This window comes from Bombina bombina, chromosome 10 (assembly GCF_027579735.1).
Source record: "Bombina bombina isolate aBomBom1 chromosome 10, aBomBom1.pri, whole genome shotgun sequence".
NCBI classification, from domain to species: domain Eukaryota; kingdom Metazoa; phylum Chordata; class Amphibia; order Anura; family Bombinatoridae; genus Bombina; species Bombina bombina.
The window spans coordinates 38,577,731-38,649,819 of NC_069508.1; the positions used below are offsets into that span (position 1 = coordinate 38,577,731).

Genomic DNA, 72,089 nt, shown 5'->3' on the forward strand with positions numbered 1-72,089 from the left:
CATCCCCCTGGACAGGTGTGGCCGATGAAGCCACCATAGAAGAGAATTTCTGGTCTCTTGATTCAGATTCAGAGTAGGGGACAAATCTGAGTAATCCCCATTCCACTGACTTAGCATGCATAATTGCAGCGGTCTGAGGTGTAGGCGTGCAAAAGGTACTATGTCCATTGCCGCTACCATTAAGCCGATCACCTCCATGCATTGCGCTACTGACGGGTGTTGAATGGAATGAAGGACACGGCATGCATCTTGAAGTTTTGTTAACCTGTCCTCTGTCAGGTAAATCTTCATTTCTACAGAATCTATAAGAGTCCCCAAGAATGGAACTCTTGTGAGAGGAAAAAGAGAACTCTTCTTTTCGTTCACTTTCCATCCATGCGACCTTAGAAATGCCAGAACTAACTCTGTATGAGACTTGGCAGTTTGAAAGCTTGAAGCCTGTATTAGAATGTCGTCTAGATACGGAGCTACCGAAATCCCTCGCGGTCTTAGTACCGCCAGGAGGGCACCTAGAATCTTTGTGAAGATTCTTGGGGCCGTAGCCAATCCGAATGGAAGAGCTACAAACTGGTAGTGCCTGTCTAGGAAGGCAAACCGTAGATACCGATGATGATCTTTGTGGATCGGTATGTGAAGGTAAGCATCTTTTAAATCCACTGTGGTCATGTACTGACCCTTTTGGATCATGGGCAAGATTGTCCGAATAGTTTCCATTTTGAACGATGGAACTCTTAGGAATTTGTTTAGAATCTTTAAATCTAGGATTGGTCTGAAGGTTCCCTCTTTTTTGGGAACCACAAACAGGTTTGAGTAGAACCCTTGTCCTTGTTCCGACCGCGGAACCGGATGGATCACTCCCATTAATAACAGATCTTGTACACAGCGTAGAAACGCTTCTTTCTTTATCTGGTTTGTTGACAATCTTGACAGATGAAATCTCCCTCTTGGGGGAGATAATTTGAAGTCTAGAAGGTATCCCTGAGATATGATCTCTAGCGCCCAGGGATCTTGAACATCTCTTGCCCAGGCCTGGGCGAAGAGAGAAAGTCTGCCCCCCACTAGATCCGGTCCCGGATCGGGGGCTCTCGATTCATGCTGTCTTTGGGGCAGCAGCAGGTTTCCTGGCTTGTTTGCCCTTGTTCCAGGACTGGTTGGGCTTCCAGCCTTGCCTGTAACGAGCAACAGCTCCTTCCTGTTTTGGTGCAGTGGAGGTTGATGCTGCTCCTGTTTTGAAATTCCGAAAGGGACGAAAATTAGACTGTCTAGCCTTAGCTTTGGCTTTGTCTTGAGGTAGGGCGTGGCCCTTACCTCCTGTAATGTCAGCGATAATCTCTTTCAAACCGGGCCCAAATAAGGACTGCCCCTTGAAAGGAATATTAAGTAATTTGGACTTAGAAGTAACATCAGCTGACCAGGATTTTAGCCACAGCGCCCTACGTGCCTGTATGGCGAATCCTGAGTTCTTAGCCGTAAGTTTGGTTAAATGTACTACGGCCTCCGAAATGAATGAATTAGCTAGTTTCAGGACTCTAAGCCTGTCCATAATGTCGTCTAGCGTATATGAACTAAGGTTCTCTTCCAGAGACTCAATCCAAAATGCTGCCGCAGCCGTAATCGGCGCGATACATGCAAGGGGTTGCAAAATAAAACCTTGTTGAACAAACATTTTCTTAAGGTAACCCTCCAATTTTTTATCCATTGGATCTGAAAAGGCACAGCTATCCTCCACCGGGATAGTGGTACGCTTAGCTAGAGTAGAAACTGCTCCCTCCACCTTAGGGACCGTTTGCCATAAGTCCCGAGTGGTGGCGTCTATTGGAAACATCTTTCTAAATATTGGAGGGGGTGAGAACGGCACACCGGGTCTATCCCACTCCTTAGTAACAATTTCAGTTAATCTCTTAGGTATAGGAAAAACGTCAGTACTCGCCGGTACCGCAAAGTATTTATCCAACCTACATAGTTTCTCTGGTATTGCAACGGTGTTACAATCATTGAGAGCTGCTAAGACCTCCCCTAGTAATACACGGAGGTTCTCCAATTTAAATTTAAAATTTGAAATATCTGAATCCAATCTGTTTGGATCAGAACCGTCACCCACAGAATGAAGCTCTCCGTCCTCATGCTCTGCAAGCTGTGACGCAGTATCAGACATGGCCCTAGTATTGTCAGCGCACTCTGTTCTCACCCCAGAGTGATCACGCTTGCCTCTTAGCTCAGGTAATTTAGACAAAACTTCAGTCATAACAGTAGCCATATCTTGTAATGTTATCTGTAATGGCCGCCCAGATGTACTAGGCGCCATAATATCACGCACCTCCCGGGCGGGAGATGCAGGTACTGCCGCGTGAGGCGAGTTAGTCGGCATAACTCTCCCCTCGCAGATTGGTGAAATTTGTTCACATTGTACAGATTGACTTTTATTTAAAGTAGCATCAATACAGTTAGTACATAAATTTCTATTGGGCTCCACCTTGGCATTGGAACAAATGACACAGATATCCTCTGAGTCAGACATGTTTAACACACTAGCAATAACTTGCAACCTGGTTATAATCTTTTTTATCAAAAACGTACTGTGCCTCAAAGAGGTACTTAAACGATTAAATGATTAAATGACAGTTTGAGATAATACACTGAGAACAGTTATAGCATCAATTTTAAAACAACACAACTTTTAGCAAGGGTTTTGTTCCCATTAGTAAGATAACATAACTAAATTTGACACAAAAATTATTGAGTAACGTCCTTATCCACAGTCAATATAAAAAATTCTCACAGCTCTGCTGAGAGAATGTACCTCCCTTCAAGAAGTTTGAAGACCCCTGAGATCTGTCAGAGATGAACCGGATCATGCAGGAAAAATAATAGCTGACTGGAAATTGTTGATGCGTAGCAAAGAGCGCCAAAAACGGCCCCTCCCTCTCACACACAGCAGTGAAGAGAAATGAAACTGTCACAATTCAAAATAAACTACTGCCAAGTGGAAAATAAAGCCCAAACATTTATTTACTCAGTACCTCAACAGTGTAAACGATTCTACATTCCAGCAAAAACGTTTAACATGATATAAAACTTATTAAAAAGATTAGTGACCTTTAACAAGTAGTTCCGGTGAAGTACCATTCCCAGAATACTGAAGTGTATACATACATGTCATTTTAGCGGTATAGCAGGATTTTCTCATCAATTCCATTCAGAAAATAAAAAACTGCTACATACCTCAATGCAGATTCATCTGCCCCTGTCCCCTGATCTGAAGCTTTTACCTCCCTCAGATGGCCGAGAACAGCAATATGATCTTAACTACTCCGGTTAAAATCATAGTAGAAACTCTGGTAGATTCTTCCTCAAAGTCTGCCAGAGAAGTAATAACACGCTCCGGTGCTATTATAAAATAACAAACTTTTGATTGAAGTCATAAAAACTAAGTATAATCACCAAAGTCCTCTCACACATCCTATCTAGTCGTTGGGTGCAAGAGAATGACTGGGACTGACGTAGAGGGGAGGAGCTATATCAGCTCTGCTGGGTGAATCCTCTTGCATTTCCTGTTGGGGAGGAGTTATATCCCAGAAGTAATGATGACCCGTGGACTGATCACACATAACAGAAGAAAATGGGAGTTCTGGGAAACTCTGGATACAAAAATAGATACTCATTATCATTTAAAATTCCATCATGTTTACCCTCTTCCAATATATTTAGGAGATTTTTCTTGATCCTCTTTATGGGATTCAATTCTAATATTTTATAAGTCTTTTTATCACTGAGGATCCTATTTGCTTCTGTTACATAATTTTCTTTGTTCATAATAACGACCCCCCCCCCACCCTTATCCGCAGGTTTTATGATAACTTCTTTATCCCTTTGTAATCTATCAATAATATCTTTATCTTTTTTAGTCAAATTATAATTTGGCTTAGGTTTTTTGGGATTAAATTCTTTAAGATCTTTGAGAACCATTTTCTCAAAGGTTTCCAGATTTGAACCCTTGGCAAATAACGGATAAAATTTAGACTTAGGTTTCAATATTGTATGTGTGGTCGTAGTTTGTGTATTAGTGATAGTGCCTGGAAATCTTGAAGGAAGGGACTGTTTTTCAATTGGATTTTTCATAAAGTAACGTTTAAGAGTGAGTTTTCTCACAAATTGTTTCACATGGATGTGAGTGTTAAACTTATTCAGAGTGGTGGTTGGGGCAAATGACATCCCTAGGGCTAATATCCTTTTTTCATCCTTATCTAATTCTTTATCACTAAGATTAAAAATACCAGATTCATCAGTGGCTATTTCACTCTTTTTGCCTCTCCTTCTATTCTTTCCTCCTCTTTGTCCTCTAGTTGTCTTTTCTTTTGATTTGGTGGGGTGTAGAATTTCTCCCTTCTTTCTAATGCCATTAGGTTTTTTGAGGTGCCCTCTCTCAGAGGGCTGTTCTCTAAAAAATCCTTCTCTATATAATTTTGACCATTTGAATCATTGTCATTGAGTTCATTAAGAGGTAGAAATTTATTTTTTGTTTCTATCTGCCAACTGTCTAATCTGGGTCTGTATGATCTATCATCATCATAGTCACGTGAATTACGATATGTGAAAGAATTTGTGTAGTTGTGTTTAGCAGCTCTAGGATTTACATTATAATCTTGGTAACTAGTATGGTTTCTATCATTATTATGATAGAATCTTCTATCATATGGATATGTATTTTCATTAGGTTGATGCATTCTGTGATGTGTATTGCTCTCCGAATTATGAGTTCTATAGTTATAATAACTTTGTTGATGCATCCTTTGATTCTGAAAATTATCATAATTGCGTCTGTAATTTTGATAGTGGGGTTTATAATGTTGTTGTGCCATATATTCAGGGTTCTTCCTCCAATTTTGATAATTATAATTACCCCTATTATAACCTACATCATTAGTTTTCCTTCTGAATTGTCCATTCCTTTCAAAACCTTCTCTATAAGAATCCTGATTTCTATCTCCCAAGTTTTTATGAGATTGATATTCTCTAGTAGAATTTCCCCTATTCGAGATACATAGATCTCCTTCTTCTTGCTGTAATAAAATGGCTGTATCTTTGTTTTTTATTTTTTCGTTATATTCTGCCAAATCAATCCTATCTCTCTCAAGTTTTTTCCATTTTGTGTCCAGTAGTCCATGCTTTAGTTCAGTTAATTTATTCACTAAATTTGTTTGTCTCTCTTTAAAATTTGGATGTTCCCTTTTTATTTCTAACTTATTTTTGTATTCTATAATTTTAGTGTTAATTTCATTAAGTGTCTCTTTACGTGATTTTTTTATAATTTCTATTAAATTGCATGATGCATTTTTTAAAACTGTGTCCCATTCACCTTGATGTGTTTGATTTAAAGTAAAAGTGCATGTTTTTTTAAATTTGAGGCCCCTAGGAACGGCTAAACCCGAGTGGGAGTTCACCTGAAGCTGAGCGGCCTGTTTCTAAGTGACAGAAGAAAACGGTAAGACGCCCTGGAGCGCCCTTCCTAACATATACACAAGTATCTTTGATAATTGCTTGTAAAAGGTGGAACACTGTCTCTAAACTTCAGACACTTATTTATTTAACCCTTTCGTGACAGGGTTAAAGTGTCTACATCGGAACACCTGTTCCAATGTAGACAAATTGAAACTACGCGATCGTGCATACGATCGCGAGATTTCAATTATTGGATCGCATCTGGGGGGCGTCCCTACAACCCTAGGAACGCCCTCCAGACCGCGATCAAGTCCTTGAAGCGCAGAAGGCTTCAGGACAGCCGTTTGATATGACGTTCTATTCCGTCATAACGGCTTTAAAGCCCAGTGTAAATATGACGGAATAGAACGGCATAACGGCGTTAAAAGGTTAAGAATTGCTACAAAGTGACTGAAACTATTCTGCAACATTGTTAATCATCTTTTTTGGATCACTACCCACTGTTGGTCCCTGAACATTTGCGGATTATTTTATTACAATTACCAGTGGCCTACATCGATCTGACTATAATTTATGGTCTTTATACCATCGGATGACAAAGGCAATTTTAACAATTAATATTTTTGGAACATATTGGTGGTATTTTTACAATTAACTTTTTATAGGGAGACGTCCCTTTAATTTAATTTTGTTGTTAGTACTTTATCTGTTATATATATGCACATTACTTTTATTAAACTCCTATAATTTTTTTAGAGATTAAGTGTGGTATTTATTCTTGCTTTTAGCGCCCTCTCCTTTTATATTTTGATATCCTGTTTTTTATATAGCCATTTGGAGAGGTGGTTAGGGAGAGGCCTGGATAAGTTTTTAGACCTTAGCGCTTTATAACACTGTTTTTTCCACATAAAGCATTATTAACCAAAGTAGGAATAAATCATATGCACAAAGTGAGAGATACTCTATTTCCCAACCATACAAATCAAAGATATATAAAATAGCATAGACATGGCAGAAAAAGCCACGTTATTAATTAGCTGGAGAGAATCCCAAGTCAAAGTAATTAACAGTTACTATTTAACTCCTTATAGAATGAGTAAATGGGCGAAGAAAAGACAGACTGTGAACTGCTTTAAATGTAACACAGAGAGAGATCTACTACATTGTGTGTGGTCATGTCCCAAGATTCGTCAATATTAGTCCAAGATAAATTACTGGATAAATACCTACAAGAAAACCTCCAGTTGACATCTCAACATATATTTTTTCTGCTAAAAGACAGAACAAATATAGGAGAACAACGATTAATAAACTTTGCTATTTTAGAGGCTCAAGGCTTGATATTTAAGAAGTGGAAATCGCCCGACCCTCCTAAATTGACCGAATTCTCTAATGTAATGAAACAAATGGCTAGTGAACTTCAGGATATAAAACCAAACTCAGAAAAACAATTCATGTTGTATTTTTCTAAATGGAAAGCAATTATTTTGTCCTGGCCGCGATCAGCACAATTACTTTTTATTGCGCCTCTAAAAAAATACACTACCTTTTATTACTTTAATTGTAGAAGAGTCTTTACCCCTATACTGGCTTTAAAACAGAGATCGGAATCAGTAATTAACTATACTAACACTGGTTACCAAGATGGAAACATAACACAACTTTAAGTTTGATTAAAAAAAAATGGCATACAGGGGGAGAATGAAATCGAAACACTGGGGAGAGGACAGAGCACAAGACCTTGCAGGTCCTCTCAAAGCAGGTAGAATTCTAAGACTATCCCAAATATAGCAAGACCCGTTAAACTAGGATGAAAATTCGAATAGATTTGAATCCCGTTAGACAAGCAAGGAGTGGGTTTAGCTGGACAAGCTTTAAGGTCATTGAGCAAAGATTTTATGGGAACAGATTTAGACTGTTAGAGTGATGTGCTTATATATGCCAAACTTACATTAACCTTCAGAAGATAATACTGAACAATGATGGGGAAGGTGGAAATTTTTGTAAGATGTACGGTAATTTTCAAGGTAATACTGTATTATTTTTTGTTTAGTGTTTAATTGGTTGTTCCTGTTTTCTGTATGTATTGAATCTAACTCTTTGAAACTCAAATAAATAGAATGTTAAAAAAAAAAAGAATAGGCCCCTCCCACCTCACTCGAAGTTATGGGGCCTAAAAAACACCAGTGTGTTTCTTAAACTAGCCATGTGGGATAATAACCCTTAAACAAGCCACAAAGACCCCTTAAAGTCCCTCAAAAAACGTTTTATTTGTAACTAAACCAAAACGTTTTTTCCTATTAGTGTCACCAGTAACTATGAGCCCTTTATGCAAGCTTGGATTCCTCTTTTACTGAATACAGCTTACCTTTCCCTCATGGGGATATTGCCAGCCTTTTCTAGAAATAACAGTCTGTCTAGAAAAAAAAATAAATAGACTGAACATACCTCAATGCAGTTTAGCCTGCAAACTGTTCCCCAACTGAAGTTTTCCTGTACTCTTCAGCCCTTGTGAAAACAGCAGTGGATCTTAGTTAAAGTGCGAAGATCATAATCCTCCTTGCAGAAATCTTCATCTCTTTTCTGCCAGAGTGTGAATAGTACACACCAGTACCATTTAAAATAAACGTTTGCTTGAGAAAATAAAAACGAACATTTTTGTCACCAGTCACTTTGCCCTTGCTAGCAGTTGAGCAGGCAGAGAGAATGACTGGGGGGTGGAGCTAAGGGAGGAGCTATATAGACAGCTCTGCTGTAGGAGAATATCCCACAAGTATGGATGAATCCGTGGACTCTATACATCTTACAAGAGAAAATAAGGTAAGGGGGCCCACATTGTAAAGCTGAAAACTCAAGACACTCTGCGAGCAGAAGAAATCGCTACCAGAAATAAAACCTTCCAAGATAACAATTTGATATCTAAGAAACACATAAGTTCAAACGGAAGCCCTTGAAAACTAAATTAAGACTCCATGGAGGAGTAACTGGTCTAAACACGGGTCTGATTCTGGTTAAGGCCTGATAAGACTGAACATCAGCTAGACGCTTGTGTAACAGGATAGATTAATGCTGAAATTTGACCCTTTAAAGAACTTGTAGATAATCCTTTCTCCAATCCTTCCTGGAGAAACGACAAAATCCTAGGAATCCTAACTTCTCCAAAAGTAGCCCTTGGATTCACACCAATAAAGAGAGTCTATAATGGTCACTCTTGTATTAGGAACTAGAGAGCTCTTTTCTAGATTCACCTGTGTGACCTTAGGAAAGCCACTACCAGGTCCATGTGTGATTTTGCTAGTTGAAAGGACGGCACCTGACCCAGAATATTGTCCAGATACGGCGCCACCTCAGTGCCTCTTGCGGAGTACCGCAAGAAGAGACCCCAGAACCTTTGTTTAGATTCTGGGAGCCGTGGCAAAACCAAAAGGAAAGGCCACAACTAGAAGTGCTTCAAACTTAAAGAACTTGTGATGATCCCAGTGGATGGGAACCTGTAGATATGTCCTTTAAATCCACTGTGGTCATAAATTGACCCTCCTGGATCAATGAAAGGTGCAGTCTTGAAAGACAAAAGAAATTTGTTTAGACTCCTGAGGTCTAAAATTAGTCTGAAAGTTCCCACTTCTACGGGAACCACAAACCAAACTTGATAGAAGGAAAAACTGCCCCCTTACGGGTCGGGTACACGTCCCTCATGTAGTTTCAGCAACAGGATACCAAGAATTATTTCCGATAGGGTCTGCAAGCTAGTAGGAGAAATAAAAGAATTTCCCTTATCCTATACCTGCAAGAGCATTGTCTGTCCAAGAAACAGACAACGCAACAAGCCAATACTATGCTGCACTGGAAACAGTAGTCACTAACCACAGGTTGATAATGAAGACCCTCTAACTATTAATCCTCGAGTCCGTCCTCTGCAGAGTCCCAAAGTACCACTTTCCCTTGTGATAAAAAATTCTAGACCCACAAGGGAATTCTATCTTCCCCTGGATATCTTTCTTCTAAGTATAGGGAAAGAAAAATGGGGGACGAAACTTAAAACCCAATCTGGTACAGGAATACTTCCACCAAGACAAGTCCATCCTAATATTAGAAAAACCTACTGGTGTCGGGGCCACCCAGAGTAGCTAAAACTTCCGCAAGAAGCTCCTGATCAGATAAAGGCATTACCTCATCTGAGATTGAGAGTTCCCATTGCTTTAAAGCCACCAAAAGCTCTACTGTAGAGACGGATATTGAACAACCTAGTACAAAGTAGCACTCTCTGGGACTACTTTAAAAATAATAAACTCTTGATTGAAGAAATCTAACACCTCACTTTACCTCTTCCTATCATTAACGTAGGCAAAGAGAATGACTGGAGTGGGAGGGGAGAAGATATATATATATTATATACACAGCTCTGGTGCTCTTTGCCGCCTCCTGCTGACCAGGAGGTGAATATTCCCATAAGTAATAAAGATGATCCGTGGACTCATCGTGCCTAAGAAGAAAGTTGGCACTTACCTTTAAAATCTGCCCGACAGCAGGGCAGCTCTGCAGGTTTAAGAGGTCCTCTACCTCCCATAGCCCTGTGGAAAAAAGATAACGCCCGAGTAATCTTGCTAAGGCTATCAGGATAAGGGCAGCATCAATATATGGGGAGGCACAGTGAGAATTATGTCCCACCAGTTCCCATTGCTCTAAAGCCACCAAAGCTCTACTGTACTGATATGGACTACGGCTACACCCTAGAACAAAGCAGCACAATCTTGCACTACTTTAAAAATAATAAACTCTTGATTGAAGAATCTAATCCAACACCTCTTTACCTCTTCCTATCACTAACGTAGGCAAAGAGAATGACTGGGGTGTGAGGGAAGAGAGGAGCTATTTAACAGCTCTGCGGTGGTGCTCTTTGCCTCCTCCTGCTGACCAGAAGGTGAATATCCCATTAGTAGTTAAGATGATCCGTGGACTCATTGTGTCTTAAAATTTTAGCTTACCTGATAAATATATTTAATTTTTAGATGTATTTTACAGCAAAAAGCTACAAAATAAATAATGGTTTATTGAAATGTTTCACTTGCAATAATTAAACATTTTACGCGTTGTTTAAATGTCAAGTTTAATGGTCCTGTAAAATGTCATATTTCTATCTTCATAGTCATGTACTAGAAATTACACAAATTAGCTTAACTACTTTTGGCTCCATAAGCATGTGCTTCTTTGGCATACATAATTTGTTTTAGCTATCTCTTAAATGCAATTATAAACAAAATTCTCAGCTTATCGATATGCGCTTGTATAGGTTGCGGGCAGAGAACATACAAATCACATTTATTATTTCCTTGTCATTCTGCACTTGAGTGAGAGCTACTGAACGAGCATTTTTTTAGATCCAATTTAAATGTATTATGCGATTCACATTATCAATGACAAGTTAAAAACAAAAAAAATAACTTTATTAGGGACAGACCTACAGAGCCAAAAGCTCCATCACATATTTGAACAGTTCCATAATATTTGTACATTACTTTAACAATATTTGCTATAGCATTACCATGCAATGAACATTCCTGTATAAAAAAAAAATATGTGCACAGAAGTCCTCAGAATGATCCCCCAAAGCCACCTCTTCCTTGAGAGTTTCCCCCATAACCACCACCACCACCACCACCTCTTTGGTAGCCACCCCCCCTTTGGTATCCTCCTCCCTGACTGTTTCCCTGGTAACCGCCTCTTTGATTGCCGCTTTGGTAGCCACCTCTCTGGTATCCACCACCTCTCTGGTTGCCTCGGTATCCACCAACTCCTTGGTTGCCGCTCCAGTTTCCTCCACCACCACCACCACCTCTAAATCCTCTATATCCAGAGCCTGATCTATATCCAGAGCCTCCACCTCTGGAATTATAGCCACCTTGATAGCCACTGTCAAATCGAGCCATTTTAGGTGGACGTGGCCCATCTCCAAATCTGCAAAATGAAGATTTTAACAATCAATTTCATGACAGAAGGTACCAAATTACAATAAAATCAGGACTTGTCAAGTCCCACAAAGCCTTGATTCTTTTAAAAAAAAAAAAAATTTTTAAAAAGTAGCACAAAATTAAATTATCCTACAGGAGTCTAATATTCTGGACAGCTCATAAGTTTTTCAACTAAATTGGACAAACCGTACCATACACATCTATACCATATGATGCAGACAGGCAATTGCACTACTGAGACAAATAGATACAAAAACCTAGTCATTTGTGCCAAGGATACTTTAAGGACCATGGCCGAAACAATTTTTATGCACCACTTATGGTCTTTGTCCCTGCTAATGTGCATTAAAATGATAAAACATACGCTTTGCACAGACACACAAAAAAATGCAGTTTAGCATGCACCTTTTTAATCTCATCCTCCCAGAGTATGCCTCTAAAACATTCGGATTACTTCTTGACAAGGGGATCAACCCCTTTAAGATAGCCGTCCTAACAGCAATGGGCGTTCTATCGCCATTAAGACTACATGCCCTGTCCTACCATATAAGGAGTCCTGCAGATCACTCTTTGACAGAGACAAGGATTAGCCTGGGGGCATGCCTAGCAGATAAGGTAGTCCCCATGGTAAGTTCCAGGCCCTGAAATCATGCAATCGCATGGATTATTTAGTGATTTCATATTTACTAATAGTGTTTACATTGGAACATTCTTCCAATGTAAACACTATTATTCAGCCACAAAGGGGTTAATGAGGGGCCTCAAGGTCAATATTCGAAAACTTATGCTTACCTGGAATTTCCCATCATAAGATTAATTCCTGCAGTGGAAGGCTTTGATATCAGCCTAATCACATTTAACATCCTTTCATTTATTGGATCCAACTGAGATAAGATCTCTGGTTCCTTTGTCACTTCCACCACAAGGGCTTCCAACGCAGCTCTCAATCCGGTGATACACGCAGCATTATAATGGGGAATCACAAGTTTGATCCTATTGACAGGTTAAAAAGTTTAAAAACGACAAGTAGTTAAAAGGGGCATAAAAATAAATATCAGTAAACAGAGGATAGCAACAAAATGTGCATGCACAATTATGATAGTCATTGTACAGATTGCCTGAACTTGCCACATAAATGTGGACCAGCCATAATTTGTCAAACATACCAGTCATCTAGAAATACGCTCTCCCCTTCTGACATGATTTTTTTGGCACTAAAAAGAAGTAGCTGTAATGGCGTAACTAAGGTCATTCCCTTGGCAGAAATCGCTCTGGTACGGATCTTTAGGTAAAGGAGTAGAAAACAGCTAAAATTAAACTCATGATTCAGATACATGATACACAATTTAAAAAAAATAAACACAATTTACTTTGACCATCAAAATGTCCAAAATCTTTTTATATGCAGTATTAATCACCAGCTCCTACTGAGCATGTGCAAGACTGCATTGTCAGGCTGATGGCTGTTACATGATACAGGCGCAGGGAAAATTAAATTCACTTTGAAATTTGCCAAAAAATTAATTTACCACTCATTTGAAGTGGTATTGTATTTTTTGATTATACAATTCTTTTGTATTTAATGGCCGTTTATTTGAAGTGGTATTGTATTTTTTGATTATACAATTCTTTTGTATTTAATGGCCGTTTATTTGAAGTGGTATTGTATTTTTTGATTATACAATTCTTTTGTATTTAATGGCCGTTCATTTGAAGTGGTATTTTATTTTTTGATTATACAATTCTTTTGTATTTAATGGCCGTTTATTTGAAGTGGTATTGTATTTTTTGATTATACAATTCTTTTGTATTTAATGGCCGTTTATTTGAAGTGGTATTGTATTTTTTGATTATACAATTCTTTTGTATTTAATGGCCTTTTATTTGAAGTGGTATTTTATTTTTTGATTATACAATTCTTTTGTATTTAATGGCTGTTTATTTTTAAACACTACATTTATATGCACCAGCAATACACATACCATTTCAATGCTCTACAAATGTTATCACAAATGAAATAGTAAACATTTTAAATTCAGGTAATATATACATTTGCAAAAGCACTAGATGGCAGCACTATTTCCCGTCAGGTTTTGCTCCAGACATGGGCATTCTACCTATCTTCAACAAGGAATGCCATGAAACTAAGCAAATTTTATAATAGAAGTAAATTGGAAACCTATTAAAGGGACATTATACACTAGTTTTTTCTTTGCATAAATGTTTTGTAGATCTATTTATATAGCACATATATCCAATCACAGCATGGCATCAGGCCAAGATTCCGGGGGGACGGACTGTGATTGGAGGAAGCCCGATTCGTCATTTGACGTCTGCAGAGGCTACCGACAGCCGGGGGAGAGTGGCATACAGGATTAAAAGGTAGGTTTTTGAAGAAAACAGCGAAATGTCAATTTTGATGAATCAACGTGCCCTTGTTTTTAAATCGGTTTATTAAAATCCAGTGACTAATTTATCAAAATGGACCTTCACTTTAAATTAGGATATGTTCAAGACCTCCAGCATGCTCCATTTTGGGATAACATTACTTATATTTTTGATTTAAGCAGACTTGTGACTGAGAGGATTTGGTGGAATAGCTGTACTGAACTTTGTATTCATACCATACTCCATCCCCATTGTATGTGTGTATATTCTTGCAAAACTGCTTCCATACAGTGCTGCAGACATGTGCACACTCCCGAGCGTACTTACCTGAACTTTAAAGGGACACTGAACCTACATTTTTTATTTCATGATTCAGATAGAGCATGCAAATGTAGGCAATTTTTTTATTTAATCCGATTAATTTTTCGTCGTTCTCTTGCTTTATTTGAAAAAGAAGGCATCTAAGCTATTTTTGGTTCAGAACCATGGAAAGCACTTGTTTATTGGTGGGTGAATTTATCCACCAATCAGCAAGAACAGTGTGTTCACCAAAAATGGGCCGGCATCTAAACTTACATTCTTGCATTTCAAATAAAGATACCAAGAGAATGAAGAAAATTTGATAATAGGAGTAAATTAGGAAGTTGCATGCTCTAGCTGAATCACGAAAGTGTCCCTTTAAAAAGGGAAGTCAATTTAAAGTTTTTTGTTTTGTTTACAAAAAACTTGTATGCCCTATCTGAATCAGGAAAAAAATGCATTTTGCTACAAACATTTGAAGTGCATTTTTTACTTTAATGAAATAGAAAATTAGAACTTGTAACTTTAAATTATCCATATATGAAGCATATGAACGTGACAAGCAACATTTATTTTGGTTTGTTTAAATTTGGATTTCTTGTGCGAAGAGAACAAAAAATGCTGACAAATTACAGGAATATTCCTGGTTTTATTCCTACCTTCTCAGTGAAGATAAAAAATGGAGATGGATATTTCTGATCTTGGTTGCTGAAAGGGCAATTGACAGAAGACTTGTGTATAAGTGCATTACGACCCTCCGTAGTAAGAATCTTGCGCTTCTCCTTGTGGTAACAAACATTAGGGTAAAATCCAAATGCCAGCAGAGAGATAACTACATCCAGGTTGTTATCTGGTCCAGTGTTATTGAAAACCTGGTTCATCAAACATTCTAAAACAAGGAAGGAAAAAAACAAAAAACAAATATGAGGACAAAATCTGACAGTACAAGACCATTTTATTGCATATAACTTCAGCTCAAAATCTCAGAACTATAAATGGCTCCTAAAATTAGCCAAGATGCATGCAGACACACTTAAAGGGATATTAAACTGTGCTCCTTTGGCAAGAACAAATGTTAAATTAAAGTAAATATATAAACAAAGATTGTGGGAGGAAAAAAACACCAAACAAATCACTTGTTTTCTAATATAACTAGGAATTAGAATTTCTGTGATAAGGGAGCCAACATGTTTGAAACGTAGGTTACATTCTAAATGCTCTGGGCACAAGCAAATCTGACTCCCTGTCATCTTGTCTTTATAGTAAACAGCTCATGTCATTTCAGAAGTTTTATGACTTAAAGGGACACTGTACCCAAATTTTTTCTTTAGCGATTCAGATTGAGCATGAAATTTTAAGGAACTTTCCAATTTACTCCTATTATCAAATTTTCTTTATTCTCTTGGTATCTTTATTTGAAATGCACAAATGTAAGTTTAGATGCGGACCATTTTTGGTGAACAACCTGGGTTGTCCTTGCTGATTGGTGGATAAATTAATCCAGCAATAAAAAAAGTGCTGTCCAGAGTACTGAAACCAAAAAAAGCTTAGATGCCTTCTTTTTCAAATAAAAAGATAGCAAGAGAATGAAGAAAAATTAATATGAGCAAATTAGAAAGTTGCTTAAAATTGCATGCTCTATCTGAATTACAAAAGAAAAAAAATGGGTTCAGTGTCCCTTTAAGGCTAGATTAAGCCTTCCTACAAAAGCCCCAAGCTTCCCTGTAGGGCTGTGACAGGAAGAAATGGATATTGCACAAATGCAGGAGAAAAAAAAATCCTATTAAAATGAAATACATATTTCAATGCTTTCTACAAAAGTATAAGTGCTTTTTTGTTAAAACAGGAGGTTAGACACTGTTAGTATGTTCCATGCCATCCTAAAAGTGATGGGCTTTAACATCTTTAGGACAGCATGAACGTCCTGCCCTCCCTCCTTGTAAAAACTCCAGTGGATCTGACTGGGAGAGGAGCCTAGCAAATTAGGCAGTACCCCAGGAGCCAATCAGTGCCGTTTAGGGGTCATGTGTTCGCAGTGATGATCATGTGACATCCTGTCTGCACAGATGTTTACAGTTTGATTATGGACATATGCCTGCATCCTGAAGAGGTTAAAGATGGTTTTTGAACATAATAGATATATATATACATACACACGAAGCTCAGTAAAAACACAACATCCACAATCATAGAAAGTATATGGTACCTTCTGGGAAGCCAACATTTACTAGAATGTCCTTCAGCTGTACTTTTGCTTCCCAAGTCATGCGAAGTGTGGCAATATTAAGCCGCTTGTGTTCACAGAATCTCATTTCGGCATCTTCACCACCCATCCTAAGGAAATGTAAGTGTAAGTTAGAAAACACTAAAAATAAAGCTAGATTTGATTATTAATTATTATTAATGCATACCTTGCATCATCCCAAGCCTGAAACACTGACAACAGTGCCACATGGTCAGAGAAACGGCTTCCAGAAAAGTTTCTGTGCACGTATCCTAACCTACGCCCTTCAGTGACGAATGGCTCAGGAAAACAGCTAGCAGCAGAAATTGTGCACACTGCATCACCAACACTGCAACAGTAAAATGAAACCAGTTATTGGTGCAATAAGCATGCAAACAAACTGTAGACTTTTTAGATTAAACTTTACTCCATTCCCCTTTATACTCACAAAAAAATGCAGCCCATAATCATCATCTTTCCCAGTCGTGGTTCAATAGGCAGTTTGGCCAGTATCCTGCCTAGTGGTGTAAGCTCATCATTGACGTCTAATGCATCCAACTCTGAAATAATGTATATTTATGCAAATTACTACACAATTTCATTTAGAATGGACATAAAAGTGCAAAGATATTTTTTTGGGTTTCATGTCGCTATAATATTTGTTGCATCTGAAAGATTGGGATTTACAATGTATTGTAAGGAAGTTTCAATGCTGAGCACACACTGTTAAGGATAAGAAATATACACCATGTGTCCTGTAACAAATTATTTGATTGTGTCTTTAAAAGTAACATACCTCGCAAAGTGTGTTCAGCTTCAATAACTGCATCCAATGGAGGTGGTTCTATAGCTTTTGATAGAAATTGCCCAATACTGCCCAAGCGTAGAAGTTTTATACTCAAAGCCACCTCATGCAATGGGGTACGGAATATCTCCGGGGTAAGGTGGCTTTCCAAGCTACAAATATATTGGAAAAAATAAAAAATAGAAACTTCATGCATGCAAAGTGTTTATTCACAGAACTATACTTAAAGGGACAGTCTAGACCAAAATAAACTTATGATTCAGAAAGAGAATGTAATTTTAAACAATTTTCCAATTTACTTTTATCACCAATTTTGCCTTGTTCTCTTGGTATTCTTAATTGAAAACTAAACCTAGGAAGTTCATATGCTAATTTCTAAGCCCTTGAATGCCGCCTCTTCTCTCAGTGCATTGACAGCTTTTCACCACTAGAGGGCGTTTGAGCACAGTGTTATCTATATGACACACATGAACACGTGGAGTTGAGGTGAGCCAGCTCCGATTGGCTAAAATGGATGTCTGTCAAAAGAACTGAAATAAGGGGGCAGCTTGCAGAGGATTAGATACAAGGCAATCAGAGGTAAAAGGTGAATTATATAACTGTTGGTTGCGCAAAACTAGGGAATGGGTAATAAACGAATTATCTATCTTAAATTCTGGTGTAGACTGTCCCTTTAAGTTAACAGTGGACACGTTTGAAGTTTAAGGTTTTTTTTTAATGCATTCAAAACATTCCTCATCACTAGCCTTACTTGGAAAAATAGACTGCTAACCCCAGTCATAACAAAATCACTATTGCTTTGATGTTACTTTTTTGAATTTCAATTGAAGCCAGACACGTATGTGGCAGGGTAAGGCTTATGAATCCTGCCACGTGTCTTTTCTGTCTGAATTGGGAAACTTTTTCAAATTTAAAAATTTGACAAAAAGGAGGGAGAAATATAGAACAGCTTTACGGCACATAATTAATACCAATAATGGGTCATTAAACAATGACAAAGTTACCCAAACTACATACCGATCAAAACGTGCTTTGCTGCACAAATGGAAACAAAAGCCAGCCCGGACACGCCCTGCCCTCCCTTTGCGCTGCTCCAGGTTAGTCTTGGAAGCCCACACCGTAGCAAAGTTTGTCATGTTGTTGTGTGAAGTGAATAGCTTTACTTTTTGCCTGTAAATATGGAAGAAAAAAAAAAAAGAAGTTAATTCCTAAAGTCAAGGCACACTTGCTGCTTAGTTGAAGGTCTTACCAATGAAAACACAACAAATATAAATCAAATAAAATCAGAGTGTGAAATTACTACTGTGTATAACATATCTTTAAAACACAAAGGATGAAAACTCAGCAACTTACTTGCAGGAATCTATCACATACACCACATCATTGATAGTGATACTGGTTTCTGCAATATTAGTTGATAGGATAACCTGCAAAGAAGAGAAGAAATTAAAGTTCTAGCCTATATAGTAGCATCATTGTGGTAATCTGCAGACTCAAACTCCATATCCTCATTTGTAAATTTTTCCATACCTTGGTTATACCTGGGGGAGCAGGATCAAACACCCGACGTTGTTCTTCTCGTGGTATTTGAGAATGGAGAGGCAGAATGCGATAGCTGTGGCTACCTGTGAGGATAAAGATTGGGAGTATACAGGGATGTTAGGAAAAATCTGTAAATAAAAACCATTAATGAATCGCATGTAATGCTTCAGTTTTAAATCAGAATGAAACAAAAAAAAAATTCTCTCTCCAATCTATTACATATTACTAATACAGTATAAAATGGAATTACCAAAATGTGGGTTTGCCTCAAGTTGTTTTTGCATGGTGTAAATAAGATTCCAGCCAGCCAGAAAGACCAGCACAGCTCCCGGGGTTCCAAGTGACTCAATATAGTGCAGCAAAGCTTCAATGAGTTCGAAGGAAGTCTCCTTCTCACTAAGACCTGCCATAGATTTGCGAGTTTCAGGCCCATAATCGCCAAGGCATATTATATTACAGTTGGTCTGGGGGATAAATAAAACTAAACGTTAAAAAAAACAAAAACGGCATGAGTAAATTAAAGGTACATAAAACTAAATTTTTCTTTGCATAAATGTCTTTGCATAAATGTTTTGTAGATTATCCATTTATATAGGCCATACAATCTATGTAGCACATGTTCAGTAGAAGAGTGTGGCTCAAAACGTGTGTGTATATATATATATATATATATATATATATATATATATATATATATATATATATATATATATATATATATATATATATAAAAATAATAAAGAGTGAACAATTTGATAATGGAAGTAAATCTTCAAAAAGTCTCATGTTCTATCTGAATGACGAAAGTAATTTCTAGCAGTTTCAGCACTCATACTAATAAGTTACTGAATCACTCACATCATCTTCATCTGCTCCATCCTCATCTTTCTCCTTTTTCTTCTTGTCACGTGGTGGAGGCACAAAACGAGTCATCTGTATACAGTCTTCAAGGAAATACTCTGCAAAAAGTCAAGATGTACAAGACATTAAAAAATACCCACTGCACAAATTTGTTTTTAACAGCATAATGAAATGTGTATGAAACTCAGAAAATTTTAAGAACACTAAAATTAGAAAAACAACTATAGCGCTATCCAAGGCTGATCACTCTTTAAATCAAAACTTTCATTTTTTTGTGGGGGGGTGGGGGAGAAGAATCAATTACTATACCTTCCACAGGAAATGTCCGCCCAAAAACTTCAATAATGCGGCAGTTAAAGAAGTATTCACAGAACATGCTTGTGTCAATAGTGGCAGACATTAGAACGACACGTATGTCAGGGTAAGCCTGGACCACATCACGTAGTACTACCAAGAGAAAGTCAGTCTATATAAAAACAAAGGGAAAGAATAGCTAGCTGAATGTTGTTGGCAGCACACTTACATTAGTCAACACATTTTTTTTGCCTGTCTAGAAAGTGTGAGACTTTTTACAGCAAAAAGCAAGCACAAATAATGACTGTACATAGCAAAATTTTAGTTTCAATAAATGTGGAGAATTAAATACATGCAAAAACATTTACCATGTTTAAATACACATTTACACATGCAAGACATTTTTATCTTTTACGGCCTCTCAAACATGCAAATTTTGAAGGAACAGAAGGTTAGGTTTTAGGGAACGGAAGAAGCACATCAAAATACAGCAAGAGAAGTAACTTACATTGAGATCTCGCTCATGGATTTCATCCACAATCACATGGCTAATTCCTCTAATACCAGCCTCTAGTTTTCGCAAGAGAACACCTTAAAAAAAAACAACAAAAAAAAAAAAAACAGTTAAGTGACAATATTCGAGAATACACTAGCAATTTTGTCTAATGTAGTTTTTCTAAGTGTACATAAAATACTGTACATACCAACAGTGCAGAAAAGAATACTGGCATGAGGACGAGGAAGAACAGATTCAAATCTCACACTGTAGCCACAACTTGTCCCAATATCTTCTCCCCTCTCAAAGGCAACACGTTCAGCAACAGATACAGCACTGATCCTTCTAGGCTACAGTTCAATAAATAAATAAATAAATGAATGGCAAAACACAACCTTAAAATAAAAAAAAATAACATTTCAGGGGCCATACCTGTGTAACCACGATGTTACATTCAGCTGCACGTCCGTTGCGGATAAACTCATCCAAGATATACTGTGGAACTTGTGTTGTTTTGCCACAACCTGTGGCTCCGCGAATGATTATCACAGGGGCAATGCGAATAGTATTAAGGATTTCTTTCTCAAATTGTTTTACAGGAAGGGTTTCTCGCTCTTGCAGAGTCTATGGTATACATAAAACGGGACAAAATATTTTATTTATGCATTACAAAAGATGTAAAATGTATTGAAATGCTTTTATTCATAAAAATGTTATTACTTTACTGAACAAACCATCTTATTTATGTGGTAGAAATGTTCTACAGCAACAAAACAGAATGTAAGTCAAGGTTTTAAAAACAAAAATCCTTATTAATGCTAATATATTTTTAATAGCCAACTGCATCCACCATTTGCTAGCCAGCAACATCAAGTTAGTATAAAATACGGTTTTGGAGTTATATGATAAAGTCCATTAGGAACAGATATGTAGCAGAGTTAGCCTTAAGCAGGGTGTATTTTAAGTTTGTGAATTAGACATTTGATTTTGCACCCTTTTCATGTTTAGCTCTGAAAATTGTCTACGTGGCCAAGTTGTGTACACAACTAAACATTTTAGATTTAAAAAAAAAAAAAAAAAATAATGTATGTGCCTCATTTAAGAATAAAGTTAATGCAAAAAACAAGTCCATTTCATATAATTCAACATATCAGCAGGCAGGTTTTTATTTCTACACACACCTGTTGAAGATTTGCATCATGCTCCAACTGGTATGTCATCGCATTTTTCAAGTCTGAGCTAACCTGTTCCGGAGTAACCTAAACAGATTTAAAAAAGAAAAAAAATGTTTTATTTAAACACTATATTACAAGCAAATATTGCAAACGCAAAGATGTTTTACATTTTCAAGCAAACGTACATAAGCCAGAGGGCCTTCGTCAATGTTACTGCTGGTCCATGGATTCCAGTTCGCCTGTGGAGGTGACCAAGGTACCACCCCTGTCTTAGTCTGTCGTTGCGATGGCTCGAAATGTACCAACTTTCCAAGATTAAGACAGACTGGTTGGGTAGGATCCTGGGGCTGTTAGAGAGACATGTAAGAATTATAACGCAAGTTAAATAAAAGGGAAACCTAGTTACCAACATCTACCTCACTCACCGGCTCAGGTAGTTCAATGCATAGCTCTTCAATTACAGTTTGCAGCTGCTTCTCAACATCAGGACTTAATTCCACTGGGTATGGTTCAATCTAAGAAAGAAAAAAAGTAAAGAAATGCACATTATAAGACCTGTAAATACAGTAGTTTCGCATAATCAATATAGGCATAATAAAAAAGACTATGCAATAGCACTTCAAGTGAGTATATTTTTTTTTTTATCTGACAAGTTTGTTATGTCTATTTCCGCTCCCCCTGTATCATGTGACAGCCATCAGCCAATAAAAAAAACATAACATACATGCAAAATGACAGGCAATGATGATGCTTAAAGGGACACTGAACCCAATTTTTTTCTTTCATGGTTCAGATAGAGCATGACATTTTAAGCAACTTTCTAATTTACTCCCTATTATCAATTTTTCTTCGTTCTCCTGATATCTTTATTTTAAAAGCAGGAAAGTAAATCTTAGCAGCCAGCCCATTTTAGGTTCAGCACCATGGATAGCGCTTGCTTATTTGATGCGTTAATTTACCCTCCAATAAGCAAGCATAACCCAGGTTCTCAACAAAAATTGGGGCCGGCTCCTATGCATCATATACCTGCTTTTTAAATAAATATAGCAAGAGAACAAATAAAATTTAATAGGAGAAAATTAGAAAGTTGCTTAAAATTGCATTCTCTATCTGAATCATGAAAAAAAAATTGGGTTTAGTGTCCCTTTAAAGTGTAAAGTTTCATTCATTAAACTTTACAGTGACCAGACCGGTGATCCTCCACCTGCAGCTCCTGCTGCAGTTAGCACAGCAACAACTAATCCGGCTTCCTCCAATCGTTGCGTGCGCCCTTTGGCGTCCAGCACTTGGGGCCACGCAACGATTGGAGGAAGTCGCATTAGTCATTGCTGCGCTAACTGCAGGAGCTGCGGGCGGAGGATCACTATATAAATATATATTCATTAAAAACTTTACATTCAAAAGGACTGTGTACTCAAAAATAAGTGTGGAGTTTTTAAATAAAGCGTTAGGCGTAGGTAAACTTGGTACTATACATGCAATACAACTTTTGCAGCTAAAAGTTCCAAAACATTAGAAAATTCCTGTTGCGTTTTTAGTGCTGGTGAATATGCCCGTAATGCTCACTTGTAACAATGCTAGGCTATTTCTCATATCCCTAATAAGTAATGCATACTGCCAGTAAATCATTAGCTGACATCACAGAGTAAAGTACAAAGCTAAGCAAATGTGCCATTTTAGGATTTAAAGGGACAGTCTACCATAGATTTGTTATTGTTTTAAAAGATACTCCCTTTATTACCAAATCCCCAGTTTTGCATAACCAACACAGTTATATTAATATACTTTTTACCTCTGTGATTACCCTGTATCTAGGAACCTTCTTCCAGCCCCCTGATCACATGACTGACTGTCAATTATCTATTGTCTTAAATTTAGCATTGGTTTGTGCTAGATCTTAAATAACCCCCTGTGCCTGAACACAGTGTTATCTATATGGCCCACATCTATAGTACGTTCTGTCTCTTTGTGTTGAAGAGATTTAAAAAGCATGTGATAAGAGGCAGCCCTCAAAGGCTTAGAAATTAGCATATGAGCCTAACTATGTTTAGTTTAAACTAAGAATACCAAGAGAAAAAAGCAAATTTGATAAGTAAATTGGAAAGATGAATAAAATTAAAAGTACTATCTGAATAATGAAAGTTTAAATTATACTAGACTGTCCCTTTAACACACAACCAGAGCACAAATACAATCAGACTAAAAACAAATATCTATACACCTGCCTCGCTGCCCTTTAGTACAACTTTTCTTGCAAGGCTGCACTGGGTTACCATCGTAATAAATTTATCTTAGAGATAAAAAGCAATCTTGATTTCCTTTGTTGAAGAGCATTCAAAGGTTGCCGCAGATGCGTGCACAAAGTATTGAGCAATATACAGGAGGCCCTCGTTTTACAACGGTTCAATTTACACCGTTTCAGAATAACAACCTTTTTTTTTCCAGTCATGTGACTGCTATTGAAAAGCATTGAGAAGCAGTGCATTTATTAAAATAGCCAGTAGGTGGAGCTGTTCGCTTGTGTTGCAGCAAAGCCAAGCAAGCTGAAACTAATAAGTTTAACCAAACCTGAGCTATTGAGCAGATTTCAAAGGAACAAGATCTTTCTGTCTATAAATCAGTCCAAATTGGAATGCATAGAAATAACTGTTTGCAGAAAAATGCAAGTGAAGTCTGCATTGTTTGATAATTTTTTAAGGTTTATAATGCTGTTTAGCAAATGTTTTTGTTCATTTAACTTAGTTGAATTATATATTCTGTGTTGTGTGATTATTTTATTAGGTTTATAATGCTGTTTAGCATTTAAAGTCTTCATTTCAAAGCTTTAAAAATAATGTATTAGGTGTTACTTATGACAATTTTGAGAGGGGCCTGGAACCTAACTCCCTCACTTCCCATTGACTTACATTATAAACTGGGTTTCAATTTATAACGGTTTCGATTTACAACCATTTCTTCTGGAACCTAACCCCGGCGTAAACTGAGGGCTACCTGTATATAACACCAGTATTCGCTCAGGAGAGATGCAATACTAAGAGCTAACCGCTGATTGAAAGATGCATATATATATGCCTCTTGTAATTGGCTCACCAAGTGTGTTCAGTTAGCTCCAGGCAGTGCATTGCTGGTCCTTCAACACAAGGATACTAAGAAAATAAACCAAATTAGTTTCTAGATGTAAGTTGGAAAGTTGTTCAAAACTGTATGCTCTCTAAATCATGAATTAAAAATGTGGTGTTGCATGTCCCTTTTAAAGGAAGAGTGCTCCCCTTTCTCCTACTGCATACGTGTACACACACCTGATTAGCTAGTAAGTGTCCGGGTTCTGTGAATAGAAAAACCCTTACAAAAAGCTGTAAAATTGCAACGGTTTTCAAATACGAAGCTGCAAGGTAGTGAAAGAAGATACAATTGCATGCTCTAATTAGAGCATGTCATGTCAGCACTACTGATCCTCCAAGACTATGTAGAACAATTTCACTTAATGTGATACCTAATGTTTTATAAGGAAGTATTGAGTTCAATTAAAGGGACAGTCTACACCATAATTTTTATTGTTTAAAAAGATAGATAATCCCTTTATTACCCATTCCCTAGTTTTGCTTAATCAACAGTTGTAAAAATATACTTTTTACCGCCGATTATCTTGTATCTAAGCCTCTGCAAACTGCCCCCTTATTTCAGTTCTTTTGACATCCATTTCAGTCAATCAAGAGCTGGCTCACTGGAACACCACGTTCATGAGCAGTATTATCTACATGACACACATGAACTAACACCCTCTAGTGGTGAAAAATTGTCAAAATGCCCTGAAGATGCGGCCTTCAAGGGCTTAGAAATTAGCATATGAACCTCCTAGGTTTAGCTTTCAACTAAGAATACCAAAAGAACAAAATTGGTTCTAAAAGTAAATTGGAAAGTTGTTTAAAATTACATTATCTGAATCATGAAAGTTTATTTTGGACTAAACTGTCCCTTTTATGTTGACTTCTCTCAACTAAATAGAGTAACTTACAATCTCTCCATCTTTCTTCTTGGTCAGTCCTGAATATGGCTCGATCACACCAAGATGGTAGAGTTGGCGCACAATTGATAGAGCACAAGACTGGGCTGCCAATTTTTTGTTGGAACCATGTTCACGAGCAGTGATTCCTACAAAATAAAGGGCGTTATAAAACACACAAAAATAAACACAAGTCATGTCTGACAACTACCCCCCCCCCCCACACACACACACAACTTACTTCTGCCAAGCTGCTTAACCATCAGTGTCATTTCTGCAATAAAGCTCCTGTGGAGACAGTAAAAGAATCAGAATCTGATATCCATTTTCAATTCCCCAAATTGTTCTGGTTAAAGAAACGGAACCAATAGTGTTTAGTTTTGCAGACCCATGAAACCAGTAATGCTTGTTAGAATTAAATGGAAATTTAAATAGACCAGTATTTTGGGGTTTGTTTGTTTTTCAAAGGTAATGTAAAATCAAAATGGGAAAGTGAATAAATTAAGGATTGTAACATTTTGTACATGGACGATTTTAAGCCTAGTCACAGTTTTTGGAACAAGCCCATCAGTTAGTTTATTACCCCTTACACACACACAGTAACAGTTTTACACTGACCTGCAGGTCTCTCCCTAGCAGCCTGAGCCTGTGTTTTTCTCAGCCGGTCTTTTTGGTCACCTGGAGAGAGTGACACCAGGAATTAGCAGTCAGCAATAGACTTCACATGGGATTGCTTAGTCCTGCCTAAACATTCCCATGTGTGAAGAAAAAATAAATAAATTCCTGATGTCACACCCTTTCTCCCCTTCACCATACAAACCATAAAGTGGTAGATAGGCAGGTATTATTTAGTGTTGAATTATACCCCCATAACAAAAAAGTCCAGATATTAAAAGGTCTTCTAATATAAAAAAAATATTTATAGAGATGCTGTTACAGGACAAGTAAAAGAAAACTGCCCTTCAGAAGCCACAAAATTTATATGCAAGTTTCCAGTGTGCACCAACATGAGCCATTATACCGTTTTAGAGCTTGAGCTTTACCAGAAGTAATGTAAATACTCTCTGTAATGCTCCGATTTACAGACAGGCTGAGAAACACACATGCACACGCTATAGAGTGCTGTGCCCTAACAGAAAATAACTTTCAACTTTCATGATAAAGAGCCCCTTTTTTTTTTTTTTAAATAAAACTATTAAAAAAACAGGGACACTTTCTTTCATGAAAGTTTATACTGCAGCGGATTTTACAAATACTTACCCTCTCCTAAAACGCTGGATCGTCGATCCCATGCCTGCAGTTCCTCTGTATTTCGCCAGCAATGACTAAACCGGCTCTCTCCAATCACGACTCCCCCCCCCCCCCAAGCGCTCATCTGATGAGGCCACACCGTGTTTGGAGGAAGCCAGTTTTGCCATTCCTGTTTAACTACAGCAGGAAGAAGCAGGCAGGGGGGGGGGGATATCTGATCAGAGAGAAGGCATTTGTAAAATCTGCTGCAATGTAAACTTTCATGAATGAAAGTGTCCCTGTTTTTAATAGTTTTTTTTTTTAAAAACAGACACTTTATGAAAGTTGACATTCACTTTTAAGTTGTGGAGCATTATACAAATCTTCAGAGCAATGTTTTATTCATCACAGTATAATTGCTTTGTTTATAAATTTAAAATAGAAAATTCTGCAGTTCCCATGAAAATAAAATACAGTTCCAACGGTTAAATAAAGTTCACCATTTTAAATTGTCAGGATGCTAATAAAAATAAACTTAAACCAACCTGTTGTGATCAGGGCCTACTTGTGAGTATTTGTATTCGCCTGTAGTCTTTTCCTTCTGGAAGTACTGGTTGAGCCGTGCTTTCGCATTTTCAAGGGTCCAGTTTCCATGTAAACCTGCATTCAAGTCTACTTCTTCAGACTCTAGGGTCTAAAACAATCAATTTACATGCATATATCTGCTTAATGAATACTGAAAAACACATATTGAGAGAAAAAAAAAAAAAAAAAGGCTTTTGACTAGCAGATGTTACTACATGTGCACTCACAAGTCCTCTAAATACACGTGTATTCTATAATCACCTGTTTACAAAACCCTACTTAGCTTCCTCCCTAATTTCTTAGGTAAGACAAGGTTTTTATTCCCACAGACATCCTGAGAATAGCATAGAATAAGCAAACAAGTTATTAAGACTGTTGTTCTCTCCTAAATGCTCTTCTCGGGGCAAACAGACATGGGCTCCTTGCTCAGAGAGCTTAGAGGAATATGGCTGCACCTGCACTTCACTGATGAGGCACAATAAAGGCTGAAACGACCGTCTGTGGTTGCCTTGTTCAGAGAGGAATTCTACTCTGAAAATCATTACTCGTTTAAATAGAAGCTGGTAAATGAGCACAGAACAAGCTAACAAATAATTGAGCTGTTAGTTCCCGAGAGTGCACAGCGTTTCAACAGCAGCAGCAAGGGATTCAATATGCCTAATTTATTTCATTTCTATCTCAATTTTATCCAAAACCCCTGAATCAGTATATATATTGCACACAGGGGATCTCTTTCAGAAAACAAGCCTGTTTAGGTTCCATGTGTAAATGCCCAATAGAAATGTATGAAAAGTACATTTATGCTTACCTGATAAATTAATTTATTTTACGATATGACGAGTCCACGGATTTCATCCTTACTTGTGGGATATTAACCTCCTGCTAACAGGAAGTGGCAAAGAGCACCACAGCAGAGCTGTATATATAGCCCCTCCCTTCCCCTCCACCCTCAGTCATTCGGCCGAAGGTATAGGAAGAGAAAAAGGAAGGCTAAAAGGTGCAGAGGTGACTGAAGTTTACAAAAAATAAAGAAAAACTGTCTTAAAAAAAGAACAGGGTGGGCCATGGAATCATATCGTAAAAGAAATTAATTTATCAGGTAAGCATAAATTTACTTTTCTTTTACAAAGATATGACGAGTCCACGGATTTCATCCTTACTTGTGGGATACCAATACCAAAGCAAAAGGACACTGATGAAAGGGAGGGACAAGACAAGAACCTAAACAGAAGGCACCACTGCTTGAAGAACCTCTCTCCCAAAAATAGCCTAAGCAGCAAAAGTATCAAATTTGTAAAAAGTGTGAAGGGACGACCAAGTCGCAGCCTTACAAATCTGTTCAACAGATGCATAATTTTTAAAGGCCCATGTGGAAGCCACAGCCCTAGTAGAATGAGCCGTAATTCTTTCAGGAGGCTGCTGTCCAGCAGTCTCATATGCCAGGCAGATGATACTTCTCAGCCAAAAAGAAAGAGGTAGCTGTAGCTTTCTGACCCCTATACTTTCCAGAATAAACAATGAATAATGAAGATGATTGACGGAAATCCTTATTTGCCTGTAAGTAAAACTTTAAGGCACGGACCACATCCAAATTATGCAACATACGCTCCTTCTTAGAAAGGTTAGGACATAAGGAAGGAACAATTTCCTGATTAATATTCTTATTTGAAACAACCTTAAGAAGGAATTCAGGTTTGGTACGTAACACCACCTTATCAAAATGAAAAATAAGGAGAATCACATTGTAGCGCTGAAAGCTCAGAAACTCTTTGAGCAGAAGAAATAGCAACTAAAAACAGAACTTTCCAAGATAACAATTTGATATCCATGGAATGCATGGGTTCAAACGGAACCCCTTGAACTTGAAGAACTAAATTCAAACTCCAGGGAAGAGTAATGGGTCTAAATACAAGCTTAATTCTAGTTAGAGCCTGACAAAAAGACTGAACATCTGCCAAACGCTTGTGAAACAGAAATGACAAAGCTGAAATTTGTCCCTTTAAGGAACTTGCTGATAACCCTTTCTCCAATCCTTCTTGGAGAAAATACAGAATCCTGCGAATCCTAACTTTACTCCATGAGTAACCCTTGGATTCACACCAATAAAGATATTTACACCATATCTTATGATAGATTTTTCTAGTGACAGGCTTTCTAGCCTGTATCAAAGTATTGATGACCGAATCAGAGAATCCTCGCTTTGATAAAGCGTTCAATCTTCACGCAGTCAGCTGCAGAGAAATTAGATTTGGATGTTGGAAAGGACCTTGAATGAGAAGGTCCTGTCTCAATGGAAGTTTCCACTGTGGCAGAGAGGACATGTCCACTAGATCCGCATACCAAGTCCTGCGTGGCCACGCAGGTGCTATCAGGATCACTGAAGCTCTCTCGTTTAATTCGAGCAAATCACGCGTGGGAGGAGAGAAAACGCATAACCTTTGTGAAGATTCTGGGTGCTGTGGCCAACCCGAAGGGAAGAGCCACGAACTGATAATGTTTGTCCAGGAAGGCAAACTTTAGAAACTGATGATGATCCTTGTGGATAGGAATATGAAGGTAACCATCCTTCTAGTCCACGGTAGTCATATACTGACCCTCTTGGATCATTGGTAAAATTGTTTGTATAGTCTCCATCTTGAACGATGGGACTCTGAGAAACTTGTTTAGACACTTGATGTCTAAGATGGGTCTGAAAGTGCCCTCTTTTTTGGGAACCACAAATAGATTTGAGTAAAACCCCAGTCCTTGTTCTGATTTTGGAACTGGACAAATTACTCCCATGGTAACAAGGTCTTTTACACAGCGTAAGAACGCCTATTTTTATCTGGTCTGCAGATCTCTAAAGAAGAAACCTCCCTCTTGGGAGAAAATCCTTGAAATCCAACTGATAACCATGGGTCACTATTTGTAGTGCCCAGGGGTCCTGAACATCTCTTGCCCAAGCCTGGGCAAAGAAATAGAGTCTGCCCCCTACTAGATCCGGTCCCGGATCGGGGGCCATCCCTTCATGCTGTCTTTGTAGCAGCAGCGGGCTTCTTCGATTATTTACCCTTATTCCAATTTTGGTTGGGTTTCCAGACTGACTTAGATTGGGTAAAATTCCCTTCCTGCTTTGTGGAGGAAGAGGAAAACAGAAGGTCCTCCATTAAAATTCGAAAGGAACGAAAATTATTCTGTTTACCCCTCATCTTAACAGACTTATCCTGAGGTAGGGCATGGCCTTTACCTCCTGTAATGTCAGAAATGATTTCCTTCAATTCTGGCCCGAAAAGGGTCTTACCTTTAAAGGGAATAGATAAAAGCTTAGTTTATGACACTGCAGACCAAGATTTGAGCCACAACGCTCTACGCCTTAATTCTATCCAAAATGTCATCTAACGGAGTCTCAACCTTCAGGGACTTTTCCCAGAGCTTCAAACCAAAAAGCTGTTGCAGTAGTTACTGGGACAATGCAAGCAGTAGGTTGTAAAAGAAAACCCTGGTTAATAAACAAATTCTTTAGAAGACCCTATAATTTTTTATCCATAGGGTCTTTGAAAGCACAACTGTCCTCAATGGGTATGGTTGGGTAGATAAAGCTCCCTCCACCTTAGGGACCGTTTGCCACAAGTCCCGAACAGTGTCTGATATGGGAAACATTTTCTTTAAAGTAGGAGGGGGGAGAAAATGGTATACCTGGTCTATCCCATTCCTTCTTTATAATTTCTGAAATTCTTTTTAAAACCTCCCAAAGAAACAGATGGAGGTGTTCAAGCTTAAATTTAAAGAACATAACGTCCGAATCTGTCTAAGGTAACATTCCCTGAGTCTGAAATGTCTCCCTCAGACAGCAATTCCCTGACCCCCAACTCAGAATACTGTGAGGGTACATCGGAAATAGCTTAGTATCAGAGTATTCAGTATTTACATTAATACCTGACCTACTGCGTTTACCCTGCAACACTGGTAATTTACATAATACCTCTGTAAGGGTAGTTGAAATAACTGCAGCCATCTCCTGTAGAGTAAAGGAATTAGACGCACTAGAGGTGCTTGGCGTCGCTTGTGTGGGTGTTAAAGGTTGTGACACTTGGGAAGAATTGGATGGCATATCCTGATTCTCTTCAGATTAAGAATCATCCTTAAGCACACTATCTTGACCTAAAATATGGTCTTTACAATGTAAGGCCCTTTCAGTACAAGAGGTACACAATGTAAGAGGGGGTTCCACAATAGCTTCTAAACACATAGAACAATGAGAATCCTCAATGTCAGACATGTTGAACAGACTAATAGCCACAAAAGTCGTTTAAACACTATATTTATTGCTTTAAATAAAACTTTGAAAAAACGTGTACTGCGCCTTTAAGAAAAAGTGAAAACATTTTCCAAAACTACTTAAATAGCGTTAATTTGCTACCAAAATTCACTAAAACTCATTGGTATATCCAAAAATTATTGCACCCTATGAGAAAGGTGAAAAATAAGGCTCTAAAGTGAATATATCAGTTTACACACAAAAAAAGCACTGCCGTGGCTCCTATCTGCCCCCAGGGTACTTCGGAATGAATAGCCAACACTTCAAGCCAGAGACTACTGTCCAGGAGCAACCGGAGTTACTGCTTCTCTGTCAGAAGGAAGTGCGCATCTGAGCGCGCGAAGACAAGCCCCGCCCCTTATGGCCAAAGTCGGAGTAGGCCCAAACACAACCGCATGGGAAGCGGTTTTTCATACAGTTAAGTGGAACACAAAAATACACCCCAAACACATCCCAGCAAGTCATGCTGAAAATTTAAGAAATAGCTCAATCTTTAACTGCTTATCGATTTAAAGCCCTTATGCCTCTCCCAGAGTGTCATATCATGCCCTTATGTCAAATATAAAGTAAAAATAAGGGACTTCAGTAACACCCTTCTTATTAACAGGTCTACTGCTTACCCCATTCCCATATAGGGAAATAAATGCCAGCCAGTTCCGATACATCAAGTCTCTTCAGAAATAAAAGGCTGCACACGGGTCTCCATGTGTTACCTTCAGAAATCTTGTTGGGACCAGCATGGATCTTAGTTACAACTGCTAAGATCATCAACCTCAGGGCAGAAATCTTCTTCCATAACCCCCTGAGGAAAATAGTACACACCGGTACCATTTAAAATAAAAAAACTTCTTGATTGAAGAAATTAAAACTAACACCTCCCTTTACCTCTTCCTAGTATAACACAGGCAAAGAGAATGACTGGGGGTGGAGGGGAAGGGAGGGGCTATATATATATACAGCTCTGCTGTGGTGCTCTTTGCCACTTTCTTTTAGCAGGAGGTTAATATCCCACAAGGATGAAATCTGTGGACTCGTCATATGTTTGTAAAAGAAATATCCTTAGAGTGCAACCTCTCTGTAGAGACAAGTTTTATATCAGCGTCCAAATATTTGAAGATACCAAAGTCATTCAAGACGCATGAAACAGAGCAACAGAATTTTAAAAAGAATAATAATCTTACAGCGTTAGCCTCTTGTTCATCCCTTTTAGCATAATAATCTTTCAGGTTAGCACCACGCTCCCATGTGGCACCTCCCCCATAGCCTGTAGAACCATATCCTCCTATTGGTGGTTTATCTAAAATGGAAACAAAAAAATTATATATATATAAAAAAAGGGAAGATTGTAAAAAGTATGCTCGAACAGTAACTTCATAACATCAAAATACTCCAATAAATAAAAAAAAGGTAATTAGAATTATAAACACAGATTTGGATAAAATAGTCCAGCATTGTGCAACTTGCCTAAATTTTTCAATTCTAAAAGAACGTGCTTTTATTTGATAAGCTTATTAAAGGGACACTATACCCAAAAAAAAATTATTTTGTGATTCAGATAGAGCATGCAATTTTAAGCAACTTTCTAATTTACTCCTATTATCAATTTTTCTTCGTTCTCTTGCTTTCTTTATTTGAAAAAGAAGGCATCTAAGCTTTTTTTTGTTTCAGTACTCTGGACAGCACTTTTTTATTGGTGGATGAATTTATCCACTAATCAGCAAGGACAACCCAGGTTGTTCACCAAAAATGGGCCGGCATCTAAACTTAAATTCTTGCATTTCAAATAAAGATACCAAGAGAATGAAGAAAATTTGATAATAGGAGTAAATTAGAAAGTTGCTTAAAATGTCATGCTCAATCTGAATCACGAAAGAATTTTTTTGGATACAGTGTCCCTTTAAGTATGTAGAAGAACAGAATGTTTGGGCTACATTGGCTGCACAACTGAGAAACATGTAATCTGTTGTATATACATTTTATTATCAAAATGTATTTTTAAGCTGATGCAGTTGACTTTACAAAAAAAACTCAAAATGAAAACAGCAAAATAAAACAGATTTAACCAAAAGCGTAATAATGTTACACTGTGCACGCTGTTATATAAAATGGCGTGTCCACATTTAGTTTTGCAGACATTATATACAGTTCCCACTACGAACTACAAAACACTTTGTTTTGAAATGTTAATCAAAAACATTTGCCAGATAAAACTGCCGTCTAGAATTAGATGAAAAGTTTACACTCTAAACCCTGTGTGAAAACACTTAATGTTCCCTTTTTTTAGTAACAAATAAAGTTCCATATTGAACACATTTAAGGCTACTTACAACCACCTTCAGTCTTCAAAATCGCACTGGGGGTAAGTGGAGCTCCAGGACCACCCTCAAACCCTTCAGGATCTGGGACAGCTCCATCTAAAGCATCAATCCCGCCAGCCTTTAAAAAAAAATAAAAATAATATTTATTATAAGTAGCACAATGTTAAAATTAAAGAAGTAGTTTTAAATTTAATTTGACAATGAACTTTGGAATTTATAAGAATCTGACTAACCCCCAATGCAGGCACTTCATCTGCATTTATATCTCCAGATCGAACAAGGAAGTTGACAAAGTCCCGGGCCGCATTGCTCTGAGCGTCTTTTTTGTTGGTAGAATTGCCCATTCCAGTGTAGTCAAAGCCCTCCACACGAACCTAAAAAAAGCAAGTCATTTTTTTCAGCCTTCTAGCATGCAAACTAGATCCTTGAAAAAATATTTAATTTGCCATGGTAAGTTTAAACAAACTCAGAAACTTGTACAGTTGGCACAATGAATTATCACTCCACAGAAGGATACAACCAGTAAGCTAAACAGGAATGGCGGACGTGTACTTTAACAACTGGCTGTATCCTAATCTGGAGTAAAACGAGTGCATGACTTTGAACTTACACATATTGAAAAGAATAAAAACACTTGACGCATTTTTTATGCTAGAATGCTCCTTTAAGTCTGTTAAATCTGCAGCACTGCTCATGATTTTTTTCATATAAGTGACGTACCTCACAGAGAAATTTCTGCCGCATTTTGTTCCCTGCTGCACGAAACTCATAATTTGGTGCAACCTTTTTCTTTCCGCACCAAGCATATAAAAAATTCTTTATGTCTGCCATGATGGATTACAGGCAATGGTAAGTTTGATTGTGGCCTGAAAAATAATACATTTAAAAAAAGGTAATAAAAAAACTTTAAGATTGTACAATTAAACATTTTATATTACAAAGGGCAAGATTAATCAATTTTCGAGCAGGCAGGATTCATCTGTCTGCATCTTATCGCAAATTGTGGGGTGAATTTGCTCCCTATATTCGCACAAGGGCTACCAGACCAGAGTGGGAGCAAGCTACATACAGTTCAATAGCTAGCCTGCGAACCGCTTTTGAAAAAGTAGACACGATCAGAAGATCCTGGATAGGAGACCAGTTAAGCTCATCTTTGAAGAGTGAAATCTCTAAAATCTTTAGATTTTTAAACCAGTCGCTTAGATGTTACCTAATTCTGCACTATGTGCAGAATTATGTAAACATTTTTTGAAATTGCTGTCCCCTTTTAGGGACATAGTACATTAGATTTTTCACTGAATAAATGTATTGTAGACGATCCATTTTTATAACCCATATGAGAGTGTTTTGGTAGAAATGTATAGGTTTGCTTATGTTTAAAATACCATTGTGCTAATTATCAGACTCTTAACTAAGCCCCAAAGTTTTAGATTGATGTCTACAGACTCCTGATTGTGTATTGGGTCTTTTCATATGCAGGAGAGGGGGGAGTGTGTCTGTTCCGGCTTTCCCTGCCCCTTTCAGTGGGTGTCCCAGCCTAACATCAACAGTGCTAAACTGGGAGCTTCTAAGTGTTTATAAGGTTTTGTACTGGATTTTTATATCAGGACATATTCTTTATAGTAGTGCCTATTACATGGTTATATGAAAATCAGTGTATACTGTCCCTTTAACTAGAAGATTCAAGTTTATTACATGTGCACTGAAAAAGCAGCCAATCAATATATAAATGAACTAATGGATGATTTAATCTTTAAATGTAATTAAAGGGTCATGAAACCCATCTTTTCTCTTTTCCATGATTCCAATAAAGAATACAATTTAAAAAAAAAACCATTCTAATTTACTTCTATATTATCACATTTGCAGGGTTCCTGTGTTCTTCTTAGTTGAAAAGATACCTAGATAGGTATTGTGCACATGCCTGATGCACTACATGATAGGGAATAGTACTGCCATCTAGTGCTCTTACTAATGTATAACTGCTGCAGACACGCACACGCTTGAACTTACTACCTGCTTTTCAAGCAAGGATAACAAGAAAACAAAGAAAATTTGAAAGAGATTGATTGAAAAATTGTTTAAAATGGCATGATCTGAACCATGAAAGAAAATTTTCGTGTTTTATGTCCCTTTAAGTGCATTTAGAACATGCAAATGTATCGGCATAAACTTTAACTGCTGCATTACAGGATTTATTTTTTTTAAAAATGGTTATACATTAAGGTCTGTTGAATGATAATTGCTACAGAAAACTGTAGTACTAAAAGCAAAGTAAAATACCCCATGCAATGGTTAATGGTGATGCAGTCATTCACCATAGAGTCTACTTTTGCAATTACCTTCCCCACGGATAACACAAACGTGTACTTTTGAACTAATCTATATTTGCTTATGTTATTTCTCACTGCAAAAGGTCCAGTATACTAGGTGAAATAATTTGCAGAAATGTGATACACAAATGGTGTAATAAACACGAGGGTTACTGCATAAACTACAGAGTATTTTAGACAATGGGTTCCATAGAACGTTTTAAAAATGTCTCAATCGGTACTATATGGCACTCAATAGGTTAACAGTCCGGCTCATCCTCACAAAACTCGATTTACGACGTTTAAATTAAATAATCTAAGAACAAAAACAGGAGACTAACCCTATATTTAACGTGGAACTCACCTCAAGAATGTGTCTCTACGGTACCCACGCAGGATACTGACAAAAAGCACACGCCACAATCGACAAAATGGCTGAAAAGGACCCAAAATGTAAGCTCTGGTGAGGAACGCGCACGCGCAAGATCTTGGCGACCAATCAAAATCGAAGGGCGGTGCCTACGGTGGATAACGTACGTAAAACGTTGCAAATTACGACATGTTTGATTTGGGCAAATAATCAGGGAATATAATGTATTTTTTTTAACAAAATAGTTATATTATGGCGCATGTTAGAATTAACGATAATAAAACACGTATTTTATACACCGCACTTGTGGGATACATAAAGGTTCCCTTCTTTGGTTTGGGAGTAGTCCTTGATACATTGTAGTTCCCGGGCGCGGGAATATTCTGAGTCACGGAGTCCAATTGAATAACAAAGGGCGCCATGTTTAATATTTTGTACTGTTAAATGTGTTTCTCCTGAATGGTAAATTAAGCAGATAGTGCATCTACTTTAGCGGGGTTGCTGATTACCATTTTATTATTTTTCCTTCATCCATTTCTCAAGCCATTCTTACAAGTGAAGCTCTACATCTTCACACTGGGCAATCTTTAGATATTAAACACAGAGAGAGAGTAAAATAAAATGTTAAACAGTATGTGTTTATATATATATATATATATATATATATATTATATACACACACACATACATACACTGCAATATACACTCATTATTTATTTAGTCTCCTTTTCCTGTAATTTCATTCTGAAATTGTGAGCTATTCAGTTCCTGTTAGAAAAATGAAAGTGCAGAACATTGTTATATTCCACACAGCCATTGGCTGCACACTCTAGTAACCTATTTATAACTGTCCCTAATTAGCCACAGCAGAGAAAGAAACCTAAGTTACAACATGGCAGCTCCCATTGTTTTATAGGCACTAAAACTTTACACTTATTTTCTCAATATTTAAACAACTAAGGAAACTTTCACCTACATGATATTCTCAGACTTATCTTTCCTCTGAATGCATCATTCTATCTAGCATTTATTTTAATTTGCCTTTAAAGGGACATTATACACCATTTTTTATATAACTGCATGTAATAGACACTACTATAAAGAAGAATATCCACAGATACTGTTCTAAAAATCCATTATAAAACCTTTTAGAAACTTACTGAGAGGCTCCCAGTTTAGCACTTTTGATAAGGTAGTCTGGGACACCCACTGAAAGGGGGCTGGGTAAACAAAAGAGCAGACACTTCCCCCCTCCCCTGCATATGAAAAGACAGATAACACAAACAGGAGTCTGTAAACACGTGTATAAATCTGGCACTGTGGGGCTTGGATTGTAGTTACAATTAGCACAACGTTATTAAATAAAATAAGCAAAACTATACATTTTTTTAAATCAAAACACACCCAGATGATCTATATAAATGGATAATCTACAAAACATTTATGCAAAGAACAATCTAGTGTACAATGTCCCTTTAGGTATTCTTGCACCTTGTTACTGAAGGGTGTAGCGTTGCTCGCAGCATTCAGCTCTTAACCTTTTAGTGCCGTTATGACAAAATCGAATTTCCTAACAGCTTGGCTGTCCTGAAGCCAACGCCGCTTCCAGGATGCGATTGCGGTCTGGAGGGCATGCCTAGCGTCATAGGGACGCCCCCTAACCCAATCCCATCATTGAAATCTCATGCACGATCGCAGGATTTCAATTTGCTTACATTGGAACGTTGTTCCGATGTAGACAAATTAACCCGGTCATCAAAGGAGCAATTTTTTTTCTTGTAAGAGTGCAACACACTAAGATCTGTGCAAATCCAGATCTTAAACAAAAATTGGGGGCATCCACTAAATAAACTATGTAATGAAAATTCTAAAATGTCACGCTATAGTGAATTGATAATAAAACACAATGTCCAAAATATGCAATTAAAGGGATACTAAACCCACATTTTTTTTTCTTTACTTAATTCAGACAGAGCATTATCCATTTTTCTTTGTTCTCTTGCTATCTTTATTTGAAAAAGCAGGAATCTAAGTTTAGGAGCCAGCCCATTTTTGGTTCAGCACCCTGGGTAGTACTTGCAGATTGGTTGCTACATTTACACACCAATCAGCAAGCGCTACCCAGGTTCTGAACCAAAAATGGGCTGGCTCCTAAGCTTAGATTCCTGCTTTTCAAATAAAGATAGCAAGAGAATTAAGAAAATTTGATAATAGGAGTAAATTAGAAAGTTGCTTAAAACTGCATGCTCGGTCTATCTGAATAATGAAAGAAAACAATGTGTTTAGTATCTCTTTAAGATGCCAATATACAGATCCACTTCATCCAGGGCTGCTCTCCAGACAGTTTGGTAACCAAATGCAGCTATAAAATAACAAGAGATTCCTCGTAGTGCAGTAACTTCAGTCATCAATATATATAAAATAACAGAAGATTCCACTCACATGCAGAAGAGCACTGTAATAATGCTGATAGCATCATCCTAGACCATTGAGCTGCCTGGTAATCTCACCACTAGGTGCAGGAACAATCCCACAGTAGATCTCAAATATGCTGTAGAAGTAAGCAGTTACCACAGAGATCTTCCACACAAAAGTCTGTCACCTTGAAAATGCAAAGTTATCCATAGGTGGAAATATGGATACCACAGGAGTAAACACACTTTAATAAAACTTTAAAGGGACAGTATACACCCATTTTCATATAACTGCATGTAATAGTCACTACTATAAAGAAGAATATGCGCAGATACTGATATAAAAATCCAGTATAAAACCTTTTAAAAACGTACTTAGAAGCTCCCAGTTTAGCACTGTTGACGAGGTTAGGCTGGAACACCCAGTGAAAGGGGCTGGGGGCAGACACTCTCCCCCCCGCTCTTTTCTGCATAATGAAAAGACAGATAACAAACAGGAGCCAGCAGGGGTCTGTAAACGCATGTATACACCTGACACTTTGGGGCTTGGTTAGGAGTCTGAAAATCAGCCTAATGTTATTAAAAAATAAGCAAAACTTGTTAAAAAAAAAAACACTCCCAGATGAGCTATATAAATGGATCATCTTCAAAACATTTATGTCAAGAAATATCTAGTGTACAATGTCCCTTTAAAAGCAACATGTTTCACAGCAAAACACTGTTTAATCAGCCTTACATTATTAAACACTCCTGTAGTTATACCCTTCCCCCACTATGTAACAGAAAACCTACTACTCATGTGCACTCCACATACAAATTAGTAATGACACAACAATATAAATAAATATATATATATATATATATATATATATATATATATATATATATATATATATATATATATATATGCTGTGAGTTTATATATATATATATATATATATATATATATATATAAATAAAGTATGGCTGCAACTAACGATTATTTTCATAATCGACTAATCAGATTTAAAAAAAAGAAAAGTTTCCCTAAATTTAAAATAAAATCCACATACTGAGCGTTAAAAATATAAACTTCAGACTAAAACTTTACATTAACACAACTGTTTGTCCAATATTTAAAGCAGCAGAATTTTTTTTTAGAATTAAAGGGACAGTCTAGTATAAATTAAACTTTCATTATTCAGATAGGACTTTTAATTTTTAATCAGCTTTCCAATTTACTTTTATCATCAAATTTGCTTTTTTCTCTTGGTATTCTTAGTTTAAAGTGAAGGTCAAGTCTGGGGTTGTGGTTATCATTTTTCAATAGCTTCACTAAATTAAGTATGATGTTCATTCATCAAATTATTTACAAATAATAGTAAAAGTTTTATTTTTAACCTTTTCTGTCGGCTCCGTTTCACTTGTATAATCCGCCTGCCATACTGCCGTTCTTGATTGACAGTTTTTGGATCCAATCTATTGTTTACCCCCGTGGCGTCCAGCCCCTTTTCTGTTTCGTCATTTCAATGTTATGTGCATGCGTTAACACAAACAGCGCGTCATCCTGGTCATGCTCGTTCATGAAACGTGCATGCGTTTTTCCCCTCTCAGAATTGTTGAATACAAAGTAACGTCGGTAATGAAACGCATGCGCTATTGAGTTGAAGAGACGCATGCGCATTTCAAAGAGACACTTGTGCACGAGCGTAGTCCGTTTGTCGGAAGCAATGCGCCGTCACAGCATAGAAGTAAGGAAGTGTGGTTGGGGCGGAGCTAATCACGATAACGGGGTATTTTATATATATGTTTTATTTTAAATGGATTAGTTATTTATAAATATAAACTCAGCGACTTTAATAATTTGAAGATAAGGTTTAAAACAGTGTATTGCGAATGGCAGAAATTGACCTTCACTTTAAACTAAACATAGGTAGGCTCATATGCTAATTTCTAAGCCTTTGAGGGCTGCCTCTTATCACAGGCTTTTTAAATCTCTTCAACACAAAGAGACAGAAAGTACACGTGGGCCATATAGATAACACTGAGTTCAGGCACAGGGGGTTATTTAAGATCTAGCACAACACAAAGAGACAAAGTACACGTGGGCCATATAGATAACACTGAGTTCAGGCACAGGGGGTTATTTAAGATCTAGCACAACACAGAGACAGAAAGTACACGTGGGCCATATAGATAACACTGAGTTCAGGCACAGGGGGTTATTTAAGATCTAGCACAATACAATGCTAAATGCAAGACAATAGATAATAAACAGTCACAGTCATGTGATCAGGGGGCTGGAAGAAGGTTCCTAGATACAAGGTAATCACAGAGGTAAAAAGTATATTAATATAACTGTGTTGGTTATGCAAAACTGGGGAATGGGTAATAAAGGGATTATCTGTCTTTTAAAACAATAACAATTCTATGGTAGACTGTCCCTTTAATAAAAAAAAAACATGAACGGTTTCAAAAGAGATAGAACTAGAAAGAGCTAGACTATCACTATTTATAACATTCTGTTATTCACTCTTTCAGAAACATTGCATTGAAATGCAAAAATGTCAACATGACCTCATGCTCCTGGTTGAGGCTGGCTCTCTTTTTGCAAGTCATTTTGCAGGCAGCAGAGAAGATGGTGTTGAGGTGCCTGAGTTGCATAAGTAGGGTTTTGCCAATTTCACCAAGGTGGGATATTTATCTTTTTTTTTTAACTCTCCACCAATGCAAAGGGTTTCCTCCTTGGCAAGGGGCCTCTTAAAGTAATTCTGGACTTCATTCTAACATAAAAATATCTTGAATATATATATGCGATGGTAAATAACCAGCTATAAGGTTAGGGAAAAATATCTAGTAAGCTCTTAAAATAGCAGATATATACACACTTATTATATAGGTTGAATTTGGTACATAGCACAATTAATTAAAAATATTTAAAAAAAAAGTAAAAAGCGCTAATGACTATATCAATAACAGGACAAAGCCTTACAGATTTATCTATACAGTACCTATAATCAGCAACAGCAATCAATCCGCTAATAATTGTGCAAACAGATAATAGCGCACATCAATTCAAATAACAACTCCCATCAATCTAGGGCTAGGTGTAAATAACAAGCTCAGCACTATATCATGCAAAGCATAGTCCCAAATCACCTGATTTAATATAAACAACCCAAATGATAACTGCTATTTTATTTCTGGGTTGCACATAAGCCAGGAGTAGTAGTAAATTTATACTGTCCTGAAAAAGTGAAAAGTAAACGTCTGTAGATGCCCTTTAGGCTAAGGGCATAAACATAAACACCATACCATTTGCAGGAGCTCAGTGGAGTGAAGCCGCTGGTGTTGTGCACAGACCAACTAATGGATTATGAGATTCCTTGACAACTATTTTCATAATCGATTATATCTATTAGTTGTTGCAGCTCTAAATTAAAGTATAAATTGTGCATTACCCAAATGTCGTAAATCCTGTTGCTAGACCATTAGCATAACAAGATAGTATTGATCAATAACAATATTCCTAAACGGTTGTGTGTCTCCCATGTAATACTCCTTGTCTCTGTATGTAAATGACCCCACCTACCAAATATGCACAACTTGTAATGTATATTCCCTATAAAGAAATGTAAATTACAAATGCCTTGGTCATTAATAGACAAGCTATGACTAATGATTCTATTTCAATTAATTATTATATATAAAATATATATATATATATATATATATATATATATATATATATATATATATATATTAGTACATACAGATATATATATATATATATATATAAACATTGGATCAAATTGACACTGTGTTGTTAGTGCTCCAACTGCATTACTTTCCTGTCTGTCTTGTTTGCTAATAGGAAACAAAAGATATTTTGTTATTTTGCTAACACACCCTGTCTTCTCCACACTTAGGTCTGGATAGGACCTTCCAATTAAAGAAAGTGGTGAGTGGAATTTGACTATTGAAAAACAACTGCAGCAAGGAAAGTGTTAATCTGTTGTAAAGAGAAAATTTACCCCAAAATTCTCTCCCCTTGAATTTGTCCCCAATGATCCATTTTACCTGCTGAAGTGTATTAAATTGTTTTCAAATAGCTTATTTAACCTTATTTAGGCATTTGAAATAGCTTATTTAGCCTGTGATATCCCCACCTATCCTGCAAGTTCCTGGCTATTGACAGGATACGTAAACACATCCAGCAGAAGAAATTACACTCCCAGTGGCCATGTTTTCCTGGACACTTATGAGTTACACATGCTGCAGGGTAAGGGCGGAACATGTATTGTGCTTCTGGACATCACATGAATAGTGTTGATGAACAGCACAATACATGTTCCTACCTGCACACCCTGCAGCATGCGTAACTTATAAGTGTTCAGGAAAACATGGCCGAGGTGGCAACCCTATGTGGAAGAGATAACTAATAAAATTATAATTTTCCATTGTTCTCTCTAAGTAATGGGCTTTGGTTTACAAACAAATATAAGATAATGAAGCAAGTGTGTGTACACAAAGTGATAACATAATGAGATCTGATACCTGCAAGCTCAACTAATTTCATCAGGCTGTGGTTTCAAAGCACAACATCAGCTATTTCATATACACAAGTAAACCTGAAAATGCAATTTCTCAAACATTTTATACTCTGCAGCTGCTATACAATTCAATGTAAAAAAAAAAAAAACATTAAGGGAAAAACAATTTTACAAAGTACTGTCCCTTTAAGACCAGAAACTTTCAGTATAGGTGGGGATACCACAGGCTAAATCAGCTATTTCAAGTGCCAAAATATGGTTAAAGGAGCTACTTGTAAACAAATTAATACACTCCAGCAGGTAAAATGGATCCTTGAGTACTAATTAAAGGGGGGGGGGGGTAAGATGGATCATTTGGGAACAAATTAAAGAGGGGAAATTTTGGGGTAAACTGTACCTTAATTTCCAAAATGTTCAGTATAAGTGAGAAAATAATGGGCAAAATCAGCTTTGTCAAATGAGAAAAAAAGGGGAAGGAGCTATTTGTAAACAATTTAATACATTCCAGTTGGTAAATTTGATAATTAGAAACATTTTAACCCCTTCAGTACCAGTTATTTTAGAGAAAAACTCAAAGTATTGGAGCATTTTTGCTATCACTACATTTAACCCTTTCGTGACAGGGTTAAAGTGCCTACATCGGAACAACTGTTCCGATGTAGACAAATTGAAACTACGCGATCGTGCATACGATCGCGAGATTTCAATTATTGGATCGCATCTGGGGGGCGTCCCTACAATCCTAGGAACGCCCTCCAGACCGCGATTAAATCCCTGAAGCACAGAAGGCTTCAGGACAGCCGTTAGTTATGACGTTCCATTCCGTCATAACGGCTTTAAAGCCCAGTCTAATTATGACGGAATGGAACGGCATAACGGCTTTAAAAGGTTAAAGAGAGAGACTTTTTTTTATTTACCTATATAGTAATATAGTAGATGAGGTTGAAAAAAGACATTAGTCCATCGAGTTCAACCTATTCAAATCTTAATAAACTTACAATAAAAGCTCCAGTTGAGCTTAAATTAATCCCATTAAAAAAGTCATATATATATATATACTCTAATATACTTTCATTATTTATTTTGTCCCCTTTTCCTTAATTCCTTTTCAGTTCCTGTTAGAAATGGAAGTGCAGAACACTGTTATTTTACACATAGCCATTGACTGCACTCTCTAGTGACCTATTTATAACTGTCCCTAACAGAGAGAGAGAAAGAGAGAATGAGAGCGATAGAGAGAATGAAAATTATAGTGAAATAGAGAATGAGAGAGGGCCTGATATTCAAAACCACGCCGATCAGGCGAGATATTCTAAGAAATCTCGTTGGCCCTTAAAGGGACACTGAACCCAAATTTTTTCTTTTGTGGTTTAGATAGAGCATGCAATTTTAAGCAACTTTATAATTTACTCCTATTATCAAATTTTCTTCTCTTGGTATTTTTATTTAAAAAACAAGAATGTAAGTTTAGATGCCGGCCCATTTTTGGTGAACAACCTGGGTTGTTCTTGCTGATTGCTGGATACATTCACCCACCAATAAACAAGTGCTGTCCATTGTCCTGAACCAAAAATTGTCTGGCTCTTTATCTTAGATGCCTTATTTTTCAAATAAAGATACCAAGAGAACAAAGAACAATTGATAAAAGGAGTAAATTAGAAAGTTGCTTCAAATTGCATGCTCTATCTGAATCACAAAAGAAAAAAAAAATTGAGTTCAGTGTCCCTTTAAAGAAATTTAGAAACACAAATTTTATCTTGAGAAATGTTGCTATGAAGTGTTCTTAAAGGGACATTAAACACTAAATACATGCTAGATAGAATGGTGCAGTCAAAGAAAAGATTAGTCTGAGAATAACATGTAGATGTATTTTTTAAAGTTTCATTAGCTGTTTAAATAATAAAGTTTTAGTGTCTATAAAACAATGGGAGCTGCCATGTTGTAACTTAGGTTACCTTTTCTGCTGTGGCCAATTAGGGACAGTTATAAATAGGTCACTAGACTGTGCAGCCAATGGCTGTGTGGAATATAACGGTGTTCTGCACTTCCATTTCTAACAGGAACTGAAAAGGAATTACAGGAAAAGGGGACAAAATAAATAAAGATTTATCATTTTATATTACCATCGCAAAGTGTTTAATGTCCCTTTAATGTGAAACAGAGACTCCTACATTACAATACAAGGTCCAAAAAAATCCCAAAGATTTTGTGTGATTTTTCTCCATGCCAGTGAGGTTTTGAATAAGAGAGGAGAGAGGATATATATATATATATATATATATATATATATATATATATATATATATATATATATATATATATATATATATATATATATATATACACACACACATACACACACACAAAGTTTTTCTATGGAAGAGGAGTAGGACTATTATTGAACCCTTATCTCCTCTTTGCTTACTTAGGCCTAGTTTCTATTGACATTTATATTCATTAAAGAGTATGGAGAATTTTTATGTTACCACCAGTGTCCAAACTTTCCCACCGTAAAGGGACATGAAACCCACATTTTTTCTTTCATGATTTAGAAAGAGCGTGCAGTTTTAAAGATAAAACTTTCTAATTTACTTCTATATAATTTACTTCATTCTCTTGATATCCTTTGCTGAAAAGCACATCTAGATAGGCTCAGTAGCTGCTGATTGGTGGCTGCACATAGATGCCTTGTGTGATTGGCTCAGCCCAGTGCATTGTTATTTCTTCAACAAAGGATATCTAATGAATGAAGCAAATTACATAATAAAAGTAAATTGGAATGTTGTCTAAAATTGTATTGTGTACCTGAATCAAGAAAGAAAAAAATGTGTTTAGTGTCCCTTTAATGGACTTCCACAGAGATCCCAATAGGCCCACATTTTCTGGGAGGGTCTCACGTTCACTCTTGATGTGCTTTTATCTTTCTAAAGGCCTGTTTCACAAAATGAAACAGAGAACTGCCTAGTCACACCCTGGCCCCCTGCCTATGCCCATTTCTAGCTCACACACTGATCTGGGCACCATAACTTCTCATTTAGATTGCCACAACTCCGCCCACTGGTGTCCAAGACTCAGCATGCAGCCTCCCAGTCCTGAGAATATTGGGTGTATGCTTCCATACTGGTGTTTAACCCATAATCTATAGAAAATAAACAAAAATGTATTTCATGATGTTTGGTATTTTTGTGCTTTTCTGAAAATTAACCTTTTCTATATGTGGCCTGATGAAAAAAATAACATGATTTGTGTGGGTTGCTAAAACATACTAAAACTGAAGTTTAAATACGATGAGTGCTAAAGTCTAAAATGGTTTCAGCACATGGGTGTGAAATTGCTCTGCAATTAAAGGGTTAAAGGGACAGTCTAGTCAAAATTAAACGTTCATGATTCAGATAGGGCATGCAATTTTAAACAACTTTCCAATTTACTTTTATCGTAAAATATTCTTTGTTTGCCTGGTATTCTTTGTTGAAAGCTAAACCTAGGTAGGCTCATATGCTAATTTCTAAGCCCTTGAAGGCCGCCTCTTATTTCAGGGTATTTTTACAGTTTTTTACAGCTAGAGGGCGTTAGTTTGTGTGTGTCATATAGATAACAGTGTGCTCATGCACGTGGAGTTACCTAGGAGTCAGCACTGATTGGCTAAAATGCATGTCGGTTAAAAGAACTGAAATAAGGGGGCAGTCTGCAGAGGCTTAGATACAAGGTAAGCACAGAGGTAAAAAGTGTATTAATATAACCGTGTTGGTTATGCAAAACTGGGGAATGGGTAATAAAGGGATTATCTATCTTTTTAAACAATAAAAATTCTGGAGTAGACTTTCCCTAAGGTAATACTTGCTTTGTATTTGAGATTTAGTTTCTCAAGTAGCAGTAGCAGACTGCAGTAATATTTGAACACCACTAAGTGGCAGTAATGTCATAGCGATAGGTTTATCAATATTGGACTTAAAAGTGGATCCACAGATTTGTGGTAACGAGGTTGTGTGTATATTTTTAGCTTATAAACCTTTTAGTTTTTGATTTATCAATCAAGTGTATCATATATCATGTTAGGGGTGAAAAGTTCTAGTTTATAGATTGTGCCCTAGATTGGATTGTGGAGAGACCCAGGGCAGTAATTTGTTTTTGTATTTGCTTTTACAATTGCAAAGAAAATCTTCTTAGGTGTTATAACTATAATTGTTTTGCATCATATTCTTGATACCTTAAAGTGAATGTCAATTTTGATGCTAAAGTGTCCGGTTTTTAAAAATTTGATTAAAAACAGGGGCACTTTAATTCATCAAAATTTACATTTCACTCCTGTTGAGAAAAAAAACCTTTTTAATCTTTTAATCTTCACAGCAGCTCCAGCTTCCTCCGGTCGTTGCAAGCCATTTCTGATGTCAGAAATGATGGATAGGTCATCCTCCAATCACGGCTTCCCCCCCGGGGGAATCAGTGTCTGATTTAACGCTGTGATTGGAGGAAGCCGTATTCCTCATTTTAGACCCAGGAAGAGGCTTTGCGATGGGCGGAGGAAGCTGGAGCTGCTGTGAAGATTAAAAGGTATGTTTTTTTTCTCAACAGGAGTGAAATGTAATTTTTTATGAATTAAAGTGCCCCTGTTTTTAATCGAATTTTTAAAAACCGGGTACTTTAGCATCAAAATTGACATTCACTTTAAAGCAGTACTTTCCAAACTGTATGTCATGACACATTAGTGTGTCGGCTGCAGTGTGTAGGTGTGTCCCTGCTTCAGCACAAATGTTTATGAATTTAAAAAAAAAAATGTTGTTTCCGACTTTCTGCCTGCCTGCAACGCATATCACGTGGTTGACGCGTGATTGATACCTAGTGGGTCACAGATCATCTTAACCTATTGGCGCAGCTCAGCGGGAACTTAAACTATTCCCATTGGCGGCACATTGGCTCCTGACCGCACGTGTAGTCTCCTCAATCGGTTTGTGACTGCATGTATAGTCAGTGAGTGGGACAGTGCGGGCAGTAGTCAGTCGGATTTGCAGAGCTCTGAGGGCGGTAGCTTAAATGCTGAGCTGAAGTCAGAAGTCATTTTTCGTTTTTACAGCTAGCTCCCAGTAGTGCATTGCTGCTCCTGATATATGGATAGGATGTGGAAGCTTAAAAATGCTTGATGATGAAATGTGAGTGTCTTTATCTAATATTCCACTAAATATTCAGAAACTGTTCATCCCATCAACCTCATACATCCCATTAAAATAATAAGTAGTTATTGGTGTTATTAAACTTGTTTTTAATTCTTGCACATACTTACATACTGTAAATACATGTAGTTATTATATAATTTATGTATGTGTCCGTATCTCTTAAAACAAGTTAGTTTAATCTCCTAATCCCATACCAAAAAAGAATAAAATTAAAAAACAGACACCTAACGAGGATACCAAAACTCCGCTGTTTATTACTGGATTTAGTGGCCAACATCGAGAGATTAAAAAAATAATTTCTAAGCATTGGCCCATCATTTGTGATGACCCACATCTAAAAAAACATATATCCTCCAAACCTAAAATAGTTTATAGAAGGGCTCCAACACTTAGAAACAAATTAGCACCAAGCAAAATCGTTAGAGATAAATTAAATCTTAATACTTCAACCATGGCCACCAACACCAACAATAGAACATTCTTGGGAAATTATATACCCCAAAGTGGAGTATTTAAATGCCATAAATCCAGATGCAGTATGTGTAAAATAATAAAGAGCGGCGTAAAAACTTTCCAATCTAACTATACAGGAGAACAATTTAAAATAAAAAAACGCCTGACTTGTGAATCCACATATGTGGTTTATCTCATCTGCTGCTCATGCGGGGTCCAATATGTGGGCCGTACTTGTCGCAAAATAAAGAGACAATGGACACTTATACAATGTAAAAAGAACATTTCTGAAACATAGTGTCCCTAGACATTGTCTCTACACCCATAAGGGAAGTTCGAAAGCATTGTCTATCATTCCGATAGAACAGAACCCAAAAATTGCCATTATCCGATGCTGTGCCTTCGTCGCAGTGAGACCTACTGGATACATAAATTAAAAACCCTCTATCCAGATGGCCTAAATGAATGTGTATATTTAGCAGCATTTGATCTATAATTATACCTAAAACTGGTTCACTAAGTAGACGGTATTCTATATTCACAAAAACATGAATGATATGTTCTGACCAATATCATCCTAACGTTACCATTTTACCAATATATGCATGCTTCTATCTCACACTTAGATTGGTTTACTCATCCTTTATCACTATAGACAAACCAAAAGTTTGTTTAATGAATATATCGTTTCACATATTACACCCTGATTATTCTTAAAATAGTCACTTACTCTACATTTTATATGCTGTCCACCTATTTAGGATACACACCTCAAACCACTAGATAGGGATGTCCATCCGCAGCTAATAACTATGATGAAACTTTAGGTTTCATATAATAGATAGATGAATCACTATCATATGAATAATTATCACTAGCATAGTGGGAATTATAATAGTTATAAGCCCAACACTTACATCTCACTAGGACTAGTAACCACTATAGTCACGCACCCTATTAGAGGCTTATCTGCACACACTATCTCTTTATATCTATTTCACACCACTTGCACTTCACATGACCTGAAAAGGTGTAACTTAGTTTAATATAATATTATATATCTTAAAAATTGGATCAACCTAATTCATGTGACTAGTAATATTATAGTCACCACACATTAGAACTACCTTATAAATTAATAGGATATTTGGCATTGTTATATGTCTATACATTGTAGTAACATGTTAGTATCTATCAATAAGCCTATATATAGTGTATCCCACTGTAGTTTTATTTATTTATTTATTTACTGATTGTTAGACTAATAACACTCACGTAGGTATCATTTCATGATACTTATATAGGATATCATAGCTTACAATTGTGGTTAAAATAGATCCACCTTTTTGCACAGACATATATCTATTATTATAATATGTTACGGATGCAGTTACGCTGCTCTGTACTATGCTCTGATTTAGCCGTTAGGTTCTCTACAGATGATATGGATTGGCTATCATTTTGGAGAACGTCACTAGGACCTTCCCCAACGTCACCTAGCAACCAAACACATGAGCTGCAAACATAGAACGGAGCCAGCTGCTTATTACGCCTTGATTACGGCAAAAATTTGAGATCTCCACATACAACCATAGCAAGCACATTTTAGAACAGAACGAATTAGGGCTGGTATTTCTTTGATTTCGAATTGACGCTATGCGACTACATTACACAGTAAGACACTTCATCAATTGACGTTACGCGACCATATTACACCGTAGGTCACTTTCTCTATTACTTCAAAGTTTCAATGGGGGACCGGTTGTAACTTGTATCATATGTTCAAATACTATGAAAGGGCGTGCATAAATGTTACTAATATAGAAACATATTTGTGACCATATTACATCTATTGTGGATTAGGTCAAATGTTTGATTAAGGATCATTTGTCTATTGTTAATGCTCAATGTGGGACCGCTTGTAATTTGTATATCTTGCTCAATATTACAAAAGGGCCTGCATTTAATACTGCAACATATTTGTGATCACCATTAAGATCTATTGAGGAGTAGGTCAAATGTCTTATTAAGGATTGTTTGTCAACTGTTAATGCTCACTTCAAGATGTATTGCTCTGACAATGAATGTTTGTTTACATGGTAAGTCTTTTTTGCATCTGCAAATCTGATTGGATTATTTACTCACATGATTCTTCAACTGATTAACTTCTTACTCAGGTGCAGTTCATTATTTAGGATTGTCAGGTATATATAGCAAGTGTTTAATATTCATTTTGATTAAGCCTGATGAAACAAGCACTGGTTGGTTGAGAAACGCGTTGCTTTTAACAATATTTTAAATAAAGTGAGTTTTATTAATACTTACCACTTGCTGCCGGATTATTTCCTCAATTTCACCTGACCTATTCATCACTCTTAGATCACTGGGAGTTCCAGATTGCCTGAGATAAATCTGCTGGGTGACTATATTGATCCCAGTCTGCCCTGAGCGCACCAATGAAGGTGCTCTTCTAAATGGGAGTGCAATATTTATCACTGTTGGATATTTACCTGCCTACACAAGCAATACTAGGCCATATAGGCACTAGATATGTGCATGGCGAAAAAATTTGGTTCGGATCGATTCGGAATTTTTCGAAGTTCGGATCGATTAGAATTCAGAAATTTTTGAATCGATTCGTTTCGGATTCGTTTCGGATTCATACGGATTCGAAGAAATTGGGCTGGTTTTGGTTCGGAAATTCGGTAAGTGTTAGGTGGGATTAGACTAGTATTATGTATTGTATATTAGGTGTAACCCATAGCAGAGTGATATAACCTAATATACTGTACAATACTAGTGTAATCGATGGCCATCCGAATTTACCGAATAAATCCGAACTAATTCGGATTTATTCGGTAAATTCGGCAGTATTTTAATGCACCTTTGTGTGTTTTTACCACTTCCTGCAGATTATTGAATAACCACTGGAGGTCAGTCTGCTGGGTGACTGCTAATTGATCCCAGATCGCTTCTTCTGCACCACTAGGGTTGCCACAGAAAATGTGAGTGTACCCATCACATACTACTTCCACTTTGTACCAAACATGTGGCGCTTCTGTGTTTTTGTATTGTTTGTAGTTTAATCTCCTGTTTGCTAGTACAACTGAATTACTGTGTCACAAAATGATGTAGGTCTAAAAAGTGTCTCACCAACATGAACATTTTGAAAAGCTCTGCCTTAAAGGGCCATTACAGTCAAAAATGTTGTTAGAGCATGCAATTTTAAGACTGTACATCTGTGTTTAATCCCTGCAAAGAGGTTAAAAACATAGTAGAAGTACTGTTTAGGACCAGTAGTGTAAGTAGCCCTGCTGATTGTATCTAAACCAGCAGTGCTCTGCAGGTCCCAAGTGACACTTCTACTATGTGTTTAACTCCTTTGAGAGGGTTATAAACATAGAGGTGCAGGGTAAATTGACTAAAAATATTGCATGCTCTAATTCATTTAATATTAAATCCATGATCAGAGATCATGTAATTAAAAAAAAAAATATTATCAAATTTAACTTTGTTAAAATGTAGTTCCTTCCCATGAATGCATACTCAGGTAGGCTGATCTAGTATGCATGTGTCTTGAGTATTATATAGCACCATTGTTTGCTACAATGTTTGTAACAATGTTATACCTAGTTTTGTTTTCGCAAAAAGGAACTATGTTTCAACAAAGTTTAATTTGATATGGCCTCTCTGAGACGTTTAATTTTGAGATTTATGTCCCTTTAAACAGCAGTTGATTTCATATGAGGAATTTGTCATTTATCTTATGTTCCAGACATCTAAAGATAATGATGTTTTGGCACAAAGTGATTTCTATGGCTTGGACCTTGATCTGAGCCTGTAGCATAAATATATTTTAGGTGAAAGGGCTTCCTCTTTAAAGATAAAGCTTATGCTAGGGACTGGTTTAATAAAAGCTGTATTTTTTTTTTTTTTTAAATGGAGATGCAAATGTATGTTTATATATATACTGTGTATGTGTGTATATATATATATATATATATATATATATATATATATATATATATATATATATATATATATATATATATATATATAAAAAACAAAAGGCCATGTTCTTAAAGTGATTTTTAAACACTAGGATTTACCAGTAGTGTAAATAAAGGGGACCTTCAATCATGAAGTATAAAAAAACATAATTTATGTAAGAACTTACCTGATAAATTAATTTCTTTCATATTAGCAAGAGTCCATGAGCTAGTGACGTATGGGATATACATTCCTACCAGGAGGGGCAAAGTTTCCCAAACCTTAAAATGCCTATAAATACACCCCTCACCACACCCACAATTCAGTTTAACGAATAGCCAAGAAGTGGGGTGATAAGAAAAAAGTGCGGAAGCATATAAAATAAGGAATTGGAATAATTGTGCTTTATACAAAAAAATCATAACCACCACAAAAAAGGGCGGGCCTCATGGACTCTTGCTAATATGAAAGAAATGAATTTATCAGGTAAGTTCTTACATAAATTATGTTTTCTTTCATGTAATTAGCAAGAGTCCATGAGCTAGTGACGTATGGGATAATGACTACCCAAGATGTGGATCTTTCCACACAAGAGTCACTAGAGAGGGAGGGATAAAATAAAGACAGCCAATTCCTGCTGAAAATAATCCACACCCAAAATAAAGTTTAATGAAAAACATAAGCAGAAGATTCAAACTGAAACCGCTGCCTGAAGTACTTTTCTACCAAAAACTGCTTCAGAAGAAGAAAATACATCAAAATGGTAGAATTTGGTAAAAGTATGCAAAGAGGACCAAGTTGCCGCTTTGCAAATCTGATCAACCGAAGCTTCATTCCTAAACGCCCAGGAAGTAGAAACTGACCTAGTAGAATGAGCTGTAATCCTCTGAGGCGGAGTTTTACCCGACTCAACATAGGCAAGATGAATTAAAGATTTCTTCTGTTATGTGCGATCAGTCCACGGGTCATCATTACTTCTGGGATATAACTCCTCCCCAACAGGAAATGCAAGAGGATTCACCCAGCAGAGCTGATATAGCTCCTCCCCTCTACGTCAGTCCCAGTCATTCTCTTGCACCCAACGACTAGATAGGATGTGTGAGAGGACTATGGTGATTATACTTAGTTTTTATGACTTCAATCAAAAGTTTGTTATTTTACAATAGCACCGGAGCGTGTTATTACTTCTCTGGCAGAGTTTGAAGAAGAATCTACCAGAGTTTTTTACTATGATTTTAACCGGAGTAGTTAAGATCATATAGCTGTTCTCGGCCATCTGAGGGAGGTAAAGGCTTCAGATCAGGGGACAGCGGGCAGATGAATCTGCATTGAGGTATGTAGCAGTTTTTATTTTCTGAATGGAATTGATGAAAAAATCCTGCTATACCGTTATAATGACATGTATGTATACACTTCAGTATTCTGGGAATGGTTTTTCACCGGAACTACTCTGTTAAAGGTCACTAATCCTTTTAATAAATATTGTCATGTTAAACGTTTTTGCTGGAATGTAGAATCGTTTACATTGCTGAGGTACTGAGTAAATAAATGTTTGGGCATTATTTTCCACTTGGCAGTTGTATGCTTTAAATTGTGACAGTTTCGTTTCTCCTCACTGCTGTGTGTGAGAGGGAGGGGCCGTTTTTGGCGCTCTTTTGCTACGCATCAAAAAATTCCAGTCAGCTACTATTATATTTCCTGCATGATCCGGTTCACTGACAGATCTCAGGGGTCTTCAAACTTCTTTGAAGGGAGGTACATTCTCTCAGCAGAGCTGTGAGAATTTTTATTGACTGTGAATAAAAACGTTACTCTTTTTATGTCAAATTTAGTTATTTACTAATGGGAACAAACCTTTGCTAAAAGTTGTGTTATTTTAAACTTGATGCTATAACTGTTTCAGTTCATTATCTCAACTGTCATTTAATCGTTTAAGTACCTCTTTGAGGCACAGTACGTTTTTGTTAAAAAAGATTATAACCAGGTTGCAAGTTATTGCTAGTGTGTTAAACATGTCTGACTCAGAGAATGATATCTGTGTCATTTGTTCCAATGCCAAGGTGGAGCCCAATAGAAATTTATGTACTAACTGTATTGATGCTACTTTAAATAAAAGTCAATCTGTACAATGTGAACAAATTTCACCAAACTGCGAGGGGAGAGTTATGCCGACTAACTCGCCTCACGCGGCAGTACCTGCATCTCCCGCCCGGGAGGTGCGTGATATTATGGCGCCTAATACATCTGGGCGGCCATTGCAGATAACATTACATGATATGGCTACTGTTATGACTGAAGTTTTGTCTAAATTACCAGAACTAAGAGGCAAGCGTGATCACTCTGGGGTGAGAACAGAGTGCGCTGACAATACTAGGGCCATGTCTGATACTGCGTCACAGCTTGCAGAGCATGAGGACGGAGAGCTTCATTCTGTGGGTGACGGTTCTGATCCAAACAGATTGGATTCAGATATTTCAAATTTTAAATTTAAATTGGAGAACCTCCGTGCATTACTAGGGGAGGTCTTAGCAGCTCTCAATGATTGTAACACCATTGCAATACCAGAGAAAATGTGTAGGTTGGATAAATACTTTGCGGTACCGGCGAGTACTGACGTTTTTCCTATACCTAAGAGATTAACTGAAATTGTTACTAAGGAGTGGGATAGACCCGGTGTGCCGTTCTCACCCCCTCCAATATTTAGAAAGATGTTTCCAATAGACGCCACTACTCGGGACTTATGGCAAACGGTCCCTAAGGTGGAGGGAGCAGTTTCTACTTTAGCTAAGCGTACCACTATCCCGGTGGAGGATAGCTGTGCTTTTTCAGATCCAATGGATAAAAAATTAGAGGGTTACCTTAAGAAAATGTTTGTTCAACAAGGTTTTATATTGCAACCCCTTGCATGTATCGCGCCGATTACGGCTGCGGCAGCATTTTGGATTGAGTCTCTGGAAGAGAACCTTAGTTCATCTACGCTAGACGACATTATGGACAGGCTTAGAGTCCTTAAACTAGCCAATTCATTCATTTCGGAGGCCGTAGTACATTTAACCAAACTTACGGCTAAGAACTCTGGATTCGCCATACAGGCACGTAGAGCACTGTGGCTAAAATCCTGGTCAGCTGATGTTACTTCTAAGTCTAAATTACTTAATATACCTTTCAAGGGGCAGTCTTTATTTGGGCCCGGGTTGAAAGAAATTATCGCTGACATTACAGGAGGTAAGGGCCACGCCCTACCTCAAGACAAAGCCAAAGCTAAGGCTAGACAGTCTAATTTTCGTCCCTTTCGGAATTTCAAACCTGGAGCAGCGTCAACCTCCACTGCACCAAAACAGGAAGGAGCTGTTGCTCGTTACAGGCAAGGCTGGAAACCTAACCAGTCCTGGAATAAGGGCAAACAGGCCAGGAAACCTGCTGCTGCCCCAAAGACAGCATGAACCGAGAGCCCCCGATCCGGGACCGGATCTAGTGGGGGGCAGACTTTCTCTCTTCGCTCAGGCCTGGGCAAGAGATGTTCAGGATCCCTGGGCGCTGGAGATCATATCTCAGGGATACCTTCTAGACTTCAAATTATCTCCCCCAAAAGGGAGATTTCATCTGTCAAGGTTGTCAACAAACCAGATAAAGAAAGAAGCGTTTCTACGCTGTGTACAAGATCTGTTATTAATGGGAGTGATCCATCCAGTTCCGCGGTCGGAACAAGGACAAGGGTTCTACTCAAACCTGTTTGTGGTTCCCAAAAAAGAGGGAACTTTCAGGCCAATCTTAGATTTAAAGATTCTAAACAAATTCCTAAGAGTTCCATCGTTCAAAATGGAAACTATTCGGACAATCTTACCTATGATCCAAAAGGGTCAGTACATGACCACAGTGGATTTAAAAGATGCTTACCTTCACATACCGATTCACAAAGATCATCAACGGTATCTACGGTTTGCCTTCCTAGACAGGCACTACCAGTTTGTAGCTCTTCCATTCGGATTGGCTACGGCCCCAAGAATCTTCACAAAGGTTCTGGGTGCCCTTCTGGCGGTACTAAGACCGCGAGGGATTTCGGTAGCTCCGTACCTAGACGACATTCTAATACAAGCTTCAAGCTTTCAAACTGCCAAGTCTCATACAGAGTTAGTTCTGGCATTTCTAAGGTCGCATGGATGGAAAGTGAACGAAAAGAAAAGTTCTCTTTTTCCTCTCACAAGAGTTCCATTCTTGGGGACTCTTATAGATTCTGTAGAAATGAAGATTTACCTGACAGAAGACAGGTTAACAAGGCTTCAGGATGCATGCCGTGTCCTTCATTCCATTCAACACCCGTCAGTAGCTCAATGCATGGAGGTGATTGGCTTAATGGTAGCGGCAATGGACATAGTACCTTTTGCACGCCTACACCTCAGACCGCTGCAATTGTGCATGCTAAGTCAGTGGAATGGGGATTACTCAGATTTGTCCCCTACCCTGAATCTGAATCAAGAGACCAGAAATTCTCTTCTATGGTGGCTTTATCGGCCACACCTGTCCAGGGGGATGCCATTCAGCAGGCCAGACTGGACAATCGTAACAACAGACGCCAGCCTGCTAGGTTGGGGCGCTGTCTGGAATTCTCTGAAGACTCAGGGATTATGGAATCAGGAGGAGAGTCTCCTTCCAATAAACATTCTGGAATTGAGGGCAGTCCTCAATGCCCTTCTAGCTTGGCCCCAATTAACAACTCAGGGGTTCATCAGGTTTCAGTCGGACAATATCACGACTGTAGCTTACATCAACCATCAGGGAGGGACAAGAAGCTCCCTAGCAATGATGGAAGTATCAAAGATAATTCGCTGGGCAGAGTCTCACTCTTGCCACCTGTCTGCAATCCACATCCCGGGAGTGGAGAACTGGGAGGCGGATTTCTTGAGTCGCCAGACTTTTCATCCGGGAGAGTGGGAACTTCATCCGGAGATTTTTGCCCAAATACTTCGACGTTGGGGCAAACCAGAGATAGATCTCATGGCGTCTCGCCAGAACGCCAAACTTCCTCACTACGGGTCCAGATCCAGGGATCCGGGAGCGGTTCTGATAGATGCTTTGACAGCACCTTGGAACTTCGGGATGGCTTATGTGTTTCCACCCTTCCCGCTGCTTCCTCGATTGATTGCGAAAATCAAACAAGAGAGAGCATCTGTGATTCTAATAGCGCCTGCATGGCCACGCAGGACTTGGTATGCAGATCTAGTGGACATGTCATCCTGTCCACCTTGGTCTCTACCTCTGAGACAGGACCTTCTGATACAGGGTCCATTCAAACATCAAAATCTAACTTCTCTGAAACTGACTGCTTGGAAATTGAACGCTTGATTTTATCAAAGCGTGGTTTTTCTGAGTCGGTTATTGATACCCTGATCCAGGCTAGGAAGCCTGTTACCAGAAAGATTTACCATAAAATATGGCGCAAATACCTATACTGGTGCGAATCCAAACGTTACTCCTGGAGTAAGGTTAGGATCCCTAGGATATTGTCTTTTCTACAAGAAGGTTTAGAAAAGGGTTTATCGGCTAGTTCATTAAAGGGACAGATTTCAGCTCTGTCCATCTTGTTACACAGGCGTCTGTCAGAAAATCCAGACGTCCAGGCTTTTTGTCAAGCTTTAGCTAGGATCAAGCCTGTGTTTAAAGCCGTTGCTCCGCCATGGAGTTTAAACTTAGTTCTTAACGTTTTACAAGGGGTTCCATTTGAACCCCTTCATTCCATTGATATAAAATTGTTATCTTGGAAAGTTCTGTTTTTAATGGCTATTTCCTCGGCTCGAAGAGTCTCTGAGTTATCAGCATTACATTGTGATTCTCCTTATCTGATTTTTCACTCAGATAAGGTAGTTCTGCGTACTAAACCTGGGTTCTTACCTAAGGTAGTTACTAACAGGAATATCAATCAAGAGATTGTTGTTCCATCCTTGTGTCCAAATCCTTCTTCAAAGAAGGAACGTCTTCTACACAATCTGGATGTAGTTCGTGCCCTCAAGTTCTACTTGCAGGCAACTAAAAATTTTCGCCAAACTTCTTCCCTGTTTGTCGTTTATTCTGGACAGAGGAGAGGTCAAAAAGCTTCTGCTACCTCTCTCTCTTTCTGGCTTCGTAGCATAATACGTTTAGCCTATGAGACTGCTGGACAGCAGCCTCCTGAAAGAATTACAGCTCACTCCACTAGAGCTGTGGCTTCCACTTGGGCCTTTAAGAATGAGGCCTCTGTTGAACAGATTTGCAAGGCTGCAACTTGGTCTTCGCTTCATACTTTTTCCAAATTTTACAAATTTGACACTTTTGCTTCTTCGGAGGCTATTTTTGGGAGAAAGGTTCTTCAGGCAGTGGTTCCTTCTGTATAATGAGCCTGCCTATCCCTCCCGTCATCCGTGTACTTTTGCTTTGGTATTGGTATCCCAGTAGTAATGATGACCCGTGGACTGATCGCACATAACAGAAGAAAACATAATTTATGCTTACCTGATAAATTCCTTTCTTCTGTTGTGCGATCAGTCCACGGCCCGCCCTGTTTTTTAAGGCAGGTAAATATCTTTTAAAATTATACTCCAGTCACCACTTCACCCTTGGTTACTCCTTTCTCGTTGATTCTTGGTCGAATGACTGGGACTGACGTAGAGGGGAGGAGCTATATCAGCTCTGCTGGGTGAATCCTCTTGCATTTCCTGTTGGGGAGGAGTTATATCCCAGAAGTAATGATGACCCGTGGACTGATCGCACAACAGAAGAAAGGAATTTATCAGGTAAGCATAAATTATGTTTTCAACCAAGATGCCAAAGAAATGGCAGAAGTTTTCTGGCCTTTCTAGAACCGGAAAAGATAACAAATAAACTAGAAGTCTTTCGGAAAGACTTAGTAGCTTCAACATAATATTTCAAAGCTCTAACAATATCCAAAGAATGCAACGATTTCTCCTTAGAATTCTTAGGATTAGGACATAATGAAGGAACCACAATGTCTCTACTAATGTTGTTGGAATTCACAACTTAGGTAAAAATTCAAAAGAAGTTCGCAACACCGCCTTATCCTGATGAAAAATCAGAAAAGGAGACTCACAAGAAAGAGCAGATAATTCAGAAACTCTTCTGGCAGAAGAGATGGCCAAAAGGAACAAAACTTTCCAAGAAAGTAATTTAATGTCCAATGAATGCATAGGTTCAAATGGAGGAGCTTGAAGAGCCCCCAGAACCAAATTCAAACTCCAAGGAGGAGAAATTGACTTAATGACAGGCTTTATACGAACCAAAGCTTGTACAAAACAATGAATATCAGGAAGAATAGCAATCTTTCTGTGAAAAAGAACAGAAAGAGCAGAGATTTGTCCTTTCAAGGAACTTGCGGACAAACCCTTATCTAAACCATCCTGAAGAAACTGTAATATTCTCGGTATTCTAAAAGAATGCCAAGAAAAATGATGAGAAAGACACCAAGAAATATAAGTCTTCCAGACTCTATAATATATCTCTCTGGATACAGATTTACGAGCCTGAAACATAGTATTAATCACAGAGTCAGAGAAACCTCTTTGACCAAGAATCAAGCGTTCAATCTCCATACCTTTAAATTTAAGGATTTCAGATCCTGATGGAAAAAAGGACCTTGAGACAGAAGGTCTGGTCTTAACGGAAGAGTCCACGGTTGGCAAGAGGCCATCCGGACAAGATCCGCATACCAAAACCTGTGAGGCCATGCCGGAGCTACCAGCAGAACAAACGAGCATTCCTTCAGAATCTTGGAGATTACTCTTGGAAGAAGAACTAGAGGCGGAAAGATATAGGCAGGATGATACTTCCAAGGAAGTGATAATGCATCCACTGCCTCCGCCTGAGGATCCCGGGATCTGGACAGATACCTGGGAAGTTTCTTGTTTAGATGAGAAGCCATCAGATCTATTTCTGGAAGTTCCCACATTTGAATAATCTGAAGAAATACCTCTGGGTGAAGAGACCATTCGCCCGGATGCAACGTTTGGCGACTGAGATAATCCGCTTTCCAATTGTCCATACCTGGGATATGAACCGCAGAGATTAGACAGGAGCTGGATTCCGCCCAAACCAAAATTCGAGATACTTCTTTCATAGCCAGAGGACTGTGAGTCCCTCCTTGATGATTGATGTATGCCACAGTTGTGACATTGTCTATCTGAAAACAAATGAACAACTCTCTCTTCAGAAGAGGCCAAGACTGAAGAGCTCTGAAAATTGCACGGAGTTCCAAAATATTGATCGGAAATCTCACCTCCTGAGATTCCCAAACCCCTTGTGCCGTCAGATACCCCCACACAGCTCCCCAACCTGTAAGACTTGCATCTGTTGAGATTATAGTCCAGGTCGGAAGAACAAGAAGCCCCCTGAACTAAACGATGGTGATCTGTCCACCATGTCAGAGAGTGTCGTAAAATCGGTTTAAAGATATTAATTGAGATATCTTTGAGTAATCCCTGCACCATTGGTTCAGCATACAGAGCTGAAGAGGTCGCATGTGAAAACGAGCAAAGGAGATCGCATCTGATGCGGCAGTCCTAAGACCCAACATTTCCATGCATAAGGCTACCAAAGGGAATGATTGTGACTGAAGGTTTTGACAAGCTGATATCAATGTTAAACTTCTCTTGTCTGACAAGGACAGAGTCATAGACACTGAATCTATCTAGAAACCTAAAAAGGTTACCCTTGTCTGAGGAATCAATGAATTGATTGGTAAATTGATCCTCCAACCATGAACTTGAAGAAACAACACAAGTCGATTCGTATGAGATTCTTCGAAAATGAGAAGACTGAGCAAGTACCAAGATATCGTCCAAATAAGGAAATACCAAAACCCTGTTCTCTGATTACAGAAAGAAGGGCACCGAGAACCTTTGAAAAAAATTCTTGGAACTGAGGCTAGGCCAAACGGTAGAGCCAAAAAACTGGTAATGCTTGTCTAAAAAGAGAATCTCAGACACTAAAAGTGATCTGGATGAATCGGAATATGCAGATACACATCCTGTAAATCTATTGTAGACATATAATGCCCTTGCTAAACAAAAGGCAGGATAGTCCTACAGTAACCATCTTGAATGTTGGTATCCTAACATAACGATTCAATAATGATAGATCCGGAACTGGTCTGAAGGAATTGACCTTCTTTGGTACAATGAAGAGATAAAATAAAACCCCAGCCCCTGTTCCAGAACTGGAACTGGCATAAATACTCCAGCCAACTCTAGATCTGAAACACATTTCAGAAATGCTGAGCCTTTGCTGTGTTAACTTGGACACGGGAAAGAAAAAAAAATCTCTTAGCAGGAGGCCTTAACTTGAAGCCAATTCTGTACCTTTCTGAAACAATGTTCTGAAACCAGAGATTGAGAACGGAATTGATCCAAATTTCTTTGAAGAAAACGTAATCTGCCCCATACCAGCTGAGCTGGAATAAGGGCCGCACCTTCATAGGTACTTAGGAGCTGGCTATAGGTTTCTATAAGGCTTGGATATATTCCAAACTGGAAATAGTTTCCAAACTGATACCGCTCCTGAGGATGAAGGATCAGGCTTTTGTTCCTTGTTGCGAGGAAAGGAACGAAAATGATTATTTACCCTGGAAAGAAAGGGAAAGCAAAGTTGACTTAGAAGACATATCAGCATTCCAAGTTTAATCCATAAAGCTTTTCTAGCTAAAATAGCTAGAGACATATACCTGACATCAACTCTAATGATATCAAAAGATGGTATCACCAATAAAATTATTAGCATGTTATAGAATAATAATAATGCTATAAAATTATGATCTGTTACTTGTTGCGCTAAAGCTTCTAACCAAAAAGTTGAAGCTGCAGCAACATCCGCTAAAAATATAGCAGGTCTAAGAAGATTACCTGAACATAAGTAAGCTTTTCTTAGAAAGGATTCAATTTTCCTATCTAAAGGATCCTTAAATGAAGTACTATCTGCCGTAGGAATAGTAGTACATTAGCAGGAGTAGAGACAGCCCCATAACCTTAGGGATTTTTGTCCCAAAAAACTCTAATCTGTCAGATGGCACAGGATATAATTGCTTAAACGTCTAGAAGGAGTAAATAAATTACCCAAATTATTCCATTCCCTGGAAATTACTTCAGAAATAGCATCAGGGAGATAACACTTCTGGAATAACTACAGGAGATTTAAAAACCTTATTTAAACGTTTACATTTAGTATCAAGAGGACCAGAATCCTCTATTTCTAATACAAATAATACTTCTTTAAGTAAAGAACGAATAAATTCCATCTTGAACAAATACAAAGATTTATCAGCATCAACCTCTGAGACAGAAACCTCTGAACCAGAAGAACCATTATCAGTATCAGAATGATGATGTTCATTTAAAAATTCATCTGAAAAAAGAGAAGTTTTAAAAGACTTTTATGTATACTAGAAGGAGAAATAACAGACATAGCCTTCTTAATGGATTTAAAAAATAAAATCTCTTATGTTATCAGGAACACTCTGAAAATTAGATGTTGACGGAACAGCAACAGGTAATGTAACAGTACTAAAGGAAATTTTATCTGCATTAATAAGTTTGTCATGACATGCAATACAAACAACAGCTGGAGAAACAGATACCAAAAGTTTATAGCAGATACACTTAGCTTGGTAGCTCCAGCACTGGGCAGTGATTTTCCTGAAGTATCTTCTGACTCAGTTGCAACGTGGAACATCTTGCAATATGTAAAAGAAAAAAACAACATATAAAGCAAAATTGATCAAATTCCTTAAATGACAGTTTCAGGAATGGGAAAAAAATGCCAGTGAACAAGCTTCTAGCAACCAGAAGCAATAAATAATGTGACTTAAATAATGTGGAGACAAAAGTGACGCCCACATTATTTGGCGCCTAAATGCTTTTGGCGCCAAAAATGACGCCACATCCGGAACGCCGACATTTTTGACGCAAAAAACGTCAAAAAATGACGCAACTTCCGGCGACACGTATGACGCCGGAAACAGAAAAAAATTTTTGCGCCAAAAAAGTCCGCGCCAAGAATGACGCAATAAAATGAAGCATTTTCTGTCCCCGCGAGCCTAACAGCCCACAGGGAAAAAGTCAAATTTTTTAAGGTAAGAAAAAATTATTGAAACAAATGCATTTATCCCAAATATGAAACTGACTGTCTGAAAAATAAGGAATGTTGAACATTCTGAGTCAAGGCAAATAAATGTTTGAATACATATATTTAGAACTTTATAAACAAAGTGCCCAACCATAGCTAGGAGTGTCACAGAAAATAAGATTTACTTACCCCAGGACACTCATCTACATATAGCAGATAGCCAAACCAGTACTGAAACGAGAATCAGCAGAGGTAATGGTATATATAAGAGTATATCGTCGATCTGAAAAGGGAGGTAAGAGATGAATCTCTACGACCGATAACAGAGAACCTATGAAATAGACCCCGTAGAAGGAGATCACTGCATTCAATAGGCAATACTCTCTTCACATCCCTCTGACATTCACTGCACGCTGAGAGGAAAACCGGGCTCCAACTTGCTGCGGAGCGCATATCAACGTAGAATCTAGCACAAACTTACTTCACCACCTCCATCGGAGGCAAAGTTTGTAAAACTGAATTGTGGGTGTGGTGAGGGGTGTATTTGTAGGCATTTTAAGGTTTGGGAAACTTTGCCCCTCCTGGTAGGAATGTATATCCCATACGTCACTAGCTCATGGACTCTTGCTAATTACATGAAAGAAAACGTCATGCTGAAAGTTCCTTTATTTGTAGCAAATTTATGCCAAGCTCTGGCTGCCGACGGCAAATTGATATTCTTTCATTCCACCTCTTAGCCAATAGAGTAGCATAGTGCCAAAGGGCAAGCATGGCTATTGGCTAAGAGGTGGAAACTTCACCTGAGTAAAAAAATAGCTTTTTTCCTGTGGACTTCAGGAGGCGCTCAGCTCAGCATAAACTCTCTGCAAATAAAGGAACTTTCAGCATGAAGTTTTTTAAACTTAAAAGGGACAGTATACACTCATTTGCATACAACTGCATGTAATAGATACTGATATAAAAATCCAGTATAAAATGGTTTAAAAATTTACTTAGAAGCTCTCAGTTTAGCTCTGTTGAAAAGGTAGTTGGAAAGCCCACTGCAAGTGGGAAATAAGACCCTCCCCCCTCTCCCTTCATATGAAAAGTCCATATACACAAACAGGAGCAAGCTGGAGTAGGTATCTGACGGTATTCTCATAAAACTCTGGGGCTTGGTTAGGAGTCTGAAAATCAGAGCAATGTTATTTAAAAATAAGCAAAATGAGTGTATAATGTCCCTTTAACGTCTGAAAGTCCCTTTTATTTATAGCACTGATAAATTCTAGTATTTCAAAAACACTTGGATTTACCATCACTTTAATGTGCTGGTCCTTATTTTGTGTGAGACTTGTTTATATAATATTATATGACAGCTCAGATCTCATTTTGTGATGCCAAATTAATTGTAATCTCCTAATGAAGGAGATCAATGTCCACTTAAAAGGGACATAAAACTGTAATTTTTTATCTCATGATACAGGTAGAGCATGCAATTTTAAACAACTTTCTAATTTACTTCTATTATCTATTTTTCCTGTTCTCTTGGCATCCTTTGTTGGTACAATTGTATCTCTGTCTAAATTATGAATTACATATATTGGGTTTCATACCCTTTTAAGTGGCTTTCTGACCCCTTCAACCATTTGGACATTTCTATACATTACGGTATCTGCACCTTATGATGTTTATAAATGTCCATGTGTTTTAACCTCTTTGTGGCGGAACAACAGTCTTCACGTTAGAACGAAGTTTCGATGTAAACGCGATAAGTAAAAAGGAAATAACGCTGGTAGGTACGCTTTTCTGGCCAATCCTTGCCTTAGTTAAAGAGGGAAGCTACAGGACTCCATATATATAATAGGAGGTTCCATGCCGTCCTAACGGCGTTAAAGGCCAGCGCTGTCAGGAAGGCATAAAGGGGTTAAACATTCATGTGTTTTTCCTGCCTTTCTCTGCTGTTGCTGCCGACAGTATAGAAATACAATTTCTGGGTAGCAGAGCACAAGCAAAGGATAAATTGAAATTCAAGTGAACTCTATTCTTATGGAACTATATTTACCAGTTCCGAGGATACCAGGATGTCCCTAGCCTACAAGATAACTCTGACTTTAAATTTCTGCAGCAACAAAACATAAGTTTGATTTGTTGCATACGGATGAATGAATCAAGATTACAGGTAGACTGATTCTCAAGTAAAGAACCTGTCCACCTGGAATCACCACTTGCATAGCATCATTTAAAGGGACACTGAACCCAATTTTTTTCTTTCATGATTCAGATAGAGCATGCAATTTTTAAGCAACTTTCTAATTTACTCCTATTATCAAATTTTCTTCATCCTCTTGGTATCTTTATTTGAAAAGCAAGAATGTAAGTTTAGATGCCGGCCCATTTTTGGTGAACAACCTGGGTTATTCGTACTGATTGGGGATAAATCTCCCCCCCCCCCCAATAAACAAGTGCTGTCCAGGGTCTGAACCAAAAATTGTCTGTCTCCTTAGCTTAGATGCCTTCTTTATCAAATAAAGTTAGCAAGAGAACGAAGAAAACATGATAATAGGAGCGAATTAGAAAGTTGCTTAAAATTACATGCTCTATCAGAATCATGAAAGAAAAAAATGTGGCTTCAGTGTCCCTTTACGTTTGCAAGCCTGTACTGCAAAGTCTTAAAAACTGCAAAATGTTTCATTTTGCCATGCTTCAAGTGACAGTCTAGTCAAAATTAAACTTTCATGATTCAGATAGGTCATGCAATTTTAAACAACTTTCTATCATCAAATTTGCTTTGCTCTCTTGGTATTCTTTGTGAAAAGGTAAACCTATGCTAATTTCTAAAATGTTGAACAGCCTCTTATTTCAGTGCTTTTTGACAGTTAGACACTGCTAGTTCATGCGGGTCATATAGATAACATTGTGCTCACTTCGTGGAATTATTTAATTGGCTAAAATGCATGTCTGTCCAAAGTACTAAAATGTCTGCAGAGGCTTAGAAACCAGGTAATCACAAAGGTGAAAAAGTATATTACTATAACAGTGTTGTTTAGGCAAAACTGGGCAATGGGTAATAAAGGGATTATCTATCTTTTTAAACAATAAAAAATCTGGTGTAGGCTGTCACTTTTATTCTACGGCAAACTCAAAATTCATTTAACTTTATGTTGAGATTAAAGTGATCCAGAGAACTCTAGGTAAAATATGCAAATGAGATTTATATAATCTCACACTAAAGCAAACGTTTGCATAGTTTACCCAGAGTTCTCTGGTTCACTTTATTATCACCATAAATTAAATGAACATCGCTTTTGCCCTGAATGTAAACTTCACAACTAAGCTAATTAATCCTGTTGTGATTTCTAAACAAATGGAATTTTATTTCTTTTTCTTTAATATTAAAACCACATAGCTCTTAAAGAAAAAGACAGTAGCTATTGATTTGAGTGGTTGGATTTCTATCTGCTGGATAAGACTAAGGGCTGGGAAATCTAATATGGGCTGGTGGTTTTATTTAAGAATGTCAGTTCTTCTATTACCTTGGTAGAATTTTTTTAAAGCTATTTTTTACTTTGAAAACAGGGTGTCTCAGTAAGGTGCGTATACCGCATTTTTATATGGGATAGAGATGCATACATTACAAAAGTGCACAATGCAGATCATACATGAAAAACCATACAAAACAAATAATTAAACCATTCACAAAAAAATACTCCATAAAAAATTGTATTGTTAAGGTGCATCAAAATTGTTCCCCAAATATCGTTTTTTTTATCAAAAACATCAAATTTGTATGTAATTTACCCAGGAATAAATTGTATTAACCCTTTCTCTGCTAAGTCTTTTTATACTCCAGTGCTGAGACAATGTTGAGCTTTTTTGCTACCTACATTTAAACCCCTATTGTAAGTCAAATTTCAGTGAGTGACGCACACTAATTAAATAGTTGCTTTTTTTCAGCAGGCCCAGCAGATTCGCAATATGCCATTATTATATTTATAGTTCATGGCATGTGAGATAGCGGAGGCAAAAACTGTAAAAAAATAATAATATAATTTTTGCATAGATTTCAGTAAATAATACTGAAAATGACCAAGTGACCACTGCTGTTACTGAGATCACCTTACTAAATTGTCTAATGGATAGCCGCATGTGAAATAGGGGCCTATACAGGCTTTTGGGGGTTATAAAAAGTGCTGAACATCGGTGTTCCATGGGCGTGTATGAAATTGTCTCGCAAATCCCAGTGTAATTATCTAAACATTTCCGCCATACAGATCTCACGGTTTTTCTCACAAATTAAAAGTAGCGAGCTTTTATTAAAATACTCAAAAAACCTATGCATACAAAAATAACAGCAATTTTAATGCGCAGTGCACTGAAAACAGCATAATTTGATTTGCATACCTCCCATTTTGTACAGGACAGTCCCGAATTCTGCTGTCCCACTGAGATAGCTCACAGTCCCAGAATGCCCCTCCTCTGGCTGCTGTGTACCTTTGCAAGGCGGCAAGGAGCAGCAGCGAGGATTCATGGCAGCCAGGTTCAACAAGATCCAAATAGTATGTAGCAATCAAGAGAAGCGATGGTGTCAGGGACTGTCACTAAATCCCTCATGGGGAGCAATGGAGCGGGGGACTGACATCTTTCTGTATTTCGGTGGGGGTGGCAACACAGTATGAAAAACCCTGATCCCTTGGATTAGACAATATTATAAAGTGGCATTGTATGCAGAGACAGTTACCATATGCATCATTGTATAACCATTCATTATTTGTAAGGGGAAACAAATAGGAGAAAATTAGTTTTGAACTTGACATTAAAATTACTTAAAATCAGCCAGCATATTTATTTTGACTATTTGCTGTAGCAGTATGGAGCTAATGATGAGAAAATAACAGGTGTTTGGGAAGCACAGAATGAAGCAGAAGGTAATAGGTTGTTATGTAGCTGGAGATTTAACCCGAGGGTATAACAGACATAGGTGGGGTGGGAAGCTTTCAGGTCACAGCAGGGGTAGCAGAGTGTGTGTTTGGTGTCACTCATCTTAGCAACCAGCAAAGGCTGAGCTTGGTGTAGGCAGACAGCTTGGTTTAGGCAGACAGCTTTTTGGGCGTAGTTTGGCAGGCAAGTTGCTTTAACTATTTCACTCCCAGTGTTGTGAAAGAGTTAAACACAAGGCTATAAGTAAGGGGCAACATTGTATTGCAGCCCTCCCTGGCAGCTAAGCAGTTTTACACCCATATGAAATAATGCTCACTGTGGTTAGATTTATAGGGGTGGTCAATTTTAAATCTGCTGTTTTAAGATTAACCCCTTCCTGCCATTAGAACGTTCTATGCCATCATAACTGCTCTGGGCTTTAGCAACATTAGGATGGCATGGAATATCCTAACTGTTTAGCTGCCCTGAAACCTTTGCCGCTTCCTATATGGGTATGCGGGCTGGGGGGCTTGCCTGGCACCATAGGCACTCCCCCCCTGACCCGATCCCATCATTGAAATCGCATGAACAATCTTGTGATTTTAATTTGTGTATGTATGTATGTATGTATGTGTGTATATATGTATATGTATATATATATATATATATATATATATATATATATATATATATACACACATACATACATACACACACAGTATATATATATACACATACACATGTAAAAAAAAAAAATGTTTAAGCTTTCTCATTACATTTTAATGTTTTATACATACAAGTCCAGTGAGTGCTTTTCTTTTGGGATTTTTTGTATATACCCTATTGCATGATTTTAGAACAGATACAGACCTTAAAATATTCTAAAAGAATAACAATTATATATACATGTTTGGTCTTACTTGACTCAGAGGATGCCAATTAACACATTTTGAGATTTTTTTCTATAGCCATTTAGCTACAGGTTTTTGTGCAGTGGGATACTACATCTTGTTACAGAAATTGTTAAACGCATAGGTAAAGTTGAGCTCCAGAGAAATTGCAACTTCTTAGTAGTAAACCGCTGACCAGCCAATCAGTGGCAGCACTCACACGCACTTGCAAACAAGCAGTTGTTTCCTGCAACGGAGATGCAATGTCACTCCCAAGCAGGACAGGATCTGCACCCATGAAATTGCGGGTGTCAACAATATGGTAGCCGTGACAACACAAACGGATATGATTTGAAGCAATCAGGTGTATGCCCAAATTCCACCGCAGAATGCAATTACCCTGCCAATAACTCCTTCCCCCACCACACTCTGGCTATGGACCACCAAGACTGAGTATGACCAAACCACGATAAAATGAAATACTTCAGTCTTAGTTCATTAGCAAAAAAGTTTATTATATTAATGACAAACAGGTGCAAGATTTTGCTAATAATAAGTACTTTAATTATAACAATTAAAAATAAATCATTAGGTAGGTAAATTTGTGTTAAAGGAAAAAATGTTCTCACTCTCAAATAAAGGAACATGAAACCCAATATTTTTCTTTCAAGATTCAGAGTATACAATTTTAAACAACTTACTAAGTTACTTCTATTAAGTAATTTGCATTGTTCTGTTGGTATCCTTTGTCAAAAAGCATACCTAGGTAGGCTGAGGAGCAGAAATGTACTACTGGGAGCTAGCTGCTTATTGGTGGCTGCACATATATGCATCTTGTCATTGGCTTATCTAAAGTGTAAAGCTAGCTCCCAGTAATACATCATGACAAAAAGACTGGGTTTCACGTCCCTTTAGTAGAAAAGTGATAATAAATCACACAAATCTGTGAATAATATTATAACACCGAGTTGTGAAGAATTAAATACCATTAACCCACCAATATCTAAAAGAAAGCCAGATATAAGGGTAGAAACAATTTTAAATTGAACTTTAATTAGTTATCATAAAAGTGATATTTTTAAAGTAAAATCAATTAAAAATCTAGAGTGGATACATAATCACCCTACCTAGTATAATACTTGTAATACGAGCGCTACCCGATGCACGCAAAAAGCTTACTTCTAGCGGAGTTAGCACTCGAGCGGAATTGTTAAATACCGCTCCACTAATCTGGCCCTTATTTGTCTGGAAAATAGCACTTTCCATTTTATTTCTACCTATCAAATAACTTCAAGGTTTTATTATAGAATCATTGGACAAAGATTTACAATAAAGGTGGCTCATCTATTGTTTGAGGGTTTCATACAATTTAGGATTTAAAAAATAGTTTTCTTAGTAACCGGCTTGGCGCCAGCTGGCCCGCAAGCCTATTGGCTAAGAGGTGGAAACGTCACCTCGCAGCAAAATAGCGTTCTGCCGTGTGCTGTCTGAGGAGCTCAGTGCGGCAAATTCTTCAAACAAATACAGGAAATTTCAGCATGAAGTATTTTCTACTTAAAGGGATACTAAACCCAATTTTTTTCCTTCATGATTCAGATAGAGCATGCAATTTTAAGCAACTTTCTAATTTACTCCTATCAAGTTTTATTCGTTCTCTTGCTATCTTTATTTAAAAAGCAGGAATGTAAAGCTTAGAAGCTCACCCATTTTAGGTTTAGAACCCTGGATAACGCTTGCTTATTGGTGGCTACATTTAGTCACCAATAAGCAAGCATAACCCAGGTTCTGAACCAAAAATGGGCCGGCTTTTAGGCTTTATATTACTGCTTTTTAAATATAGATAGCAAGAGAATGAAGAAAAATTGATAATAGGAGTAAATTAGAAAGTTGTTAAAAATTGCATGTGCTATCTGAATCATGAAATAAAAAAATGGGTTTAGTGTCCCTTTAATGACTGAAAGTCCCCTTTATTTGTTCCACTGGTAAATCCTAGCGTTTCTCAAAAGTTAGAAGTTACCATCACTTTAAGCTG

The 72,089-nt window shown here is 37.6% G+C and overlaps 1 protein-coding gene across 2 annotated transcripts; it reads right to left on the reverse strand.

Annotated features, from left to right (window-relative positions):
- Positions 1-10,861: 10,861 nt before the first annotated feature.
- Positions 10,862-36,699, reverse strand: DHX9 (DExH-box helicase 9). 2 transcript variants are annotated; one of them, XM_053693985.1, is made up of 28 exons: positions 36,603-36,699; positions 34,647-34,792; positions 34,160-34,300; positions 33,936-34,044; positions 32,790-32,905; positions 27,272-27,420; positions 25,738-25,784; positions 25,509-25,645; positions 21,919-22,008; positions 21,679-21,840; positions 21,500-21,577; positions 20,751-20,942; positions 20,527-20,668; positions 20,331-20,413; positions 19,838-19,994; positions 19,526-19,626; positions 18,918-19,131; positions 18,656-18,750; positions 18,479-18,552; positions 18,143-18,295; positions 17,117-17,277; positions 16,769-16,880; positions 16,508-16,669; positions 16,303-16,430; positions 14,756-14,985; positions 12,575-12,690; positions 12,201-12,401; positions 10,862-11,394 (listed from the first exon to the last, which is right to left on the reverse strand). In XM_053693985.1, exons 2-28 carry the CDS (start codon positions 34,755-34,757, stop codon positions 11,031-11,033), a joined length of 3,825 nt encoding a protein of 1,274 aa, XP_053549960.1. In that variant the 5' UTR covers positions 34,758-34,792; positions 36,603-36,699; the 3' UTR covers positions 10,862-11,030. The 2 variants fall into 2 exon arrangements, with proteins under 2 accessions (XP_053549960.1, XP_053549961.1); XM_053693986.1 differs by lacking the exons at positions 32,790-32,905; positions 33,936-34,044; positions 34,160-34,300; positions 34,647-34,792; positions 36,603-36,699 and adding an exon at positions 26,115-26,174 and having other exon boundaries at positions 27,272-27,290.
- Between the last annotated feature and the right edge of the window lie 35,390 nt (positions 36,700-72,089).

Bases quoted from the DNA above. Each gene is read 5' to 3' on its own strand.
- DHX9 (XM_053693985.1), bottom strand. From the start codon at position 34,757: ATGGCAGACATAAAGAATTTTTTATATGCTTGGTGCGGAAAGAAAAAG. The intron at 20,414-20,526 runs GTATGTACAGTA...TTTTTTTTTAAG, and splicing joins TATTCTTTTCTGCACTGTTG to GTGTTCTCTTGCGAAAACTA. The intron at 14,986-16,302 runs GTACCATATACT...TCCTTGTTTTAG, and splicing joins AAATGTTGGCTTCCCAGAAG to AATGTTTGATGAACCAGGTT.